This window comes from Chanos chanos, chromosome 7 (assembly GCF_902362185.1).
Source record: "Chanos chanos chromosome 7, fChaCha1.1, whole genome shotgun sequence".
NCBI classification, from domain to species: Eukaryota; Metazoa; Chordata; class Actinopteri; order Gonorynchiformes; family Chanidae; genus Chanos; species Chanos chanos.
The window spans coordinates 21436752-21497699 of record NC_044501.1 but is presented as its reverse complement, the minus strand read 5'-3'; the positions used below and the strand labels follow the sequence as shown (position 1 = coordinate 21497699).

General features: G+C 38.5%; 3 protein-coding genes and 1 pseudogene across 4 annotated transcripts in view; 3 read left to right on the top strand and 1 right to left on the bottom strand.

Moving 5' to 3' along the window:
* Positions 1 to 228: 228 nt before the first annotated feature.
* Positions 229 to 5791, top strand: eif6 (eukaryotic translation initiation factor 6). The gene is made up of 7 exons (XM_030779874.1): positions 229 to 288; positions 708 to 852; positions 1275 to 1360; positions 2355 to 2530; positions 3289 to 3465; positions 4025 to 4206; positions 5310 to 5791. Exons 2-7 carry the CDS (start codon positions 746 to 748, stop codon positions 5317 to 5319), a joined length of 738 nt encoding a protein of 245 aa, XP_030635734.1. The 5' UTR covers positions 229 to 288; positions 708 to 745; the 3' UTR covers positions 5320 to 5791.
* Positions 5792 to 9604: 3813 nt separating this feature from the next.
* LOC115816102 (NACHT, LRR and PYD domains-containing protein 3-like) lies at positions 9605 to 16625 on the bottom strand (the record flags this gene model as incomplete). The annotated part of the gene is made up of 6 exons (XM_030779070.1): positions 14719 to 16625; positions 14216 to 14389; positions 12393 to 12566; positions 10473 to 10646; positions 10272 to 10318; positions 9605 to 10131 (listed from the first exon to the last, which is right to left on the bottom strand). Coding segments are annotated over exons 1-6 (3003 nt in total), but the record flags the coding sequence as incomplete, so codon positions are not given.
* A 5002-nt stretch (positions 16626 to 21627) lies between these two features.
* Positions 21628 to 23840, top strand: LOC115816101 (uncharacterized; annotated as a pseudogene).
* A 29707-nt stretch (positions 23841 to 53547) lies between these two features.
* The window catches only part of LOC115817224 (cytochrome P450 3A27), a 10014-nt gene continuing 2613 nt past the window's right edge, over positions 53548 to 60948 (top strand). Inside the window, exons 1-12 of one of the 2 annotated variants that reach the window (XM_030780492.1) lie at positions 53548 to 53683; positions 53772 to 53865; positions 54124 to 54176; positions 54574 to 54673; positions 55022 to 55135; positions 55728 to 55816; positions 57153 to 57301; positions 57395 to 57522; positions 57878 to 57956; positions 58033 to 58193; positions 58302 to 58528; positions 58689 to 58851. In XM_030780492.1, coding sequence (XP_030636352.1) covers positions 53613 to 53683; positions 53772 to 53865; positions 54124 to 54176; positions 54574 to 54673; positions 55022 to 55135; positions 55728 to 55816; positions 57153 to 57301; positions 57395 to 57522; positions 57878 to 57956; positions 58033 to 58193; positions 58302 to 58528; positions 58689 to 58851 — 1428 coding nt within the window. In that variant the 5' untranslated portion in view covers positions 53548 to 53612. Of the gene's footprint in view, positions 53684 to 53771; positions 53866 to 54123; positions 54177 to 54572; positions 54674 to 55021; positions 55136 to 55727; positions 55817 to 57152; positions 57302 to 57394; positions 57523 to 57877; positions 57957 to 58032; positions 58194 to 58301; positions 58529 to 58688; positions 58852 to 60948 lie in introns of those variants that run through there. The other variant, XM_030780493.1, reaches the window with a different exon arrangement.

Below are 60948 nucleotides of genomic sequence, written 5' to 3'. Positions count from 1 at the left end.
TTCTAACATTGTCTCCCCTTCAAAATGTGGCGTTTCGCTTTAGTCCTATACACAGTTCTACCCGATATCAAGACACTGCGGAGAAAATACAGAAAGTGTATTTAAAGAAAAGAGCGTTTTATGTAACGTACTAAATTATAGGGGTTAATCTTTTCTAACGTCAAAATAGACAAAATGACCCAGATCGGTGCAAGTATCTGAACGTACTGACGTAATCACGTTGTTGAGGAAGTGAACACGTGGGTTACGAGTTTCCACGTTCCTCCGGAGGCCGCGGTGCTGAATTTGGTAAATCTCTTAATTATCGTCTGTTTGTCCACATTGTGTTAAATAATTATTGTTATTGTTTTATGGTAAAAGTTAGTGAAGATATCACTTCATCAACATAGGAGCCTCTGCTATCGTTTCAGAACTTCAGACAACTTTTGGTTAATGTGGTCTGATAGCCGGTTGCTAGCCACGACGCACCTTTGTAGGCAAAATATATGGGCTTTTTTTTTAATGTTTTGGCATAAATGTTCTTTTTATTGATTGTAAAATGAATATGATAATATCATGAGTTATTCTCCAGTGCTTTCAGTTTCGCTTTTTAATGCTGAAGTCGTAATATCTATACCTCTGTCTTCACAGTTGCTTTTGTGGTTGTACATGCAAAATTCTCGAAACATGTTAAGATTCTGAGACGCTTCTTTCACTTGCATTTACAGTTATTGGACGACGCTGACTTCTTTTTAACGGTGAAAAAATGGCAGTCAGAGCATCTTTTGAAAACAATAATGAAATAGGTTGCTTCGCCAAGCTCACCAATACATACTGCCTCGTTGCAATCGGCGGCTCAGAAAACTTTTACAGGTATGTCCTCACGCCCATCTGTCTTTGCTTTAGTTTCCAAATACGTTTTTTTTTTTTTAGTTTTTTTTGGCGGGGGAGGGTTAACCCTAACCCGCAGTGAGTTTTGACATAATTCGACATTGCGAACATGCTCAAATACTTTACGTTTATAAATATCCATCTACAGTATCAACTCAATTCGAAAGCCCGTAAGTAATTCTGTTTAGTTGTCCAGTACCCCTCTTTACTAAGTGATCACCATTCACTTTTAGATTTGTGAGATGTAACACAGTATTTTCCATGTTACATTTGATCCTATATTCTTAACAGTGCTCTTAACAAAAAAAGCTTTTAAATTTCTCTCTCTCGCCTCTCTCTCTCTCTATCAATTGTGGCAAATATGCAAAACCTCATTTGATAACATTTACATCCTTTGCCTGCAGTGTCTTTGAGGGTGAGCTGTCAGAATCGATTCCCGTGGTCCATGCCTCTATAGCAGGATGTCGAATAATTGGTCGAATGTGCGTTGGTAAGTATGGTCGGGCTCAAAAGAGTCGCTTCAAAAGTCACCTTTCTTTCACCCTCCCCTTCCCCATCAGAACTCAGTCATGGTCACTGTCAGTGTAAATGTATTGAATATAGGAAGAGGCCAGTAGCCCCAAAAATCATCTCAGAGTGTCATTTACTCTGAGAAAGAATGGTGGGTGTCAAGTGTATATGAAAACAGCATGTCTGACAAGTAGACAGTTTCCCTTACTTATGTGTTGAATAAAGACAATAATGACATGTCTTTACTCTGAGTAGTACCTGGATTTTGGGTTAGTTGTAAACTCATCTCTTGAAACTTGTCTTGCAGTACTAATTTACTCTCATTATTCAGTGCCTTTAATGTCAAACAGTTAGTTTGACATTAAAGGCAATGTGTAGTTAAGTGTTACCATATGCTTTTTATTACAACATTAATTAGAACGCATCCATGAAACCAACAACTGATCAAGATAAAATGAAGCAAATGTTCCATTAAAGTGTTAGTCATTTTAGCTTAATAAACATTAGAAAAGAATACAGAGTAATCTCTTTGTGCAGGGAAATAAAAGCATATGAGCTCTGTGTGTTTTTGTTTGGTTTTTTTTTCCCTGTTGTATAACCAGATGTCTCATGACAGTACTGGTAGTCATGGTTACAGAGATAGTGGTAAACTCTGGGGAAATCTCATGCTGAATTTACCAACCTGCCAAATGCAGATTAATCTTATTATTATTATGTTTTCAAGATTTTTTTTTTTTTTCAGTTTTGTTCTGCCATATCTTTTTTTTTTAAATACTAGGAACTGCCATGTTGAGTGTAACAAGGATGTCGTACCCGTATTTGGTTATCTGATGTTGTAATTTAAATTCGGAAAGAAAAAAGTCAGAGCAAAACAAAAAGAGAGTCTCAGTAAACGAAATGTCTCCTTTTTCTTTGTTGAAAGTAAGTGAGGTGAACATTACCGTTGAGTTGTGTAACGTGTGTGTGATCCTCAGGGAATCGTCATGGTCTCCTGGTGCCAAACACCACCACAGACCAGGAGCTGCAGCACATCCGGAACTGCCTTCCAGACTCGGTCAGGATACAGCGAGTAGAGGAGCGCCTGTCCGCCCTTGGAAACGTCATCGCCTGTAACGACTACGTGGCTTTGGTTCATCCTGACCTGGACAGGGTGAGAAAACCTTTCCTCTGTGTGTCCCCTTTGTGTTTTGGTGAACTACCCTAAAGAAGGCGATCATGGCCCCTACAATATCCAGCACTGAAAGAATGATAATAGGAGGAATACTCGACAGTAGGGTAAAGAGGAGTCAAATTGACACTTTTTCCCCTCGATCATTTACATCTCTTGTGCGTTAAGGAATGTATTTCCAACTGGGATCTTTTTTATGGAATTAGGATGTCGCTCGGCCCTTTCACAGACAATAACCAAAGTGATATAACATTTGCTTATAAGCCAGTAGGATGGTTCTTTTCATTATACAACAGCAAGTTTAAATTCAACAGAGAACAATCATTTTAGCCATCACTGGGATGTGTTTTTTTGGGAGAAAGTGTTTTTTCCAGGGAAATAAAACACTTAAAAGCCAATCAGAACACTTTTTACGCTCCAAATTCATGCTTGCAGCCAACAGCAGTTACATTTAGTTCTTCTGGCCAATACTGAACTTTTCCCAAGAGTGGCAATTTTCCAGACCAGTCTTTTTGAGAACACGTATTATGTAACGTGAATGCTTTGGCAGTAATAAATCATAGTTTTTAATGTGTCTGATGTCATTAGGCTTTAAAGCACAGAGAATACAGGTATTGTTGTTGCTGTACACAGACAGTGAAAATGAATTAGATATAAGGATAGTCAAGGTGTCTAGACATTTCATTGTCCACACACTGCTCTCTGAACAAACCGTCTGACCCTGATCACATCCGTTTCAGGAGACAGAGGAGATCCTGGCAGACAGTCTGAAAGTGGAGGTCTTTCGCCAGACGATAGCTGACCATGTTCTAGTTGGCAGTTACTGTGCCTTCAGTAACCAGGGAGGACTCGTTCATCCCAAAACCTCCATAGAAGACCAGGATGAGCTTTCTTCTCTTCTCCAGGTTCCCCTGGTGGTGAGTAACATCATCAGAAGCTCCTCTGCACATGCTCAGAGCACAAGGCTTGTTCCTGAAATCCTTTGCACATGCTCAGATGTCTGAAGACACACAGTGAACTACACACATATTCAGAGGATTCTGGAACCTGTACATATTTTTCATAGATATGGGGTTGAGGGTTCTTTTATGCACTGCTGGCACTGAAGAACCTTTAAAATTAACTTTAAAAAAAGAAAATTAGGGGACTTAAGGAAATATCTGTGTTTATTCCCTGTTATTAGCAAACTGGCATAAAAATTAATACATGTATGTTCGATCTGGCTCACAGCTCAGGGGTTATATTTGAACTTTAAGGGAAACGTTGACATCTTACAGAAAACGTCTCCATAAAACAAAGAGTCAGATTAAGCACCACAGCATTCATGCCACAGACATTTGAAAACCTTAGGATAGAGCCTGAGAGTACAGGTATGTGCTGACCCTCCGTTGGAGCTATTCATGTGAGCTAAGATAAAATGTATAGCAAAGTGTATCCTCCTTAACCAGTGTCTATGGCCTGTCTCCTACTCTCCAGGCAGGCACAGTTAACCGTGGTAGTGAGGTCATTGCCGCGGGCATGGTGGTGAATGACTGGTGTGCGTTCTGCGGGTTGGACACCACCAGTACCGAGCTGTCAGTCATTGAGAGCGTGTTCCGGTTGAGTGAGACCCAGCCCAGCGCCATAGCAACCACAATGAGGGATTCACTCATTGACAGGTAATAGCTATGTGCAGAAGTGTCACACTCTGAAATGAAGAAGTCTTTCATTAAATGAGTTACTGCTGTCATTCAGGTGACTGCCATGAAATGGTAAGAGTAATGTTGAACGATGCTATACCTTCCGCAAACAAAAATGTGTGGTGAGAAACATTTGTCAGAGGGAGGAAGTATAAGCTGAACACTCACAAATCACAACAAAGACTGCCATTCACTCATCTCTGGTAACACTGAAGAAATTGTCTTTTAATGCTGAAGTAACTAATGAACACATCTGAAAAAAAGTATTAGTTGCTTCTCACTTTTAGTGTAGAGTTTGAGTGACAAGTTCTCTCTCCCCAGAAAAGCCATTTTTATAAGAGTTTACAGAGCTGACCACCTTATTGGTAACAATAAAATAATTATATTTGTTTTCTAATTAACATAGACAGATGTTAGTGTGTGAGATCTGCACGTAGGTAGCGTTTTAAATATGTCAGTAAACACAAACAGTTTAACTGTTGAAAAATGACTTTTATGGGATGACTCTCTTACTCACTTTGTGCTTAGTCGTTCTTCATAGTCATTCATGTGTCTGTCTCTGTACAGTTACCCATGTTACTGGTCATAGTCATTCATGTGTCTGTCTCTGTACAGTTACCCATATTACTGGTCATAGTCATTCGTGTCTCTGTCTTTGTACAGTTATACATGTTACTGGTCATAGTCATTCATGTCTCTGTCTCTGTACAGTTACCCATATTACTGGTCATAGTCATTCGTGTCTCTGTCTTTGTACAGTTATACATGTTACTGGTCATAGTCATTCATGTGTCTGTCTCTGTACAGTTACCCATATTACTGGTCATAGTCATTCGTGTCTCTGTCTTTGTACAGTTATACATGTTAATGGTCATAGTCATTCATGTCTCTGTACAGTTACCAGTGACCCATGTTACTGGTCATAGTCGCTCAAGTCTCTGTCTCTGTATGTTTAACAACGACCCATGTCACTGGCCATGTAAAACACAGTTTGCAGTTCCTCAATGAAACTTGCACTTTGTATGTACTTGTTGAGTTCTCTGAACTGACTGATGCTTCTGTTCTGTGTTTGTTTTTTTCAGCCTCACATAAAACATGAATGGTTTGAGTGGTCTTTAAGTGTGAAGTGGTGACTGCCCACTGAGGAGAGGAACAGCTGAGCATCAAATGGCTGATAATCTACCTGTCTCTCTTTGGCACAACTCGTTAGTCTGCCATTTGAGACACTGCTTCTTAAATTTGTACCATTAAAGAAAAACATAAAAATGTCATTCTAATGTTAATGTACGGACTAATAGTCACATTAAGATGTTTTGTCATAACTCCTCAATGTTGTGACAGTCTGATTTTTGTAATAGGGCAGTGTTCCTGTATTAAAAGGCAAGGAAAATTATTATTTTTAACTCATTAACTGTAAGAGATAAAAACGCAGGTTCTTTTCACTCCTGTATCAAAGTGCACAACATTACAAATGGAACTTCGTATGGTCAGCGTATGAGTGAATGAAATGACATGTTAAAATCAGTTGTGTCTCCTTTGTAAGTATGCAGAATAAAATAAGTCAAACGGATCCCAGTGGAACACAGGAGGGAGAGTTTCTTTTCATGTGGAATATGGCTGAGACAACCTGTGCCGTGTTTCGCTGTAATTTAGTGCTCAAATTTTTAAAGAATTTGACAAAACGTTTGGTGTCACTTTGCGACACCCTGTGAAATACAGCATGCTTTCAAACTCAGTAGACTTCCTTTCACTGTCATTTGGGCCCAATCCAAAACCTCCTGGCCTTTATAAGTATGACATATTCTTCTAACCACACCAAGGCAGATGTAACTGAATGTTGCATTCGTGAGACGCTCTAAATGTACTGGGGATGAAATGTAGGCAGCTATTCCACTCCCGGGTGTAGCGGCGAAAGCCCTCAATGGAAATTTACCTTAAAAACACAAACATTCTAAGTTCTAGTACGCCTAAGAGTAAAAAATGCTTTTTGTGTGGTAATAGTGTAATGGAGAACAACAAGACCTGGAACTGGAAGGTCGTGAGATGGAATGGTGTTTTTAAAGCAGTGGATAGAGAACATTTTAAATAGTATGCTTCTACCCACAAATAGAGAAGTAACACTGATGGATGCACCAGTGATAACTAAAATCAGAAAGGTTTTTAAAAGTGGTTTGTAAAGTCAGTAGAGTGAAGATTTGAAGAGAAAAATAAGCAGACATGGATTAACTATGTTGCTTCATAACAATCATCAAAGAAAGCCAATGCTGTAGATAATCAGTATTTGCATGCTAAAGGCAAGAGGATATAGATGAGTGGACATGAGAAAGAACAGTACCCCAGCCAGCACAATTAGTCTGATGAACTGCAAAGACAATAACAGAATGATTAATGAGAAGGGAGATCTGATTCATGTCTGCTGACACTCTATACCTCATAGTGGAATTACTGTGGTAAAAAAGTATTCTCTAAGTATTTGTATTTGAGGAGATGTGAGGAGAAGTCCCGTAGGTCTCGGAGACATGGAGATTGCAGGTTGTATCAGCTCCTCGGTTGTATGGTCTTGTACATGCCAGGAATTTTCTATGCCAGTTTCTATGTGCAGTTCAGGCAAGTGAGAGAAATACAGGAGGTACACACAAATTGATTACGTGGTGACAGCAAACTAAACAATAATAAAAAATGATTTAGCTAGTCTTGAAGACGTCTTGAAGTTCTGAAGTGATTCAACTGCTTTTAAGTGATTGTGTAGAACATTGCACTAATCAAATTACAATCAAATATAGCATTTCTTCTTAACTGTGGTTAAGTAATATCTGCCAGCACGATCTGTCAGGGCTTGTGCTCTCATGACAATCTGCTGCCCTCTAGTGGCACTTTTTTTTGTCGTTCGTGTAAATCTAAATTTGCTAAAACTTGGACAGCTGCAAAACCAATACTGTACCGAATCAACACAACAGTTCAGACACTTAAAAAAGTCTTTAGTTGTAGACAACAACCCTGACACCAGATGACTTAAATAGTTTTATTATGATATAGGGTTTAGCTCCCCCCCCACCCATTGAAGTCATTGTGCCCCAAAGAGAATACCCTCCCAGACCTCTGTTTGACCCACAGATGCTACATGAAATGTCTGATGAGGATTTTCATAACTTGAAGACAGACTATCCTACTAATTCTCACATACAACCTGTTGTAGAGGATTGTCATCCAGAATGTTCTAATGAGTTAATCACTGTATTTGTAAAACACTGCGTCATTAATTTCTGTGTCTATTGAAAGTTCTGACAAAATACTATAGATTTTTAAGTGTAGTGTAAACATGTCACAAAATGTCTACTTGGGTTAGTTTAAATAAGTTTCTGCAACAAGCACAGAACCAAATATTGTTGGAGTATAGTCACATTGGATACTCTTTGATTGTTTTACTCAGTCTTGAAATGAAAAAAACAAGGCTTTATCTAATTTGGTCTTATAGTAGTTTACATTTTAAATGTAGAAATCATCACTTTGCTTCAAAGAAATTTAAAGATTTAACCCCTTCAGACCTAGAGCTAGCCTAGCAATTGTTGATCATCCAGATGGTATGCTGAGGGAAGCCTTTGGGCATTTTAAACCTGGCCCTCCCAAAATACCACACATCAAAGACTTGTTCATCTTATGACCCAGTAGATCTAAGGAATCTACCAGCTTATGCAAGGTACACTGTCACATCATACCCACTTTTCTCACTGTACAAAGAGGTCTGCACTAGGGCAGGATCTTGTAGGCTGCTGTAAATACTGTCACTGAATGAAACAAACCTCTCCACGTTATCACAGTGTTTTGGGTTGTGGTGTTCATCATTTGCAGGAAACAGGATATTTACAGTCCACCATGGTGACACTGAGGACAAAAGAGTTCCACACAGCTCTGTACTTCTTTAATGGACTTCTCCGTGTCAGCTAATGTGAGGTCCATGTGGAGGGTGAACGTCTCCTTCATGAATTCATGGAATAGTCAGGCATTATCAAAACAGGCTCCTGGAACAAGATTTTTCAGGAGTGTGTGTCTGTGTGTGTGTGTGTGTGTGTGAGTGTGTGTGTGTGAGAAAGAGAATTTGAATTTTCACATTGTATATTTTGACAAAAACAATTTTTTAAAAGTATTCACTGAAACAAAATTACAATTTATTACAATTAAGAATGTCTCTATGAGTGTGTGGAAAGAATTACAGAAAGCGTATACGAGAAAGTCATGCAGAAAGAGGGAGTGTGTGTACGTGATACAAATTTAAGTTACATTCAAGTACATTTATTTAAATTCAAATTTAAATTTTAAATATTATGTGTGCCATACAGAGATTCACTCTGTGAACTCGGCCCTTCTCAACTCACTCAGATAGTGGGATAATACAGACATACACTCTCAGGGGTTTCCGGCGACAAAAAAAAAAAAAAAAAAAGTGGGAGCATTCATACACTTATTGGTAAAATTAAAAATATACACATTACAGTTGATTCTAATGAATGCCATCAATGTCAATCTTCTCACCTCTTTTAGTGAAAGTGTATCCTCAGCAAACATTCTGAAATGTATATTTGTGAGTATGGTATAAACAACAACATAAAAAGAGAAATATTAATTTCTAGAGTTGCGTAACTACTGCCAATAATTTGGGGAAGAAGTTTGCAAGAACATTCCGGAAGGTTAATTAAGTCGAATCAAAATTAAATTAAAGTACCTCACCAAGAAAATATCATTGTGGAGCCATGGATGGAAAACAGCTCTACACTCATCCCAAAGACAAGCTGCAATAGTGTGTGTGTGTGTGTGTGTGTGTGTGTGTGTGTGTTGTCTACCTCACGAAGAGAGAGTGAGTGAGAGAAAGTGTATAGTGTGTACCCCAGGACTGTGTGAGTCTGGGTCTGTGTGTGTCTGAATTTTTAACACATTTATTGTGACAGAAGAATAACACTGAATCAGAAAAAAACATACATTTCAAGAAAACAATAAAATACACAAAATAAAGTGAAATGAGTGGAATGAAATACAAATACACAAATCTCAAGCAGTAAATATAAACTTATAAACACAAGTAAATCTGTAAATCTTTAAACTGTTTTGTGCGTGTGCGTGTGCGTGTGCGTGTGTGTGCATGTGTGTATGTGAGAGAGAGAGAGAGAGAGAGAGAGAGCAAAAATTGAATTTCTAACACAAAAACAGTATAACTTACTATTCATGATAAAGTGAAATACACACAATAATGAACAGGAAAAGGAAAAGTAAAGTAAAAATGAAAATAATACAGATAATAAATATACACCCAAGGTAAAATCAGGGGAGAGAGGGAGCACATATCTCAGAGCTGTGTGTGTGTCTGTTATTGGGTGTGTTTTATCTGACACAGAGACACTGAGGACTGTAAACTATAGAGCCTAAAACCTGCATATAGGGGCTCTGTGAATGTACAGTAGAATGTGTGTAGGTGTTCTGGGCGTTTCTTAGAGGAGATCCTGTAAAAGGATACAGTTCCTGACAGCCAGTCCAGATACACTCCTATTTTGCAGCCAGGTGTGACAGGTATGGAATTGCTCTGTTTATTGTGACAGGCAGAGAAACTTGAGCGAGAGCAGATCAGACTCCAGGACTTTTCATTGTATCCAAGCCTACAGTTGTCACTCTCTCCTTTCCTCCCTATTCCTTTATAGGTCACTGCTATGTTAACAACTTCAGCCTGATATAATGAAACCTCCCAGTAACAGCGTCCAGTCAGACTCTCTCTACACACAACCTGAGGCTCCTTCTCAAATCTCTCTGGATGATCAAGATATGACTGAATGTCTCCCCGTGTCACCGTTCTGTGCCCGTCAGACAGAGAAAGGTGCTTGTGTGCTGTGTTTGGGTCCAGTGTAAGTTCACAGGCATCTACAAGGAAGAGGAAAAATGAGAGATGACAACATATTTCACAGTATCAACTGTGTGTGAGTGTGTGTGTGTGTGTGTGTGTGTGTGTGTGTGTGTGTGTGTGTGTGCGTGTGTGCATGCATGCGTGCTTGTTCACTCACATTTTCTTAGTCCTGGTTTGATCCTGGACTGTCCTCCATTGTCCACACTACAGGAACACAGAACAGACAGTGGATGAGTCTCTGAAGTATGCACATAGACACACAGACACAAACTGTCTCTCTCTTTCTCTCTCCTTCTCTCTCTCTCTCTCTCTCTCTCTCTCACACACACACACACACACACACACACAGAGCACTGACTTAAGTGTATTCAGCTGACAGTGTGGATCCTCCAGTCGAGCAGAGAGCAGCCCTACTCCTAAGTTTCCTGGGTGATTGTAGCTGAGATCCAGCTCTCTCAAGTGTGAGGGGTTTGAACACAGAGCTGAAGCCAGTAAAAAACAACTCTCCTCTGTCACTAAACAGCCAGACAACCTAGAAAAGAGAGAGAGAGAGAGAGAGAGAGAGAGAGAGAGGGAGAGCGAGAGGTGAATCCTTGTGAATCCTACACTTTTGGACATTTTATAAGCTTTCAAGTCAATATTTAAAAAATATGGACTATCCAGAGGCCAGTTTGCCTTTTTAAATCACCTGGTCCTTTTCATCATTGTGATTCAATGTAAAAGTATGAATCTACTTTACCCTAGACGTTGACTTTAATAAATTATGTTATGTTTTATTAAAAATAAACATATAATTGTTAAGGGCGTGCAAAAATATTGTTTTTGTATTTGATCTTTCTTTTATTTATTTATTTTTTTAATTTGTTTGATTCAATATCGATCTGTAAAATTTATGGAACGATCTTTTAGGCTAATATGCATTTTTTTCTCTGGCTTTCTAGGTTCATTTCAATGGTTAAACATAGCCAGAGAACTAAACAGACTATAGTATTAAAGGCAATTACTAGTTTTTGACGGCCAGTGTGGCTGTTAATATTGCAGAATTCCAGCCATATAGAACAACTAACAAACATATGTTTTAAATAGCCATATAATAGCCTACATTTAAACAAAATAAAACACAACACACAAACACTATGATCCAACAAATGTACTTTATCAAAAGTAGTCAGCATGAGTGAACTCTTTGCAACTCTTCGCAAGCTTTGCAAACTGAACATATAGGCTGCAACAATAAAATAAAACAAATAGTCTTGCTATTGTTAATTAAATAAAGACAATAACCTACATTAAATGTATGTCTCTTTGCATTCTACGCTCATCAAATTAAATAACTTGAAAATAGGCTAAACGAAGAAACAATAGGTCTAAAATAAAATAATAGGCTGGTCGGTCCGAATTCCAAAACTGAGTTTGTCAAATTCCCACTTATTTGCAGCGTGACTTCATTGCACCATCACTTGGTTTTTTAAAAAACTGGCCGAGGGATGTCTGCTCTGACATTTTGGATTCGTGTTAATATGCAGAGTTAAGCCAAAGCACAGGGCTATTGTGATGGATTGCGCATGGCATGCTATAGGCTTTTGATCTTGCACAGTGCTTAGTCACATGACCAAACACTCAATGAATTGTCGTTACAGCGGAGATAAAGCCAAACTTTTGCATAATGCAAGTTAATATTTAAGTTGTTATTTGTATTTAAGTTTGATAATGAACTCTGATTTATGTTTTGGCACAAAATCCTTGTGAAACATGGTATGTGACTTTTAGACTTGCCCATTTTATTTTCAGCTGTTCTTTTCAGTCAGAAGTCTTGAGCTTTGAAAAAGACAGGTTGGTTTTGCTTTTAAGGAACTATACCCATGTGTTTCTCAAATAAAAACATTTTGGTATACAAGCCTTTGACCTTTTCATTAGTGGTTTTCACAATTTGTATCCGGTGACTCTGCATTTGTAAATTTGTGTTCCCTTTAGAGTCTTTTAACCATCTCTCCAAATATGAAAGCTGCTAAATAGTATTTCATATCTCATTCCTATCCAATCGATATCAAATCGGAATAGAATAAAATCAGATTAAATCGAATCGTTAGTTTGGATTGAAACTAAATCTGTGCCAATACCCAGCCCTAATTATTATAACTTACATATTATTATAACTAAATTCATAGGCCAGCTACTGATAATAGCTGTAAAGATGCTGGGGAAATTCATCAATTTTTATGATCAATATGCCTTGTATACACTTTAATATGTATTTTCAGTTCCTACTAATACTGACCTCAGGATCTGCAGTTTACATTGAGGATCCCCCAGTCCCTCACAGAGCAGCGTAACTCCTGAATCCTGAAGGTCATTGTTACTCAGGTCCAGCTCTCTCAGTAGACAGTTTGCTGACTGGAGAACTGAAGCTATAGATGAGCAGGACTTCTCAGTGAAATTACAGAGAACAAGTCTGGTGAGAGAGAGAAAGAAAGACAGATAGATAGACAGACATACAGAACATACACTCATTTGGGGAGTCAAAAGTGCAGTGATATGATTTTTTAGATGACTGAAAAAAGTCTAAAATGCTGTAAATAATTAATTTAAACTTTTCATACACAGTGTAATTCTGTGTAACAAACAGAGTGTGCAAATTATTATGGACTGTTACACTTTACATTCCTCTGGTAGTTACTGCAATAATATTTTTGAAAACATAAAACTATATGTATATGTATATGTCTTGATGCATGCTCAACAATATAGGTAAGGATATCCCAGAAAGTTGAATCAGTTCATCTGGACACAAGGTTTAGTGGGAGAAACATTTCATCACTCATCCATGTGATTTTGTCAGTCTCAGCTGATTGCAACTATCCCCAACCTTATAAACAGCACAGTTGCATAATGACCGAAACCAGCATATTTGCATAACAACGAAACAAGTGATCAATATCATCTGCAAACTGGGTAATAACTAGAATCATGGCATTGTAAGATGGCGTAAGATGTACTCTTAGACTCTCCCTTTGGAGTTGGACTGAGGAGCTCTGACTACTGTGAACCTATAACAAATGCTGTATAGCGGGTCTTACACCAGTAGTACCCTTAAGTAGTAGACTTACTTTATCTAAAGATACATCATAAAAATGCCCACAAACTTGGTTGTGAGAAGCAGAGGTGTGGACTCGAGTCACCCGACTTCGAGGCGGTGGTGCACAGGTAAGAAAATGAGACATCGGATTATTGCATTCGGTTTAAAAGACTACGCTGTTGTAAACAGCAAACAGATGGCAATGTGTAAAACATGCGGGAACAGAATCACAGATGGTGAAGCAACAACCTTGTACGACACTTAAGGCTGCACAAAGACCGGTAAATTAAGTATAATTATGTGTACTTAATCTTTGGTAAATCATGGCTTAATGTTTAACTCATGGTTATGATGTCACTCCATACCACCAGCCAATCCTGTGTCTAGATTGCAAGGTACATGATAATGTTTAAGAAGAAAGGTGATCGCCTTCGAAGCGTATACTGGCGGTGCAATGTGTTTTGTTAATTTCGGAAATCAGAATGGTCAACAGAGATTAACTGACTGTAAAGCACAATTTCTTTGTAATTCCATCTAAAGTAGGCTACCCTACATTATGTTTCTGTCCCCCTGGTGCTTTGAAGGCTCCAGTTCTGGTGTCTGTGTTTTGACACTTCTAATTGCATCAAATTAGAAGTTGCGAAGTTGTGATGTAGCATACACTATGACATCGTGGTAACATCACTGCCTTTAGGCTTTCTGTTTCTGTCTCAAATTGTGGGAAAATGGTGCATTTAGCTGCCAGAAATAAGAAAATTTTCCCAGGGGAGGATGCCCCCGGACTCCCCTACAGGTCTGAGTGTTCTCGTGTTTTTGCCCCACTTTGAAACTTGTTCTGGTGCCACTGGTCTACATACCACCAAGGTGAACTGGTTTAGTCTTGACTCTTGGTTCACAGTGTTGGGGGATGGGTAATGTAATGTAATGCCAAATTGATGCTACCCTGTTGCCATGTCCCTGCCACAGTTATGTTCACAAATAATTGAATAAGATTCTGAATAAAATTTTCATCCAGAAATACTGACCTCAGTATCTCCAGTTTACAGTGTGGGCTCTCCAGTCCAGCACAGAGTAGCTTAACTCCTGAATCCTGAAGGTCATTGTCACTCAGATCCAGCTCTATCAGAGGACAGGTTGCAGACTGTAGTGCTGAGACCAAAGTTTCACAGTACTTCTCACTGAGTTTACAGGTTGTAAGTCTACAGAAAGCGAGGGAGAAAAAAAATATTTTATTGAAAGTTTGATCTTTCAACCACCATCTCCCATAAAATACTGCAATAGTACATTCTACAAATATAGCTCTTCCCAGAAGGTGTCATGGAGTATATACGACACTACAAGATTCATTCAGTATTAAAGACTGTGTTTACATTTGTTTCTACATTGCTAACGTGTACATAGATAAAATTGTGTAGTATATCTCTGTTGGTTGTTGGGTCTACAAATGGACTACTTTCATATAAATCATTGTTTGTATATATTTGCTATACATGCACTACTATGTGAAAGTTTGAAACTGAAAACTCACAGAGCCCTTCTACAGCACCTCACAGCTGGGAGCAGTCTCCTACGACCCTCATCTATCGTGTTGTATTTCTTTAGGTCCAACTCATCCAGCACCTCCTCTGACATCAGAAAGAAATAGGCCAGTGCTGTGCAGTGCGCAAGTGAAAGTTTAGTACTGTAATTGTGAGTTTCGACAAAAGCTTTGATTTCTTCATGAAGAGAACACTCATTCATTTCAGTCAAACAGTGCAGTAGATTAATCCATCTTTCAGGTGGTACATCATCTTTATTCAACTTTTTGATGTAACAGCTTATTTTGTTGATACTCTCTTGAGTACTTTGGGTGTGTTTCAGCAGGCCTTGTAAGAGTTTCTGGTTGGACTCCAGTGAGATGCCATGAAGGAAGCGAACAAAGAGATCTAGATGCCCATTCTTACTCTCTAAAGATTTATCCACAGCTCCCTCCAACAATTCATCTAATGGAACATTCTCTGGCTTCATTCTGGTCTCCCTGACGAGTTTCTCCATGATTTTTTTGGAAAATGCCCTGGTCTTTCTCTGCAAAAAATTCTCCAGTACCTCCATGTTCTTGTTTGCATAACAGCAAAACACATAGAGAGCAGCAAAGAACTCTTGAAGACTTAGGTGCACAAAGCAGTACACTTTCTTCTGATGAAGCACAGCTTCCTCCTTAAAGATCTCTGTGCAAATTCCAGAGTACACTGTGGCCTCACTAACATCAATGCCACATTCTCTAAGATCTTCATCATAAAATATGACATTGCCCCTCAATAACTGATTGAAAGCCAACTTAGCAAGTTTCAGAAACACATCCTTGTTTAATTCCAGAAGATTCTTTGAGTGTGTCTCAACCATTTCCTTATATTTCAGCTTATTTCTTTTTGTCTGAATGAGTAGGAAGTGTGTGTACATCTCCGTCAGAGTTTTAGGGATCTTGTTCCCATTGTCTTGGCGCAGCATTTCCTGAAGCACAGTGGCTGAAATCCTGCAGAACACTGGTATGCGACACATGATGTGGAGACTCACTGATGTTTTGATGTGTGAGATGATTCTGTTGGCTTGACTCTCATCTCTGATTTTTTTTCTGAAGTATTCATCTTTCTGTGGATCACTGAATCCTTGGATTTCTGTCATGCGACTGATGAACTGAGAAGGGATCTGACTGGTTGCTGCCGGTCTTGAGGTAATCCAGATGCGTGCTGAGGGAAGGAGATTTCCTTTAATGAGGTTTGATATCAGTATGTTCACTGATGATGTTTTGGTCACATTAAACAGCACCTCAGAAAAATCCAAGTGAAGTCGGCTCTCATCTAAACCATCAAAGATGAACAGTATTTTACAATCGTCATATTTCTTTGAATGCATTTTTTTCAGGTTTGGGTGAAACTCCTGCAGGAGTCCATGAAGACTGAACTGGTCATCTTTAATCAAGTTTAGTTCTCGGAAAGGAAGAATGAACATGAAATTAATGTCCTGATTGGCCCTTCCTTCTGCCCAGTCCAGAATGAATTTCTGCACAGAGACTGTTTTTCCAATGCCAGCGATGCCTTTGGTGAGCACAGTTTTGATTCCTTTCTCTTCTTTTCTTTTGATATCCTTAGAGGTAGGATGGTCATCTTCTTCAGGTCCATTGGTTGGCAAGAGTTTGAAGATGTCATTGCAGTTGATTAGTTTGTCTTGAGAAATTTGTGTGCTGGGGGCTATTTCCATCTGCATAACCTCATATTTCTCATTCACTCCTTGACCCTCTCCCTCTGTGATGTAGAGCTCTGTGGAAATGCTACTGAGGAGAGTTTGATTGTCTTTCACTGCAACACTCTCAAATAAATACTCATACTTGTTTTTTAAGGTGATTTTATGATCCTCGGTGATACTCAATAGGCCATCATATGACCCAGACAAAGACATGTTGGGATGTACGTTTGGCCAACACCTGAACTGATGCTGAGTTCGACATAAGAGCCCACTGCAGGGAGAAATATATAGAGGGGGAGAGAGAGAGAGATAGCGAGAGAGAGAGAGAGAGAGAGAGAGAGAGAGAGAGAGAGAGAGAGAGAGAGAGAGAAAGAGAGGATTACCATTCTTTTATTCTGAGGTAAAATTTGCACTGAGACAAAATATTATGTGAAACAGATTCAATTTTTCAACTAGTACAGGATAATACGTCAGAAAATGAACATTGTCACAGCGTTGGGAAGATAAATGTCAAAACTAGATTCTAAACTATACTTCAGAATCTGATCTCTAATCTTCTACCTGTACAAGATTAAAGCTTAGATCTGCCTCAAGCAATAAATAGCATTTCCATTTACTGGTGATCAGGTCAGTATTTCTATTTATAAAATGTAACTGGGTCAAAAGCAGTCGTAAAAAGTGTAGCAGTTTATTCTCATTGTCTAAGACACAATAAACATGCTGCCTCTTTGACCTCTGCTGTGCCAGAAGAGAAAGTGGGTGCTAATACTGTATGCAAGTTATAGCAGCCAGAGGCTAATTACATCATGGTTATTGTTGTACTTGTATCACAGTACCTTAAGCACCCTATCACAGAATTCTATCAAAAATTTCACTTTTCTGTTAGATGTATTTTTTGGATACTGTCCTTAGATCAAATGTCTAGGAATCCAAACAAGTATTATTAGAATAATTGTTTTCTAAGCTAAGAATAGAAATGACTGACATGTGTCAAACTATTGGTCAGGCTGGTTCACAAACTGGGACGGTTGTAACGCCTTATATTTCAAAAACATAGATCATCAACGTCATATAAAATTTGGATAACAACAAACCAAAGGATGTCTGGTGACACACTTTATCATTTATCATTTGGGTCTGTCATCATTTATATAGATATATATCATTTGGTACGTAGTGCCTTTGAGCATGGCACCTGACCCCCAATTGCTTCCTGGGCGCTGCAGCTGTGGCTGCCCAATGCTCCAGGTGTGTGTGTGTGCTCATGGGCCTTAGTGTGTGTACTTACTTGCTCACCGCTGTTAGTGTGCGTGTGTGTGTGTTCATCACTCCCTTGAATGGGTCAAATTGCAGTGGTCAAATTTCACCATTGTGTGCATTAATAAAGGGATTAAACTTAACTTAAACTTTTCTTAAAGGGAACATGAGTTCATTATGGAAATCACAACATAGTGATACATTGACACATTCAGTGTTTAGGCATTTTAGCCACAGTGCTACAACATTTGGGGGTGTCCCTTCAAGGCAATAAAAGAAATGGCCACAATAACGTGAATGGTAATCAGTCATGTGTTCAAAATGAAAAAGATTATTTAATTATGTATATTTCGGACATGTTACAGCTGTCCCCGGCATGTATGCTGGGGCAGTTGTAACAGTGGAGTGACTGTATTTAAATCAATATTGCAACCTGTACATATTTCATAAAACCACTTAAATGCACTGTTTCAGTAGTTGACACACTGAAGTTTATAATATAGCAAATTGGCTATTCCAGTGCAAATGTTTTTTTATTTATTGGAAAAATACCATAAAGCGTTACAACCCTCACTTGGTCTCCCCTAACTACCAGTGACAGCAGTATTGTGGCTGATTCTGAAAGACCTAAAACTCCAACTGACCTGAAGTAATGTTGACAAGTTTCCAACACAGTGGTTCCTTCATACTCTGAAAGTTCACAGACTATGCTGATAATGTTGGATAATGCAAAAGATCTCGTGACTACAAAACACACCCAACTGACCTGAGGAACTGTTGAAAAACCTCCAATGCAAAAGATTCTGACTCTGATGACTATGAGAAACTCTAAGGCTAAGTTCACACTGCATGCAAAAGTGGCCCACATGCGATTTTTGCTCATATGTGACTCAGATCTTTTTTTTTTTTCATAGCAGTGTGAACAGCATAAATCACATTGAATCTGATCTTTTCAATTCCGATTTGGGCCACTTTCATATGTGGTCCTAAATTGGATACAGGTCTGATTTTTTGCAATGTGGCCTCAATTTGATGGAGTGATCCCTCTTCATAGACTCTGATCTGGTTATTTGAGATCTTGGTCTCTTAGATGAAGGTCTGGGAAAATTAACCAGTTAAGTAGATGCATGATATACAGCGCGTGTCACACAAAATGGCCTGTGTGGCAGAGTGAAAAATAAAGAATCATCTGTTAAAACTGTCCTGATAACCCTTTACAGTTTACAGTTAAACTACTGAATCAGTATGAAATTTCCTGTTGTTTGAAAAGGACCTGCTACATAATGAACATTTAAATGGTTGGAAGGCTTACTAAAAATTACTAACCAATAACCGATTTTCTTTTTTAAACAAAAAGGCAAATTCAAAAGTTCAGTTAACCATAAATATTCAGTCTCACCACTGTTTCACCATATTTGCCCAACAGAGCTGGCTGCTAGCAACAAGCCCTAAAAAGCAGTCTGTGCTAACCTTTACTTTCCAGAGGCACAACAATTTACATATCTGAAATGATTACAGCCAGTATCAAAGATCGCATAATAATGGCGTCTTCAGAATGTGATATCATGTCAGAAGACTGTAACAGCCTGGCAAGTGAAATTATACTGTTACACGGTTAATGATTTAAAAAACATTAAGAAATGTGGACTTGCCACATCATGACTACATATACATAATATTCTGGTTATATTTAAGTTCAGCACGTTTCATTCAAAATACATGATTTGATATACCTACACTACAGTCAACTGTAGAATTATTGGCAGCTTTCGTGAAAATGAGCTAAAAAGAACCACATGTGCAATGAGTGATATTTTGGGCTTAAACAAATGCTTCATGCTTTTATTTTCAAACAGATTTGTGGAACAACATAAAGTTTCCCTTTAGTAACACAAATTTTTGTGAAAATGCAGATTCCAAAAATATCGACACCCCAATTTTTAGTATTTGGTGGAGCATCCCCTGGCAAGAATGACAGTACTCAGCCTCTTTCTGTAGTGTTTAACAAGGTTGGAGAGCACTTGTGGAGGGATCTTGGACCACTCTTCCATGCAGAACATTTCCAACTCATCGAGATTCTTGCATTTTCTCTTGTGAACTGCCCTCTTCAACTGAGACCACAGATTTTCAATTGGGTTCAGGGCTGGAGACTTAGAGGGCCATTGCAAAACCTTGCTTTTTGTATTGCTGCAACCACTTCTTTGTCGATTTTGATGTGTGCTTCACGTTATTTTCTTGTTGGAAGACCCAACCACGGCCCAGTTTCAGCCTTCTGGCAGAAGAAACAAGATTTTGGGCTAAAATGTTCTGTTATTGAATGGAATTCATTATGCCACTGACCTTAACAAGAGCTCCTGGACCACTGGCAGCAAAACAGGCCCAAAGCATCAAAGAGCCACCACCATATTTCACTGTGGGTGTGAGGTGCTGTTCTTTGAATGCAGTCCCCTTTTTTCACCAAACATGACAATGGTGTGTGTGGCCAAAAAGCTCATTTTTTGTCTCATCTGACCACAACACATGATTCCACTTGTAACTCCAATGTTGCTTGGCAAAGTTCAGATGCTGGGATTCTCGTCTTGTTCTCATTAAGGGCATCTTTTGTGGAACTCGTCCAAAAAGCTTCTGGTCACGAAGGTGGCATCTTACTGTTGATTTTCAACTGGTGAAACCCCAAGATTCAACTAAATTTTGCTGTTGTGAAACCGCAATCTTTGGCCTCCTCTTTGCCTCACTCGGCATCCTCCTCACTGTGCATGGGGCCAATATGCAGATGTGTTGCCTTCCTGACAAATATTCAACAGTTCCATGCTTTTCAAACTGTTTTTACTATGGCCCTAACTGTGCTTACTGTTAATTTAAACTGAATTCATATGTTTTTGAAGCCATTCCCCTATGCAGTTAAACAGCTTTTTTCTCATTTGAGTTGAGAGCTCTTTGGTTTTACTCATGTTGGTGGATGACAAAAGGATTTTACCTGTGTGTTACCTCATATTTACACCCCTGTGAAAAAGTAAACGGTCATAGACAACAGTGAAGTTCCTAGACACTAAAAGCAATATCAAGGAACATATTTCCCCCTAAAGACGCAAATTTCTTTGGTTTTATTTATAGTATACTTCGAGGGTGCCAATAATTTTGCCACATATGTGTCTGACTAAAGAAAACTATTCCGAAAATAAAACAACACTTTTGCAGGAATGATTTTTATTAAATGCATAGTTATCAGTTTCTCCAGACACTTGAAGAAAATTAGAATCATTATACATGTTATCTATGTTATATTAATGTTTTTGCTCACTTTCTTGAACTTTCTTGAGGGGTGCCAATATTTCTGGAGTTGATTGTACATCACTCCAATATGAACAATTTGTCTTTGACTGGGCACACACACACTTACACTATCAGTGTGAATATAAACATTTTACAGACAGAGCTAATAGAATCACTCACTGTGGATCAGAAGGGACTGGTTCACTGCTGAAGAATGGTGGATTAATCATGGAGCTGTTACTCCTCTCAGATACACAACTGGGCATTGGAGATTCTTGTCTCTGTGTCCTGTAGTCAACAGGATCCTCCTCCTCACACTTCCCATCACAGTTTCTCTCATGGGCAGTACTCGCCTTCTCATACTGTTCAGACTGACTTTTTTTAGAGACAATGTCCCCCTCCTCACTGTCCACAGAATGAATCAGTTTAGTGTTCTCCATTTTTAAAAGGAGACTTGATTAGGTGCTGGGGCACAGAGAATGCATCTGTTTTGATCCTGTGGGCACACACACACACACACACACACACACAAAACATAGTTAACAATAACAGCCAGACCCAGTGAAACCCAGTCATAAACAGAATGTTATATGAAGACCAAATCTATATTGTAAGGTTGCAATGTTTCTTCATTTAATTCTGTTCAGATTCACTCCGAACGCTAATTCATCGCTAAGCCTTAGACATGTATCCAGAGTGCTTAAAGTGGCTGTTACTAAACCATCTATTAACAAACCAGATTTTGATCCAAATGTTCTGTCCAGCTGCATGTCTAGAATCTTCCTTTGTGTCTAAAATCTTAGACAAGGCTGGGGTCAGTCAGCTTTGATCACTCTTACAGCAGAACAACATTTACTAATTTTTTCAGTTCAACTTTAGACAGCATAGAAACTGCTCTTGTCAAGGTCTTGAATGATTTACTCCTTGTCTCAGATTGCAGTTGCATATCTTTGTTAGTGTTATCAGATTTAATTGCAGCTTTTGATTCTATAGATCGTGATAAATACACCTGCTAAACAGGCTGGAAAACCTCTTTGGCAAGGGTAGACATGCACTGTCCTGATTTAAATCATGTGTAACTGATGGTTACCAATTTATTATGTGTCTGTAAATTTTAAAATCCAGGTTTCTATCCTACCACGCATTGCTAGTCCTTCAGTCATTCAGTCCATCGGTAGTCCTTAACACGGTAGTCTTTAACACAACTTGGCATCACGCCAGGGTTGCCACACTACTCAGTGACACTAATATGTGTGAAACACTGAGGCGAGATCCCACCAGTGGATACAAGAAGGAGTCTTTAGAATGTCTGCAACAGCTACAGAAGGAGGAAACATCAGCTGTGAGCAATATCATCACCTATATCCTGGAGAAGCCATCCCATACATGTATGGACTCCCCAAGATTCACAAGGAAGGAGCTCCTCTCAGGTCCATCATCAGCAGCGTTAACTCAGTTACCTGCAACATTGCCAAACGTTGCTACCGTCTTAGCTCCTTTGGTTGGTAACACTCCTCACCACATTCAAAACTCCAAGGACTTTGTGAACAAGGTTTGAGGATTGAAACTGGACCCAGATCAAACCATGGTGTCCTATGGTGTAACCTCACTGTTCACATGCATCCTTATTACGGAGGCAGTGAAAACCCTAAAGCAACGACTGCTACAGGACAACACCCTTAATAATAGAACCAACCCCAGCCAAGACCAGATATGCGAACTGCTGGACCTTTGTCTGAATACCACCTATTTACAGTACAACAGAGGGTTTTACAGACAAAAGCATGGCTGTGCCATGGGCTCACCGGCATCTCCCATTGTGGCCATCCTCTACAAGGAAGAAGTAGAAAGCAGACCCCTGAGCTCCTTTAGAGGAACAGCACCAAGCCACCGGTTCAGATATGTGGATGACACATGGGTCAAGATTAAAACCCAGGAAGTGCAAGCTTTCACAGAACACATCAACTCTGTGGACAATACCATTAAGTTCACACAAGAGGACGTCAAGAACAACAGCTTGGCGTTCTTGGACTGTGCCGTGCACATTGAAGAAGACAGGCGCCTCCACATTGAGATATACAGGAAACCCACACATACAGACCAATACTTACTCTTCGACTCTCACCACCCACTTGAACATAAGCTAAGAATTATCAGAACCTTGCACCACCTAGCTTTTAATGTACCAACAATTACCAAGGCCCAAGAGAAGGAGCACAAACACCTGAAGGATGCACTTAAAGCTTGTGGATACCCCAACTGGACCTTTGTGAAAACAGCCACAAGATCCAGGAAGAACAACACTGCGGGTAGTGGAGAAAAGAAGAATAAACAAAACAACATCGTCATCCCATATGTGTCTGGAGTATCTGAGAAACTTGGGAGGATCTTCAACAAGCTCCACATCCCTGTGTTTTTCAAACCCACCAACACACTATGGCAGAAATTGTCCGTCCGAAAGACCACACACCCAAACACAAGAAAAGCAATCTAGTATATGCAGTCCAATGCAGCGAGGAATGCACAGACTTATACATTGGAGAAGCGAAACAACCTTTAAACAAACACAGGGCTCAACACAGGAAGGCCAGCTCCTCAGGTCAAGACTCAGTGGTGTACTTACACCTGAAGGACAAGGGACATTCCTTTGAGGACAACAATGCATGTATTTTGGATAGGGAAGACAGGTGGTTTGAAAGAGGGGTGAATGAAACCATCTACGCTAAAGGAGAAAAACCATCTTTCAACAGAAGAGGAGGTCTACAACACCACTTATTACCAACCTACAATACTGTTCTTTCATCCCTTCCCAGAAGATTTAACAACCATTCACACCTGGTCACATGTGACTTCAAAGACTGTCGTTACAATCAACCAGGAGAGCTAACAGTCAAGTGAAATGCCTTGACAATGACCCCACAGAGGTTAAATACTTGGGACTCCCCACCAGTCAGTCAGAACTGATGAAGCCTCTTGGATGAGAGGTGAAACATCTTCAAGTATCTACAACCAAGTCCAGTTGTCCTTGACTTAACCCTTCTTGGATAACCACTTAACATTATTTGAGAATAGCATTGTAAACATTAAATTTCACAACACTCCAATTCTCAGTCTACATTACTGCTTGAATGATGCACTAGGCAAGACAGGGCGATTTGGCAAAATGGAGATATTCTCATTTGGTCACACAGGTCCAAATAATATTCCATTTAAGCCCTCTATTAAGTCCTCTAACGATAAGATCAGAATCACTCTTATTTTCAGTGATGGATACCTCAAATCCTATATGGCTGACAGAACATAAAAGTATTTTCTTAATTGCTTAATATAAGAATAACCATCATCCACACATGATACAAAATTAACAGCAATAATAAACACCACTCATAAAACTGCTAGAGTAGGACAAAGAGCCAATTGTTTTTACATGGAAATGGTTAATGTATGCTCTAATGTATGCTCTATCTTATAACCACGTTTTTCCAATACTAACATTAAGAGCACAGTCAGAAAGCACGGTCAGAGAGGTTTTTGCGGGGCTAAATCCGCTCTTTCGTCAATATCACAGTCTATTTACAGTGGTTTGTTTACCATGACTTCGTTAACATACTCAGAACGAGGAGGGACCTTGTCTCTTAGGAAGAGACGCGGTTGGCATGTGCAAAATGTGACCATACAAATGTAAGTTGTTTTCGGAAAACCTCGGTTCAACGCTAAAATGCCTATGAACATAATGTTCCCAACAGAGGCAAGGCGCAATGTCCACTGACGCGATGTGACATCATTCCCTTAAGAAAGGGTGCTATACTTTTGCAGATACACTTTCGCGGTTCCTTCACTGTAGTCTGCAGTTCCCTGACGCTACTCAGTTTAACAGACAGCCTCACTCTGCAGGGGATTCCCGGAGAAAACTCTGACTCGACACCAGTGATCGGGGCCTTAACGTCCACCTAGTCTCTAAAATTCTCTTCCGATGAGACGTCCAGAGCTCAAGTGAGAAAAAGGTTTCGATGATAGTAAACTCCGGCAAATTTATCACAAAGGATCACAGAAATCTTTTGTTCTTTTTGACAGAGGCTATCCGCCAAAGGCCTAAATATTCTTGCTAAATCGGTAAATGTTATTAAAATCACGCAACCTACGGTAAATGCGATGAAAAAAACTACACCTTTATATTTGTTTACGGGGAATTTGAAAGACTTTACATCTGTCAGTGTAATACAATGCCTGCTTTTGGTCAAAATTACGTCCGTTCATGGTAATTGTTTCTTTAGTTTACAGTAACTTGAAACAAACTCGAATGTAATGAGTTCAAAGTCGAGAATTTGTCAGCAATGCATACAAAAACAAACTTACCCCAGTTTGGGCAAATAAACCTCATGTAACATTAAAAAGTGTTTAGCATGTTCCCTTTATGAACACTTGCTAAATACCTTAAAATATTAAAATTGAGCAGGGTTGCTTTTCTCCTCTCGATACATTTCAAACACAGGAAATGGTGTTTGTTAACACACCACCCACTTTCGGTTTCATTGTTGTTGCATCTCCGAACAAACCTCGTGTAGTTTTATATCCACGGAGACAGATCTGTTCCTATGTCGTGTCTTACACAACACGAAGATGGGAAATGTTTATTGAGTGAAATGACCCTGTGATTCAAGGTTTAAATTTGAAACTTACCTTAATTTAAAATGCATTTTACAATGACGTCTCAACGCACCTTAGAAAGAGCAAAACAACAGCAACAACAACGACAACAAAACATGTATCATAGAAAAAGCAGCTGTTTCATTTTTCTCTTTGTATTAATTACTTTATACTCGTTCTTTCACCGTCCTTGTGAGTGTGTGTGTGTGTGTGTGTGTGTGTGTGTAAGGGGGGGGGGGGGGGGTCAGTGTTCTTCAGACATCAGGTGGTTCCTGTTTACCCATTAACACATAATGCATTCATCTAGACATCTAGAATGACTTACAGTTAGTTACGTATTAAAAGCATAGATTAAATTGATTAAAAAAAAAACAGTTCTGATCAGCAGAGATTAGTTGAAACTACACCTCCTCCCAGGCAGATGTTGCATGCTGAACTATTACTCCTTACACATAAATGACTAGGCCAGGCACTTAGGGTTAATCTGCAAAATCTACAAATGATCCTTCAGTAAAGAAAGCCAATTAGTTCCCATGTACAGTAGAGGTGGTACAGTGGCAAGGTTTTGTCAGGAGTAGAGTTCTAACTAGCTCAACTTGACTCTTATTACTATTTACAGACCTCTTGAACCATATGCTGATTTTCTTAAGCAACTTGCAGATTTTTTTGTCATATCATGTAGTTACTTTAGTTAATGCTGTGATCATTTGTGACTTTAACATTCACACGGGGAATGCGAATGATAAACTGAAATCAGCTTTTGCTGATATGCTTAACTTTGTATGAACTAAACAAAATGTCACAGGACCCCTTCACTATCGTAATCATACTCTAGACCTCGTTTTGTCCTTTAGTGCTGATAACATATCCACTTTGCCTCAAGATAAAGATATCACAGATCAAAACTACACAGATATTCTTTTGTGTAAGTTGCATTCAGCCAATAATATTTGTTCTATGCCCCTTTAGAACTAGTCAGACAATAACATCAACCACCAAAGATTTCATAAATGACTTCCATGGTTCATCCCCACTGCTTAGTGTGCCATTGGGAGGAACAGAGTTTAAGTGAAAAATTATATAGCTTGATTCAGTAATCATATCCAAGAACCACAGATCTCATTACAGTGCAGTAGTGATGACTTTATGATGTTCTTTAGTGGCAAGGTTGAGAACAATAGGAAGAAAATTGGAAGCAGTAAACCTGTAGTTGCAGAATTTCAGGTAAGTGACACAAATGTTATTAAACCCCTGGAAAACATAAATTCCTTCTCTTGTATTGGGCTTGATGAGTTAAAAAAAACCCATCAAAATCCTCATTGAGTACACCTACAGTGACCCAATGCCCACAAAGCTATTGAAAGAGATACTTCCTGCAATATCAGAACACTTGCTAAGCATCATTAATTTATCTTTATATCTCTGATGTGCACCTACAGCATTTGAAGTAGCAGTTAATAGACCACTAATCAAGAAACCTGATCTTAACCCATGTGAACTCACTAACTATAGACATATTTCAAACCTTCCATTCATTTTTAAAATATTAGAAAAAAAAGAGTCTTTTCAACCGTGCTCCTTCCTACAGAGAAATGGTGTAAATGAAGATTTTCGATAGGACCTAAATCTGAACTGAAACACAGGGACAACGCAGGTCAGAGTAATTTATGATCTGTCTCTGTCCTCTGTTCAATGATGTATCTCTTTACTTGTACTAATAGAATTTAGTGTTTAGTAACTAACTTAATGTGCTAATGCTAATGCTAACTTAGATCTTATCTGATCTTATATGACCAAGTCTCAAAAGGGGGAGCTCATCCTCCTCTGGTTTGCCCAGGGTGGTTGGATTAATTGAGAGAAAATTGTTAATAATCTAGTTAATAATTTCATTAAGATTAGTTAACAGATTATTGCGTAAAGACCAATTGAAGAGATTTATGAAAGTCAGAGTCCTTAAAATACTAAAATGTCAGAAAGTTTTTTATTAAAAAAACAGTCAAGGCTTACAGAGCGGAGGGACAGCATACACTTTTTCATGGCTGGCATGGCAGTTATCATGACAGTTAAGCAAGCAGAGTGGGTTGAACTGGATCATGGCTGGCAGGGATCACAGTTATATTCAGCAGGATGTGCAGTGGCAAATGAACTAGATTGGGTAGGCTGGTTCCCAGGAAGGTTTCACTTCATCAGAGTAGAAAGGGAAAACAGAAAAGGGAAAAAAGAAAAGGGAAGAAAATGAGAGAATAATGATTATGTGAGGAATGGGAAATGGAGTGTATGCATTACATAGTTAACTGAGTGCAATATAGGACTCTAGCAGGCTTTGGTAGGGCAGCCTAAAGAAAAGGGGTGGAGACAGAGACACAAGGGCTCCATAAGACACCAGCACCCCACCAACACATCGTCAACTAACAGGAGAGATCACATGTAATGGGAGAGTAACAATACTGGCAGTCTAGTTCACTGAAAAGCTGTGTCACTTGTAGGGGTCGTCAGGCCCGTAGAACATATTACCCATAATTCCCTGCTTGACCGCATGGGTAATCTGTACCCATCTTCTCAGATTTCACTGTAACGGTATTGGATACAGCAATGGAGCCAAATACCAGATGCAGTGATGACGCAATTTTCGCCATAAAACCGCGGAAAATTCCAAACTCTCTCTCTTTCCAGCTCCGCAATTCTGCAACTCCCTAGCAGCGGCCCGCTCTAGCAGCAGCTCGCTAGCAGCGGGTGTCTCTTTTCTCTGCCAAAGAAAAGGACCAAGTAACAACGAACAGGATATTTGTACGACCAAAGTTTAATGTACTTTCTCTCGCGCAGTTGCAACTTTAACTTCTACCGGCTAGTTACACTGTAACGCACACAGTAGTCGACGGAGGAAAAGGCGACCGGATCCCTTTTTATTTCTTTAAACGTCGAGGAACTAAATCAAGAACCCTTTAAGATCATCGGACGAGTAACGGAGCCCCGAAGATCTTCAAGTGACAAGGAAAGGAACTTCTCCCTGGACCTGCGAATCGCCCTGCTCATCAAGCCACCAAAGACGCATCTTCGGTCGCCACGCAATGAGCTATTTAAAGTAAGGCTGGCATCTGGGCATACTTTAGTATTAAGATTACATGCAGTTAACGTGAAGGAAGTGTTGTTATTTGAATTCTTTTATGATTTAAATGTACACACTGTATTTCATGTACGATGCGGTTTTTAGCCGTTTGCTATTTTCTTTTGGTTACAACTAATGAAGGATAGATCTGGCATGCGTTCTCTCTTTTTCTAACTCCCTTTCTCTGATTGCACACCAACATTGGGATTACTACATCCACATACCACTCATACCTCTTGCCTGTGCACATGCGCACAGCCTCTCTCCCTCGCTCCCCCTCCTCTTTTCTGTGCACATGCGCAAAGCCTCTCTCCAAAGGACTCCTCCCTCTCTCTTCAGTGCGCAGCTGGGCACATGCCCACATACACGCACGCTCTCTCTCTCTCTCTCTCTCTCTCTCTCACACACACACACACACACACACTCACTCATCTCTGGTCTAACACTCATTCAGTCCTACACTGAATACCTGCACATAGACTCATCACTATTTTGTTACCATTTACCCTTTGGTCATTCTATTTGCTGCTGATTATTGATTGTACCATATCAGTATTAGTTTGCCAAGTAGTATTGATTGTGTTAATAAATAGTATCATTGAAATAAACTGTTGTCCTGTCTGTTTCTGCCACAGTATTCACTGCATGCCAACCTCTGACATCAAAGCACTCCCAATTACCTTCACCAACCTGGTTGTTCATGAGTGTTATGGACTTAGCAGTGTAATTGTAGTACATTAGTACTGCAATGCTCTCTAGGACTGTAGCACAGTGTTACAGCTAGCTTATTCATTAATCTTAGTTGTTTAATTAACAAAATATTGAACACCCAAATTAATGGTTAATAAATTATATGAGGACTGATTTATGAGACTGATTTATTAATCCTATCACACCTACATCTTTTGGTGTCCCTGTGTTAGGATTGCAATTGTACCTACACACTCCACCTCAATCTCCTTTCCTTGCCTGTGTGGATTCCTGATGAGGAATACTTGACTTTGAACATCCAGCAAAAATAGCATTACAATAGTCTAGCCTGGAACTAATGAAAGCATAAATTAGCTTTTTTTCTGTCTTGATTAGAGCAGTTCTTTTTTTAGCATGGCAATGTTTCTTAAGCGGACATGTTGTTAATGTAGTTTGTAATACACTGGTCTGAAAAAAATGGGATTATATCTTCCCAGGGGAGGAGTTATGGGCAGTATTTGCTGTGCAAATAGCACTTGTGTTTGGGGAATAGGGTGGAGTCAGAAGGAGTTGGGGCAGGTCCTGTTATGTATGAAGCTGGCTCTCATTTTAGCTGCAGAGTTGGTGTGCTATGCAGACTGGAGAAATTGTGTGTCAAATCTCAGGAATAATTGATGATAGAAACGAAGATGGTCGAGAGAGGCACATATGCATTGAATTAGGGCTCTAGTCTCACACACAGACTTTGTCACTTCTTTCACACCATTACACCCCAAATGAGTCACAGTATGGAGCAGTCAGTGTCAGACAGTTGGGTTCCCTCATAGTTTACATAGTTCCCTCATAGTTATCTAGTAGTTATTTTTTATTATGGGTGTGCACAATCCAGAGTAATTACTCACTGTAGGTTTTGTTGTGATTGCATTGCTCTGATCAAATTTTATGACGTGAAAGACCAAGTAGAATTACTCACTGTATATGGTGGTGAAACAATTGTAGGGACACTTTTGCTGTGAGTATTTTGATCGTTGTTTTAAAAGTCACCTGTGCTTATTGTTTTTGGACTCATCGGACTCAACTCATTGGACTGCTTTTAATACTCCCAGGTACCCCTCCCCCAGTTAACAAGAAGCCACCTGTTTCCCATGCACAGAAGGAGAAATGACTTGCCTTTCTCCGTATGTACTAGTTAGACGACTTATCATTTCCAGTGAATAGCCTACTAGATCACCTGAGTGGTTAGTTTCCCTTGGGGATGGATTCTGGACCATGCAATGAGTCCGATCAACATTCCCTCACTCATTCACAGACTAAGAACAAAAGAAAATGAAACCAAACTGTACAATATCTCCAGGAAAATGCGTGTATTGAGGCTGTAATCAATCGTATAGCTGTACACGTGCTATTGTTTAAATAACCACTGGCTGATTAACCAACAGTTAATTCTCAATCTGTCAGTGAAACTACATTCATAGTGTTAGAGCAATTGTGTTTTATATTGCTTGGAAACATAAAGTGCCACAGACACGAGCAAACTAATCATAATTTTACAATTCCTGGAAAAACTAACATAAAATTAGTTAAACCTGGCTCAGATTACCACTCTCCACACAGCAAAATTCCTAGCGTTAATTCAACTCTGAGAGTTCATTTTAATGCTAAAAAAGTGTTTATATAATCTACACTCAAAAGAGTTAAACTAACACTTACTACAGATTTGATTTGTTAACACCAGCCTTCAGTTAAATAATTTCCTCTCTCAGAGTTCAAATATAACTCTTAACAGTGTTCATTCAACTCAAATTAGATCTGACCACACAGAGAGTAAAGCAAAAACATTGAAGGGAGTCACTTTTCAACAAAGTAGCAGTGTGAAATGACACTAATATTACTCTCTGAGTGTTAGACTACATCATTTTACAGAGTTAAATGAATGACTAAGTTTATTTTCCTTCACTTGATTTTTTTCTCAGTATACCTGCAGATAATTTATAACCGAAACAAGAATGGACCCTCAATAAACCTTTTTTTCTCTTTCTTTTTATTGAGACATTTTTCAGTCACTACACTGGATGTCTTACCACCAACACCCCCCCCCCCCCCCCCAAAAAAAAAAAGCTTGAGGGGGGAACATATTAACCAAGGTAACTTATATCAGACACTGTAAAGGCAGCACATACAGGTTCTCATCAGGTCCATAAGCATTCTGAAGGGCCTGTAGAAATGTACCAATCATTTGATGTCCAGAAACCTTGGAAATGTTTTCAGGACATCAGTTGTCCTCTCTGGATTATGGACCAGCTCCTGGTGATACTGAAATGTCTCTTTCATCATATGGAAGATCAAAATTTCACTGGAATGAGCAAGAAGTGATATGGCCTCTCTGACACCATCCCCATCAAGCTGTTTCTCTGAGCTGATGGTCCTCTTCAACTTAGGACCTCCTTGCAGAGGTCCAGGATCACTCGTGAGAATGATGACATATGTTTCTCTGCACAGTTTGAAGGCACCATGCAAGATATCCTGTCCTACTCTCCCTATCGTAAAAGTGTTCCTAAAACATTTAAACAATGCCAATAACTTTAATGATATACATGATATTTTGAGAAATTTAAGTATTTGAAATATTTGTCCAAAGATGTGAAATGTCACCCTCACATAGCCTTTTGGGGAGAACAGATCCTTCAGAGCTGGGAAAAGGGTAACAATACCAAGGGCACAGTTTTCACTTTTCTTACAGGTTGGAATCCTTCTGTAAAGACAAACATATGCATTCAAAGTTTGGCACTGATCAGTAGTCCTACAGACGTAGCTGTTTTGACAGGGGCAGAAAATACCCTCACCCATGTGTCTCTGTCATGTGTCCAACCAGTATATTCACAAGGACTCGTCTCATTTCACTGCACAATGAATTCTTTACGCAGTATTTGTCAAGGACATCCTGTCGTCCTGGTTTCTCTTTCAAGACAGAATGGACCACCTAAGTAGCAAAATGGATGGTTAACTTCAGTCCCAGGGACACTATAGTCTCAATTAGTAGAATCAACACCACCTCTTTTGCTGCTGCTGCTAATTCACTCTCGTCCTCCACAGCTTTTGATCTTTTGGCTGGCCGCTCTGGTGTCACATCAAGGTCACTTGGTGACACAGTGTCTGTATAGGTGCTAGCTGAATTACAGGGAGACTCTAAAACACAGAATGTACTAATGGAGAGCAATCATGAATGCATTCAGTAAGACAACATAGTTGACTTCCAAGCCAAGCCACCTGGACTATTAGAATACAAAGAGAAAATAATAAAAAATACCTTCACAGTCATCTTTGATGGTTAACATTAAGTCTGGACTTGCCTCAAACAAGTCCTGTATGATGTCCTAATCAACCTCAGTTAGAGAGTCATCATATATGCGAAGAGCTGCTCTCTATGGGAACCCAAACCTATTTTGCACTACATAAAAAAGCAAAACTGTTGATTAGAGTTGTGATAATAATGGAAAAGAGCAATGAACTGCCCATTAAGGTCAACAAAACTCACCTTCTTTGATGAAGTCTGCATTTGCATTTTGAATTCATTTTGCAGTTTGATATATTTCTTCATGTCCTAAATTTCACCCTCACCAACATGTTTCAATCCTGTCCAACAAAATAAAACATCTTAAAAATAATGCAGCATAAGAATGAATGAAACACAACTGAGCCACACCACTACTTTGCACAAAACCCCAAAAGTCCAAACTAACTGACAATTTCATGGATAACTGGAAGATCAACTTGTTTATGGCAAAATATGATCTTCATATCGATTCCTAACTTTTTCCAGGTACTGCACCTTGATAAAACTCAAGAATCTTGTTTCAGCCCACTAACTGTTTTGATTTTTTCCCCGTCACATACATTTGGTAAAATCAGCACACTATAAGTTCTTGCAGTTGTAATGTCACTTAAATTCAATAGGTTAAGTCAAATTAACAGATGATCTCTGACTGATTCAAAACAAACAACTGCATAACATATATGTGATTCAAATGTCTTGACATTTTACAGTAATGTTACATGTAGCATGCACACCTCATTCCCATTTCCCATGCAACGTGCACATCTAATTTTTCCACTACGTTACCTTGGGAAAGACATTTTCCTGAACTTAACACAATTCCTTCCTCTCAAAACTTGCATAATGCATCTCTAAATAAATGCCAGCCTACAAGTTTTATGGCGCATTGACCTTATCAAAATAGCCTCAGGTCCCCTTTGTTCCCCTCACAGCAGCTTGACGCACAAGCACATCTAGCTAACTAGCTAGCCTTGCTTAAACATTAGCTGGCATATCCGTATATAATTAACCAGTTAAGCAAGCAGTCCTTAGTTTGCAACTGCCCACCATAACAGCAAAAAACATCTTTTGCAGTGATTTAAGATAAATTTTAAGGCTTAAACAAGTCCCCCAGGTTTTAATTGTTAACAGCAAATTAGCCACACAACAAATGCCTCATTTTCACCTTAGAAATTTAGCTGAGCGCTCAAAAAGCTACTTGGTATCGCTATCTATCCTTAAAATTAGCTAGTTTATTCTAAGCAAATGACTAAGATGGTGATTTATGACCACAATACTAATGCTTTATTCAACTCAGTTGATCAAAGCAGCAGAACTTAATATTTAAAACACTAAGTGAGGCGTGCAAAGTGCACCTGCTGGTAGTTAAAATGGCACCATATTCGGAGCCAGCTAGCCATCTATGTAATGAATCGCTCAATTGCTTTGCAAACAATTTTACAGCCAATAGTAAGTTAGTGCTGCGAACATTAAGTAGTCCAATTATAAAACATTGGCTGTGTCTGGCCCTGGTGACCTGTCAAGGGTGTTTCCCTGCCTTTCGCCCTATGAGCACTGGGATAGGCTCCAGCACCCCCCGCGACCCTAATTAGAATAAGCGGCTTAGGTAATGAGTGAGTGAGTGGCTGTGCCCGAAATGGCATACTACATACTACTTGTATACTGAGCTTGACGGAAAAGTAGTAAGTAGTAGGCAGAACACGACAGTTACCCGGATGATGTACTACTCTGGCAAAAATTTGCAATATACAACCAGAGCTCACCTTGTCGGCTATTGCATCCCATAATGCGACGTGGTGATTTACAACTGCCCAAATTTTCAAAAACCATGGCGGACAGTGACAGCGGCAGCTCCAACTTCAACTCCAGCTGCAGTATAATGTATCAGTTGCTTATTTTGGTGTTATAAATCTTTGTATGTTTTATGGTGATACTTTTGATAAATGTTTGTTGTAGTCATGTGTTGTTCGTTTTTAACAGAACAAATAGCCCAACCGATAGCAAATGTGTAGTACACTACATGAAAGTTCTCATACTTGCATACTATAGCCTACTGTATACTAGGGTGGGGAGTAGTTTGCAGTACACAGAGTGTACTGAGCCAGTATGCAGTACACTAGTATGCCATGTCGGACACAGCCATTATCAACAGGTAAATCATTAATAATCAGGTGGCCCACTTTGATCATTATGAAACGAATTGCTTCTCCACATAACTGCTCCCAAAATTTTGCTGAAGACTATGATTGAGGGGCCGGAAATAAATTTAACTGGTGTGGTAATGGGAACACCAAAAAATAGCACCCTCTGAAGAGTGACCTTAACACTAATGGTGTGAGAGACAGATGAATTAACTCTAATCATCAACTCTCAGCCATTTTACATTGGAAAATTAACACTGGCGATTTTGCTGTGCAAATTCCAAGGAGTGTCTCTTCCCTCTAGGAAGATACCTCAAAAAGGAGAGCAGCATCCCCCGTTTCCAGAGTGGATAAAAATCAGACTCCCTACTATCCTACAGTCATAGCGTGAATTAAACAATGACAATTGGGAGAGTCAACTTTTTCTCCAGGGCTATATAGGATAGGATATATAAATGTTTCGACCCCCTCCCCCCCAAACTGTTGTTTTTACCTCATTGGGGAGGGGGGGGGGGGGGGTGTCAAATAAAGCTGAGCTCCAGTTGTGGCAACCGTCATGTAGTCCGTCTGTCCTGCTCGTACCTGCGAAGAATATAACCAGTCTCACCATTTCGGAAGATCCTCAGAATAAATAGTGATTTTTGTAAATGATTAATCTTATGCATCTATACCACTTTTTAAAATCAAATGTACATAAACATTTGATGCATTAAGAAGCATATCCTATTCATTTAAATTTCTCTCACATACACCCCTTGTATGCTACCTTGAAGTCTGACCTTTACTTTAATTATACCACAAGTAATTAAGCAACCAAAACATTCACACTTGGTGGTACCACTTACAATCTTAAAAAAAGAAAGAAAAAAGAAAGAAAGAAAGCTCCCATGCAATTTCTTTACCCATGTGGACTATTTTTTACTGAGGGGCAAGGCACCCTCAGTAAAATAATAAAAATTTCCTAAGTTAACAAGCGTGACTGCACAAACAGTGATAAACATTTGTATCAAATTCTTCAGGAGACTGAATGTGCAGTGCTTTTTAATAGAACCGAGGACAGGCTGGACACTCAAAAAAGGCAAAATAAAACAGAATAAACATGGTTTAACAAGGACAGGTTTGAACTAGGAACAAACTCAGAATGAAAGGAAAGATGGCTCTCAATCACTTTTGAGTCAAGACTTCACAAACTGGGAAAGAAAGAAAGAAAGACATAGAAAGCTATGTATACACAGAGTACTAAGGAGTTAATGAACAGAAAACAAGTGGAGACTATGACTGAATAACATTTTAAACCAGGGAAATAGCACACTAAAAGACCAGCAGAAGGGGGGTCATGAGTACAAAGCCATTTCAATGCGAGAAAGAAAAATAACGAGCAAACATCTATACATGACAGTGAAATAAAGAGATGCGAGTGAAAGAGAAAATTACAGCTGGTCTTGTGACCATGTTTTGTCCATCTGAAGGAATTAATGGCCTAAAAATGAACAAACATGAAACTCTGCTGAAATGGTTAAACCTGGACAACTGCCATGAGCCAGTGACCAGACACACTCTGAGGCCCTGTCCACACTGACCCGGGTGAATTTGAAAATGCATAATTATTTCTCCTTTTAGCCCTTCTGTCCACACTACAACAGCGTTTTCTGCCACTGAAAACGATACCTTAAGAAAACGCTTTCTGAGGTGAATACATTTGTAAATGCTGGGTTTGCATTGTGATGTGGACAAGCTTTTTTTTTTTTTTTAATTTTTTATTATTAACAAAAGGATACTGTACAAACATTCAGGTAAACAATAGCAGCACACATAGATCAAAATCAAATGACACAGATGTATATTAGGAACATAAAAGGAAATTATTAAAAGACAACTACATTAAAAAAAACAAAAAAAAAAACAGGAGTTAACAAATATACAAATATAAACATATTTAGTCAGAGGATTCAGGGGAAAAAAGTTCCATAATATTTCAATAGCTTGTTACTTTTGTTGCCGTTGTTTAATAAACTGAGTGGAGAGTAGAGAATTCAGTTCAAGAAGAAAAGGTAAGAGCTTTGGTAGTAGTTTACAAAATTTCTGTTGGTGAATAAAAAAAAACATTGCATATAGGATAATGAAATCATCAGGACATTTCACAATCAAAAATTAGGTGAGGAATTGTTTCTATATTATGTTTGCAAAAGGTACAAGAAAAATGAATGTCTTTAAACTTAGCAATAAGACAAGTAGTAGGGTATATCTTATGTAAAATTTTAAAATGTACCTCCTTAGCTTAGTTTGAAATACAATATGTAGAGCCAAGGCCTTCTCTAATTTTTGTTCTCAATTTGTCACCTCCAGAAAAAAACTTGCCTCTAGGTACAGTTTTATTTTTATTTATTTATTTTTATTTTATTTATTTATTATTTAATTTATTTTATTTATTTTGAAAAGTTTGGAGAATATGTTTATTGTTACACTTTATATCTGTTAATTCAATTCCATCCAACCATAGTAAAGGCTGTGTTATATCACTCTCACCATAACTTAAGTGGCTTTTTTCAAGTTGAATTAACCCATCTGGAATAGCACAAGTTAAAGAATTAAATTGGAAAAGGAATTGGAAAACTATATGCAGACATAAACCATTCATAAGACGACATATTACCAAATTCATCAGAAAGATGATATGAGAATATGATTTATATCTCCTTGGAACCATTTAGGAGAGAATAAAGATTTGTTTCTGATAAGTATGTCATAGTTGTTTCAGGGAAAGAAAAGAAAAGGAAAACCTCCAAATTTGTTGAAAACGTGAGTTGGGATTAAAATGCCAAATTGAATCGGGATTTTTAAGACACTTTTTTAACCAGTTAACCTTAAAGGTATCAACAGTCTTAACAAAATCCAGGACTTCAAGACCTTCTGCTTTACTATTAGAAAGTATAAATTTCTTGAGTTTGTGATTTATTCTTCCAAATAAAATCTAGAAAAATTCTATTTATTTCTGTGGCTGTTGAATCATTTACAAATAAAGATAAAGAAGAGTACACAAAGTGAGATAAGCCCTCGCTGTAAGATTTTAGTCATAAATATTCCTGAATACTTAATGGAATCCTTTACCAAGATATTTTCAATTACAGAGTCCTCACAATCATGTAGAGACAAAATTTCACACTTGGACATGTTCAGTTTTAGACCTGAGGCATTGGAGAATTGGTTAACTGAATTAGCAGAATTACACAATTGGTTCTTGTCCTTCAGAAAAGCACAGTATCATCTGAGTTGGGAAATTTTACACTCCCTACCAAAAATTGAAATTCCTTCAAAATCTCTTTCATTTACAATATTAATTGACAATAATTCGGTGAAAATAAATAAAAAGGGAGAAATAGGGCAATCCTGTCTGACTGTTCTATTAATTTGGAATCTATTAGAGGTATTACAGTTAGTCATAACCAAACTATTTATATCTTTGTAAAACATACTGACAATGTCCACGAAGTTATTGCCAAAACCAAATGCCTTGAGGGACTGTAAAAGAAATCCGTGCTTGATTGTGTCAAAGGCCTTATAAAAGTCCAAAAACAAGATAAGTACCTTAGAACCAACTACATCTGCACAGTCCAACAAATCCAAATGAGTCTCATATTACAAATATGTTGTTTTTTCATAAATCCTGTTCGAGTTTTACCTATAATAGGATCTTGCCACTTCTTCAATCTGTTTAAAAATACTAAGGTCAAGATTTCATAATCTATTGTTAAAAGGGTGATAGGATGCCAATCATCTATTAATAAAGGGACTTTATCAGGTTTGTGGATCAGAGATATAATGCCTTGTTTCATTGTGGCCATCATCTCTCTTCGACTGATGTATTCTTTGTACACACAGATTAATGGATTTTGAATAAGTTCCCAAATGTGTACATAAGCTCCAATAGATAGACCATCAATTCTTGGAGATTTGCCTTTCTTCATTGAAAATAATGCATCTTTAATTTCATTAGCTGTCAAGTCAGAGTCACATAGATTTAAATTCTTCGTCAACTGAAGGGAGATAAGTATGAGTTTTCCCAGGAAACTTGCACAATCTTTTGCATTAAATTTAGATTGATATAATTTTCTATAAAATGCAGTGACACAATTAGAACTTAACTTTGGGTCTTTAGAAGCAGTTCTGTCAATATTAAGGGCAGTTAATGATTTCTTTTTAAAATTTCTTTTCTCAAGAGCAAAAAAGTAATTTGTGTTCCTTCCTGTTTCCTGTAACCGCTTGGCTCTAGACCTAATAAATGCTCCTTTTGCCATGTCTAAATAAATTTGATCCAGCTGTAGCTGGATGTCCTTCAGTTTGAGTTTTTCTTCCAAAGTAATATTTTCTGTTAGTAGGTCAAGTTTGTGCATCAAGTCAGCTTCTTGCATACTTTTTCCTTTGTTTAGTTCCTTACTTCTTGTAATAGCAACACATCTGACCATATATTTAAATAATTCCCATTTTTTCCTATAGTCATTGTTCAAGACATAATTGAAGATTTCCTCTGTTCGTTTTTGATAGTTTCATTGAATGAGTCATCATTTAAAAGAGAATTGTTGAATTTCCAATACCTTTGCATACCAGAGGTCTTCTGGGTAGCACCTAATTTCAAAACTATTTGCTTATGGTCCAGTAATGGGGCATAAAAACGATCAACTTCTTTCACAAATTAAAGGTTAGAGGAAGAAATTAAAAATAGTTCAATTCTTGATTTTAAAATTAGTCTTCTATTACACCAAGTGAATTATTTTGTACTGGGGTTGAGGAAATGCCATGCATCAGTCAAAGAAAGGTTGGAGCAGAGAAGCAAAACAAGGTTACTGCTCTGTGAAGCTTGGTTTAGCCTTGGAGGGTATCTGTCCTTCATATCATCAGGTCATTCATTAAAGTGACCACAAAGAGTTATGTATGAATTTTGGTACTTATTGTTTAGATCCATCAATTTGGATGTTATTTCATTAAATAAGACCTTGTTAGAAGCATGGGAGTTAAACCTGCAATCCAATACCATTACTAGAGGGCACTGTTTGAAGAACATCCCCTTTAAAACTCCAGCTGAATGATTAGTACCAAATATTCTGCCATCCCTTTACGCCCTGCATAAGCTGGCACACAGACAACTCCCCCTCTAATCACCACACTGAAGAGGGTGCTTATTTCAACTCCGTTTAATGGTTGACTGGAAGTAGGGTAAAACTACAAGAAATACATCAATAAAAATGACTATGAAATGATATTTGAGTTTAAACTGTGTCGCTGCTTTGCTATTTTTAACATCACTGACCAACTAAGATGTGTATTTTAGCTAAATGACAATGGATTATCATATCCAACTTAATACACTAAGAGATAGCACATTTTAATAAGAGAACATGTAGTATCAACTCATACATTAAAATATTAAATCTCGCATTAAACCAAACTAATATGACCAACAAATGTGACTTAAGGTTTGTGTTGACAAACTAACATACCGACAGCATGTCCAAAGGCATGAAATGCAACAGACGGATAAGAATATCACGAACAGAATTCCATGATGCTTTAACCTAGTTTTCTATTAACTAAAACACTTCCTGTACTGCAGGTGTTGATGACATCATTGATAAAGAAAGGACTCTTAAGGACACAATACGCATTAACTACACCAACAGCACACCACAGCTAAAGTTACCCCACTGTGTTTTCCATCTGATTCACAAGAATGTGTTTCCTGAAGTAAAAGTAGCCTGTTATTTTGCATAACAAATAGACTGCTTACCTCTTAGTAATATTCCTAATTCCCTTGACAATTAAAGACATGACATTAAGTTAAATAAATGTAAAATCCATAGAAAAAAAGACTTAAGAGGTTTACCTGTAAACCAACTGAACACCAAAAAACCTTGAAATGTGCTGAAAGAGTACCACTGAGGATGACGTGGTGATTAACAACCATTTGAACTGGCTTAACACATAGTAACAGAAAAGGCGGTTCTATAGCCCTTACTATTGTGGATTCAAAATAAAAAATAGTTTAGGTGTTAATTTAGGCAAAAGCTCTGAAATAGGAGGGTCAAAGGGTTTTATAACTAAGGATGCTGACAAGGGTTCAGTAGGTTTCCACCCTTCTAATGGCTATAACATTGGCTACTCTGTGATTAAAGTAAAAATGAATTAAATTACAAAATTGAAACTAGCCAACCCCAGTAGAGATGACTTAGGCAACAAACAAAATATGACCATCTGATGAAGTAGCTGCCTGAATGGAATAAAATTTTTGCTCATTTCTACTACCAAGTAATAAAAAAAAAAAAAATAGAATTGCATGTGCTTGAAAAAATTTAACTTGTGCAGATCCTCCTGAAAATAGAATTTATAGAATTGAGTTAGTCACAAGTAGCTCTGCTTGTATAAACAACTAATTGTCCATGAGTATAGCCCTTAGGATAGTTTCATATAGCCTTTTCTTGGAAGAAAATATTTGATCAATTAGTGAATCTTTTGGAATAATGTCTTATGGTCACATTTGAAAAGGAGTAGGCCTATTCTCTTTTCACTTTTATCCTGCCTGTGAATATGGCTCCTGGGATAGCCTCATACAGTTCCACTTGAAGATAATAAATAAATAAATAAATAAATAAATAAATAAATAAATTCACAAATAAAAACTTTGGCTTAGTATCTTAGTTGACCATGTCAATAAGGTGCAATTTGAGCTTCTGTAAAACAGCTTACTTTAAAAGAAAAAAAAAAAAAAACATAACTTTTATGAGCATTGATGAGCTTGCATGACACTTCTCAGCTAAGCTGAGCTGAGTTTTTACTCTGAGTACCTATGTTACCTTTGAGCAGTCAATCTTTTTTCCATTTATGAAGACAGAAGGGCCATGGAAAGAGGCTTTCTTCCCCTCTTACCTTGCTTTCTTCACTAAGGGTCAAAGCTTCTCTTTTTTGTATTATCCATTAATGACATTGCTTCTGAGACCTTTAGTTTGTGGTCAAGAAGAAAATTTGAGCCTTTCTTCTCCTTCCAGACAGCATCACGATGACATTGCATTGCAAACAGGACAATGGTTGATCTACATGAGTCGTCTTGTCGTCATTGCCCGGTTGATGATGTCAACCCCCTCCTTCAGACTGTCATGAATTTTGGAAGCCATTTTCCCAAGGATGACAATGATCCTGCTCCTGATGTCTTCTCCATCTTCCTCCCTCATGCCATGAATCTTTAGGGACCACCTTTGGCAATAATGCTGACAGTCAGCGATAACTTGTAATTTATATAATTTTTCCACTTGTAATTTATGAATCTCATTTTTCATGCCTTCCAGTGTTTGTTTCTGTTGATTAGCATCCAAAGCAAGCTGCTGGACTGTTGAGGTTAGCTTCTCTGTCTGTTTTGTTTGTTTCTTCTATGGCAGAGATTTTCCAGAAAGATTACTTCTAAAATTTCAGCATTTTCTTTACCGTCATACTTTGCCTTTTTTCGTTAGAGGTTTTAATGGAGTATCAGGGGATGGAAATGCGAGGTCATTAGATTGGAAATCTGGGTTAGCTTCAAGCCTGTTAATATCTTCTATTAACTCTTGCTTGTGAAGTTCATTCAAATCCTGCATGGCTCCTGGGTTGCAAGCCTCAGCCTCATGTGGCATGTCTGGTGTCGTGGTTGTAGATGAAACTTTTCTGCCTTTTCTCTTTCCCCATTTAAGTTTGATTCAGCTCAACCTGTAAAAGTTGTCACATGTGCATTGCCTTACATTATTATTTAATGTTGCATTGGTTGTTTGATCACAAACCCTCCGAATTACCTGACAGAGCAAAGAACATACGCCCTCCTACATCACCGCCATCTTGGCCTGCCATAATGTGGTCAGGGAAAACAAAGAGTTTCAGAAATGAAGACGTATGGTTGTCATGACATTGGTGAAAGTTTGTGCTCGAGACACCCAAACAAATATGACAGGCGAAATGCAGTCAATGTTGCCCTGTCTATCAAATTTGCTAATCTATGTTTAATTACAGATCATCATACTGTACAATGCACATGCACTGGTCCAACGTGGAAGACAAGCTTTATATCTGCTGTGCTTAAGAGATGGAAAACAACCGCAATGGCGGTTCAAACCCTACATGGAGTGGTGATTTTGGACGCGAACTGGCTGAATAAATAGTTGGTGGGACAACTTCATAACCCAAGAAGTGTTACCTTTGTTAGGGCCGGTGAGGCCTGGCTTGAGCTTAGGACCCAAAAGCAGACTCCGTGGACAAAATGGATGACTTGGTGGATGTTTAATAAAGAAATCAATCCAAAAAAAAAAAAAAGGTAAAAGACAGCAAAGGTACAGGTAGGGCTTAGGCAAAACAGTAGTCAAAAACAGGAAGAGTAGAGGCACAGAGAAGCAGAAAAACCAGGCAGAGGTAAACAGGGACTAGACAAAACTCACAAGGTGACAACAGGCATAGATCAGTAACAGGCAGGCAAAAACATCCATGCAGAAGTTCCAAAGCACAAGGCAAAACATCACAGGTCCAAAAACAGGCAAGGTCAAAGAGCAAAAGAGAATACCTGTGGATGTTGTGAAAAAGGTTGCCTGTACGTTGTATTACTTGATCGATGAGGGTAGGCTAAGAAAAACGGCACATTCATTTGGTTTGGCCTGTCAAACTGTTTCCAAAAGAGTCAGAGAGGTGTGCAAAGCCATCTCCATTCATCGGGCCCTAAGTACATCTAAGTACATCACATCTGCCACTCACAGAACCTGAAGTATTGGACCTTACCTCACACTTCCTCCAAGCATATGGCATACCAATGTGTAGGAGCTGTCGATGGCGCGCACATCAAGAAAAAAAACAACCCACATCAAACTCCACTGCCTTCCTGAACCAAAAATATGAGTACTCTTTTAATGTTCAAGCCACATGTGACAACAAATACAACTTCATTGATGTTGTTGTAAAATGGCCCGGCAGCATTCACAATGCCCATGTGCTCAAAAGTTCAAGAATTAATAAATACTTACGAGATGGTACGATCCTTTCATGCCCTAAAGTAGTCATGGAAGGAGAAAGCACAGTACCTGTGTATCTGTTGGGGGACCTGGCATATCCTCTTATGCCCTACCCAGTGAAAGAGTATGCAAGTGGTGGACAGTACTCAGGAGCAGTATTTTGGGGTTTCTCTGTGTAAGGCTAGGGTGGTCATTGAATGCTCCTTTGGATGCTTGAAGGCCCGCTTTGGTGCACTCCGGAGAGCAATGGACCTGAATCTGGATGATCTACCACTGGTTATTGTTGACTGTTTTGTTTTTTGTCCAAAAATGAGTAAATTGCTCAACCAAAGCTTGACGTGGCTGTTTGGTACCGACTGAGAGTTTCAGCCTCCAGCTCAACACAACAATTTCCTGAGAGAATGCAATGAAATAGAGGGGTGGTGAAAAAGACATGTACTGACCAAATTTCCAGATCCATGATGTACAATATGATGTTGTAACACTGCCCTGTGTAGCCTAAACATATTCTGAACCCTTTGTTACCTCGAGAACAGTGCTTAATGTCAATTTAGGCTACTTGGCAACTGAATGTATAGGCCTTAATGATAAAGTTGTAACATGTTCTATTTTCTAATATGTTTCTAATACATTTCTTTTGTTTCTAATACATTCTTCTTTATATTGTATATTTTATATCTTCTTTATAGCAACAAATTTTTAGGACTAGCCTTTGATATTTTTGAAAAAGAGAGAAGAGATACGCTACATGGATTTAAATGTTGCAATACTGTCACAGAATCATTACTTACTGTTTAGACTATTACAACTAATTTTTTCCAACTGTGTAGTTCTCCTGTGCAATTGCTGTAAGGTGCTCCTCAGAAGGACGTTTCCTTTTCAGCCTCTCAAATTTGTGGGTCACTAATTATGAGGTCAGCCTGTCTCAGCGATTTTGCAGTGACATCCCATGCTGAGTGTCTTCTGGACTCTCAGCAGTAGATCAAGGAGGACCCTACAACAAATCAATAAAAGAATAGCCTCGTTCATGACTCAATGTTGCTACACGTTTCACAAATATATTTCCGAAACTGAGGTCTTGCTATGAAGAGCACACATCTCCATTTTACCAAGTTTTCAGGAAATAGATTTTTTTAAGACCATGTATAGCACAAAGGTTTTCAACCAAACCATAATTACAGAGCACAGTTGAAGTGCTCTTAACCTAAATCGGGTTGTTTTGTCATCTCATTAATATTTTAAAGTTACCTCGTTAATGTAATCTGTTTGCTAGACTTGCTGCAGCCATAAAGATGTCATAGCCTAGCTAGCTAGCAGTGTTGGCTAAATATCTAGGCTGATTAAATTGAACACTCACATCATGTAGGCTACAACGATCACCTAAGACAATAAAAAATACAATACAACAGTAGGCTATTATCTTGGCAGATCCACGGGAGGTGATTTTGCATTTTAGAATACCAGAAATAATAGTATGTGATGTATTTTGTATCTTAACTTTGCATTCATAGCATTTTCTCATTTTTGACAAAATGCGACAGGGTAAGAGGTTCTTCATTGCAAGGGCTAAATTGTTCCATGCATAGCCAGAAGACATTCTTTTCACGATCAGTGTAATAGAGGGTTCATTTGTAAGTGTGACGGCATTTCCGTAGCTAAAGCTATAATCTTACCCTGGTGGGGGTGTCGTTTATGGCACTTGTTTCCAAGCCCGAGTCAATTGTGGCTGTTGCTGGAGAGCCAGCCCATATTATTTCGCACAAATCAAAGAAAAGCAGGACAACTCTCCCATGGCCACTTTTTCTCCCGGAGTCCACTGCTTGTCTGTATTTCCCCCATATTGCCTTCAGTTTGGTCGATAGCAATGCTTTGGTCATTTCATCCATACTGTGAGGAAATTCCTTACCTAGGACTAATGCATCCTGAGGTGATGGGTACTGAGAAGTAAGTTGTTGTATATCCCCATATTCACTCACACAGGAGTCCCAGTCAATGTTTTCTAGAGATTTTTGTGTTTCATATTCATTCGTAACCCCAAGCAGTAAGTCTACCTCATCGCCAGTCCATGTAAAAAAAAAAAAAAAACGCCTTGGCACTTCTTGGTTGGATCATTGTAACAGTATTATCTCATCAACTAGCTGCTAACTTTAGCTTGTTACCTCAGAAAATGACAGCAGTTTGCACACTCTTTCCATTGCAATGTATAATCTTACATGGTCTCTGAGAAGAATGGAACCTGTGCTATGGCAAACTTCCATGTGTCTGAGTGGGAATCTCTCACTTTAATGTCAGCAGCTTCAACCTGGTCAGCTTTCCTCTGCGGACTCTCTCATAGTCCTTTGGCTGAATCAGATTTATGGCACGGAATTCTTTCAGCCGGGCAGGCAGACTCCTGCTGTTGCCTCACAGCAAGGCGAGAAGGTCTTGGGTTTGATTCCTCGTTGTATGGCCAGGGTCCTTTCTGTGTGGAGTTTGCATGTTCTCCTCATGTCTGTGTAGGTTTCTGCCGGGAGTTGCGGTTTCCTCCCAGGAAACCGGAACTCAGTCAGGTGTCAGTCAGGTGAATTGGAGATACTAAATAGCACCTAGGCATGAATGTGTGCGTGAACGTGTTAGTCTATGTGTCTGCCCTGCAATGGACTGGCGACCTGTCCGGGATGTTTCCCCCCCTTTTGCCCGATGAGCTCTGAGACAGGCTCCAGCTGTTGACAAACTGGATTGTAGGTTTATTTATGAAAGTGTGGCAGTTCTAGCGAGTAAACAAACAATGGTCCTATCATTTCTCTCTCGTCACTTCTCAAATTCTCTTGCAACATTGCTTACAGCAGCTTATAACGCTGTCCATTGCTAAATTAGGTTACCCACAAAGCTAGCTAATGCAATGTTTATCAGTGGAGGACCGCTAACGTTAATGAGCGCTTAAACTATAGCGTTTAACTCATTCTGCCTAAATGAGGCAATGGTAAATATATCTGCAACTCGCATGTCTGTAGTTACAGTTGGTGCATTGGAAATTATTAAATCAGAAGGGACACGTAAACAAACGTGAGCTGAACAAGCATCTAACATGGCTTGGTTGCCAAACAAAGTTATCTATCTTGTCTTTCGAACGTGTAACGTGAAATCCCAAAGTCCTCATTGCAGAGTCATGTAGTATTAGAAGCATTCAACAGCACCGTTAACTGTAGGTCACTGTATGAGTTTACTGCATTATTTATCAAAACTTTAATGTTTGTTGTACTTTTGTTTAAAGTACTACTTATGACAATAAATCAAGTTTATTTTTAAATTGCACTGTGTCATGTTATCTTGGTGAGGACTCCTACATAACTACACATAACAAATGTTATGGAAAATCTTTGTTCATGTTATGTGTTTCTGGGGAAAAAAAAAAAAAATCATTATCGTTATCGAATTTTTAAATCCTAAAATGTCGAAATCAGTATCAGTCTGAAAAATCTCCCATTACCTTTGCCTCAAGTACATTTACCATGTGCCTGATCTCTTGTACATGACTCCTGTACAGACAGAGAAAGGAAGTGACTTCTGTACATAGAGACAGAATCATAACAACCCTGATAATAGCCTCTGTGTACAAAAGTTAATCTGGTTAACAGAGTCTGTATAGAGTTCAGTGTGTTTGAGAGGTGCGTGTGTACGAATGTGTGTCTGTATAGAGGATCTAGAAGTTGGCAGGTTTAAGGTGTGTGTGTGTGTGTGTATAGAGGTCAGAATATTCAAGAGGTGTGGATGTACAGAAGTAAGTATTCTTCATATGTGCACAGTGGTTAATATTCTCTACAAACAGCTTCTCCCCCATCAGCTTTCCTCTGCAGACTCGTCACTAATGTTTTTGAGTTATGTTCATGATCCTAAACATCTAAGAGGACATAAATTCAGAATTAATTCCAAATGGCCGTCTCTTCACAATATTTCACAGGAGGCTGTCCAGCCTGCAGCCTCCTTTGATGAAACAAAGGAGCAGAGCTAAAGTGGATGCTGAATGCACAAAGCCATGATTAAATCCAATATGGCGGCCACATCAATTAGGCTGACATGGCAAGTTGCCATGTGTCGGCCCTGGGACCTCCCACGGTATCACCAGACATGTAAATCAGTTAGGCAAACACATCAAGAGTTATTAGCCAAAACATATTTTTGCTTATCACAGCACCCTCCAGCGGTCAAATGATGCAGATTTTTTGTTTCCTCAGAATGGGGTCCTGAGTCCACATACCAGGTCTGCTTTTTATATATCAAACCATCCCTGAGTTATGACCTCACTTCCTGTTTGGTGACTTTGCCATCGAGTACGATTGAAGAACAGCAAATTGCAACATGTTCAGACCTAAGGACCAAAAAAGGCATGACGTCAAATGACAATCACAATTTTACAGCAAAGATATGAAGAGTAATGAGCAAAAACATGTTTTGTCTCATTATATCGCCCCTGAGTGGTAAAATGGGGCAATTTTTTCTGGACTGTCATGGGGTCTTGAGTCAGTCAAGTTTCGTGTCGATACGTGAAAGCATTGCTGAAATATGAGCTCACTTCCTTTTGGTGATTTTGACACTGAACATGGCTGAAACGGGTAAGTTGCATAGTAAGGCGGCCATTGAAAAATAGACTGAAGACAAATGTTTGCCTTTTCATCTTTAAGATTTCAAATCTTTAATTGCAATTGTGTAATTTGCTTATTTATTTGTTTACACTTAAGATTTATTTATTATATTGAAAGAGAGATGCAGTAGCCTAATAAGCCTATCCTGTTGAAGACGAGAGGTTAGTATTTCACAGCGGGCAATACTTTGAATTTATTTTAAACTGTTTCATTAGTTTATTAATTTAGGCTACACATTGTTTTTAATGTTTAAAGTGAATGTTTAAAGTAAACATTGTTTTTAATGTTTAAAGTGAAATGTTTAAAGGTGACAAAAGAGCTTGATTTAAACAGAAATACATGTGTGCTGCCTGGGTCATTATTCTGACAAATCCATATGGTAGCCCAACATTATATGTCGGCAATTCAAATGGGCTGCAATTCAAATCTTACATCATATGCAGCTGTCTTTTATTGATTTTTAAATGCTCAAAACTATGTTCCCATGACTCTGTTGCATTCGACCATGTTAATGTGGTCGAGATCATCACTTAAACTGATGTCAATGGATTTTCTGATTGGCAAATAATCTATATGGGGGAAAAAAAGGAACGAATAGTCGAATATTCGTATGGAACCACCAAATCCAATTTGACTGACAAAAATCTGAGTTGGGTACCCAGATAGCAACACGACATTGAAAAAAATATTGATTTTCCATCTCAATCATCATTATGGTTGAAATTGAAATCTCAATTCTAAATCAATGTTGGATCAGCCAAATTGACTATCATAAACGTTTATAGCTTATTTACGGTGTCTAACATTATATGCAGTCATACATTCGTGCCTGTCACAATGGTCATCATTATAATTTAGACACCTTTAAATGTCATTGAAACGTTAGCATCAGTAGTCAGATTTAGACTCTACAGTTCACCCTACAGCTTCACTAACACCAACACTAAGTTAATTTAGTCGGTCAGCTAAACTTAGCTTACTGTAGGGTTTTTTTTATATTCGTGGTGGCTATAAATTACATTAAATATTTGAGATGTTTTACTGTCAAAATGTCAAGACTGAGAGATGCAGAGGCGTTAAATTAGCTCGCTAACGCAACTCATAACTTTTAAGTTAGCATTGGATGATGATAACGTTAGCTAGGAAGAGGAAGAGAGAGGCATGCATATATTTCGTAGACCACCTGAAATATGAAATGAGATAAAATACAAGCTGTTTTCATGAATTACACTCCTCAATGCAGGATTTTTTCTTCTGATGACAAAGTTAGCAAAGTCTGCTCTTATGATAGCAAAATTATCCCATTAAGGTTACTGAGGGAGCTCGGATATTGTGCTATGAAGTCAGTATAAAATGGTATCCAACACTTTTATTATCAACACTATTGAATTATTTTGGTAATCACACACTTTTTACAGTAACTGAAATTGATAGCTTTATTTTTTTGTTTCTCTGTTTTCTGTTTTAGACACCCTGACTCCAGACTGGGTGGGTGGGGCTGGATGCCAGACAGTGCAGAAGGGAATTCGCAGAGAATGAAATTAAAATAAACTTGTCTTTTTAACTGATGTAAAGATGTCCATTGTCATTTACATACAGATAAAACCTATTGTTTAATAATATAGAGATATAGATATATTTAATCCTGGCTGTAGATAAAGCAGGACATATTTTTTCACAATACCATTTGCCATGGTTTAGTATCGGTTGAAATACCATTGAAGTCCCAATGATCTTTAGTTATGATTTCAACGTTGTCTCAATATAAACCGAGGGTGTAAAAGTCATGAAGAATCAACATCGGAGTTCGACGTTGATTCAATGAACTTAACATTGACAGCAGAATGTTGATTGAACATCATTTCAATGATTGTTTGCTATCTGGATACAGCCCTAGTCATTCCCAACAATGTCAATGGATCATTCAGTTTAAACAGTGCACCATCCAGCAAACAGTTTACAGTTTAAACCAGCCTCGTCTTGTGAAATTTTCTGCTCTGCTGCTCTGATTGTCTGATCTTAAAGATTTAGTGTTTTTCTTGGTGTGTATTCTTTTCATTCCTTAATATTAAGATGATGTGAGCGTGACAAGAATCATATGACCTTGAAAAACATAACACATTTTTCAACTGTCTAGTAGTAAACAATGGTGAGATGACATCTCATATTCTTCATCAGTCCCCATCTTCCTTTATAGACACTGCATCATACAGTGGGCTGTTCAAAATTCTGCCAGATAAAAGATGAGAAGATATGCTAAGCTTAAGACATCCTAAAAATGTCATTTACCAGTGAAACTGACATAGGGAAGGGATCATTTTTACAGGTATAAATAATCAGTAATTGGGTTGCAAAATTACCATAAATTGTACATTTGATAATTATGATTTAATGGCTGATTTATAATGGCAGATTAATTCTGTGCATTGACTGACATGAAACTTAATTGAATGCAAATCAGTCTAAATGCTGAGGTACAAAGCAACATTTTCTAATTCATGATCAGCCAGTCATGAAATCTGGGGTAAATGGATAAGGGAAGAGAATAATATGACAAAATATGAGAGGATTACATTAGTACACTAGGTTACATTAGTCTACATTACTTTTTAGTTTATTCTAGTTACACCAATCCACCTACTTTACACTAGGCAGACTAGCGTAACTATGTTGAGTGAACACCAGTATTTGTTTGTTTAATTTCAATTTATGGGGCACCCAGAAGGTGAGTGTTGTTTGTATTTTTTATATGTGTTTAATATGACACCCACGCTGACACATCTGGCAATGTGTCACGAGGTCACCAGAAAAGTGCAGAGTTTGTATTTTACAAAACTGAAACACAAATCTGATTGCAACACTTTCCAAAACTAAGTAGAAAACAAACAGAAAAGCAAACGGCAAACTTAAACTGGAATATAAATCACACATCAGAATCACACTTGGAACAAGACTACGAATAATATCAGACAAATACAGAGCACTCAGAATACACATGGTAAAGTGTAGACTTCGCGACGATTTTGGGAAACACTGAGGTTTATAAAGAGGGGGGAATCAGGGAAAACAAAGTGAACACAGGTGTGGAGAATGATGAAAGGGGAGGCCGATGATTAGTAAACCGGCGATGCCGATCGCTGAATGGCTGGAGTCGGTGCGGGAGGAGACGAAGTCGTTACACAGTGCTCGTGGCTGGGATGCTGGCAGGCGACTGTGGCTGCAATAGCGACTCCCACTGGTTTGTCAGGAGCGCCTCATTATTGGTGGGAGCATAGCGTGAGCCTTTGAGTGTGCGTTCAGAAAAGTCCTCAGTGATCTGGTGAAAACAACTGATTGACACCACCACACATAGAAGCAGGGAACTGTGGTGGTTTACTCCTTCATACATGGCAGAAACCTCTAAAACAAAGTTCAATAAACGTGGTTATACAAATGGGGAAAATGAACCACATCATGTTAATGTGACTTACTCCACCTGAAAAAAGCTCAACCAACATGTCACTAGTTGCCTGAACTAATTTCTTATTCATTATTTATTATTTGAAATAAACAGTTGAGTCCATTCACTGAATGGTTGTCTCAACAAAATGTATTTAAGTTGAAAAAACCTTACACTTCACATTTAGAAAACTTAATGTTGGAGAAATATTACGCTCCCTTAAGATAACCATTGTAGCAACCATGATAAACAATGTAACAATAATGTATTCATTATTATAGGGGTGAATCAATGTAATTATTTATACTAACAGTTATAACTATACAATCTTTTGTATTGCAAGAAATATCAAGTTCTCTATGTTCAAACAGAAGAGGCCTGTGAGCCCCCTTAGGGGGCTGCATGTGAGATAAGGAAGGCGCTGCTAGAGTGTTGTGGTCAGTAATAATGTATGTAGAGGCTGAAACGTTCAAGGTTTCATGGTACATCTTACTCCACTAATGAGCAGGGCAGTAAATATTGGTGACAACGTATGTTAGATGTAAAGGAAAATAAGCAATAATGAAGTAACGTAAATCAGAGATGAGAGGGGATCTGTGAAGATGGGCTGGCAGAGGCGCCCCACATACAAAGAGATGAGGTAATGTCTATGTTTTTTTGGAGAAAACATGTATAAAAATCGGTGCTTTGTGAGAATGTGTCAGTCACTCCCCGGAACCTGACTCAGTTTGTTGTATGCCTTTTGAACTATACAATAAATTTACACTGCATCTGACTCAATATTTGACTCCTATTGTTTTGTCTCAGAACAGGTACCAGTGTGGTGTTGGGACTCAGTCCCATTTGGCCCAGGCTGGGAATTTCACCCACATTAACTAAGTCAAAGCAACAAGATAACTTACGCTGAGACAATAAATTATTATTTTTCAGAGAAGGGAAGGGACTGAGATATAAAGATGATGGAATTTATGTCAGATTGACTCTTGTTACCTTTGTCTGAAGGGCATTAACTGTGGGCCTGGTCTCTTGTATCACTGGGAGATATAGAAAAAGAGAGTGACTTCTGTACAGACAGACAGAATTGTAATAACCCTGATAACCAGATTAACTTTTGTACACAGAGACTTCTAATCACATAGAATTATAGTCTCTACAGAGTTCAGTATGAGAGGTCTGCATAAAGGTGAACATGTTTCAGAGGTGTGTGTGTCTGTGTCTGTACAGAGGTCGGCATGTTTGAGTGGTTTGTTTGCCTAAAGTGTGTGTACGGAGGTCAGTGTTCTCTGCATGTGTGTGTGTGTGTTGGGGGGGGGGGGGGGTGTACAGAGGTTAAATGACCATTTGTGAAAGTTGAGGACAAGATTTTTTAATGAATAAACTACTGATACTAGTAATGTATGAATGCACAGAGTGAGTATTGGGAGTGTAAATCTGTGAATCATATAAGAGAAGTCTGTATATGAAAGATGAAGCAGCTCTCAAGGCATAGTGACCTAGCCTAACCTTACAATGTGTTTGATGCAGTTTCTGCAGTGTGTTGTAGTCTAGTTAATCATTCACTCTGGATGTGATTCAGGTTTAAAAGGGCACCTGGCATCTCTGACTCTTTAGAGGTTGGTGTGGAATTCAGTGGTGAGAACCAAGACGTTCAGCAGTCCAACAGACCAGAAGTTGATCAGGATGGATGTTCTGTCTTTTTTTCTGACAGAGACTGGGGTTTTGCTCCTTTTATTCCTGGGACTAGTGGTTTTGTGAGTAGACTGTCTCGTGATTCCTCCTTAAATGTGTATATTAATGTGTTACTATAGACTCTGACAGTGTTCTGGCATCATTTGTCAGGTACGGGTACTGGCCTTATGGGCAGTTTGAGAAACTGGGAATCCCTGGCCCAAAACCACTGCCATTTTTTGGAACTCTTCTGCAATACAGGAAGGTTTGTATTTCACTGCCATAGACTGGTGTTGTGTTACAATGTGAAGATCCGATGATGTACTGTAATAGGGAAGGTTTATATCTCAGTACTGTTGGCTGATATTAAAGCTTATGTCTGAAGATCAGTCTTATCACTCTAACAGGGTATTCCTTCCCTGTTATGGAAACTGAGGATCTTTGTGGGAATGGTGTGAAATAACTGGGAAACAACCTGTTATGACACCTCACAATTAATAGGATGGTACTTTTGTTGTGTCAGGGTGTGTTGAATTTTGACGTGGAATGTTCCAGAAAATATGGCAAAATATGGGGGTAAGTGTTCCACCCTGATCTCTGCCATTAAAAACAGGGAACACTCATCACCACCAAATTAGTTAGAAACAAATATATACTGACATACTGATTATGCTGTACATTAAATGTTTCATATATATTATTCAAAGATTCCAAATTAATGCTATACATTGTGGTACAGAATGTGGTTGTCTTGCATGCTTAAGTGTGTTCAAACTGTCTCATCACAAAAATAATTCCCGAGTGGTTGTCTCATTACACTTGACCTAGAATAGGAACATTTTGTTAACATGTAAAACTCTCTGTAGAACTTCTTAACAGAACAGATCTCTTGTTCTTGAGGAGTAAGTGTGTATTGTTTCAATACACAGTCTGTGTCCTTAGAACAATCCAGTAATTTATGTTTCATTCTCAGGATCTATGATGGCAGACAGCGTGTTCTCTGTATAATGGATACAGCCATCATCAAAACCATCCTTATCAAAGAATGTTACTCCCTCTTCACCAACAGAAGAGTAAGACAAAACATGCCTTTTGAGACTTAACACAGACTAAATAAAATTAACAATAACAATGTCACTGTGTTTAACAAAAGAAGGATCAGTACCAGGTTATTCTGTTGTTTGTATTTTTAATTAAACGTTACTAGCACACTATGGAAAGGTTATAATCAAACTTGATTCCATTTATGAGGTCCTTTTTAATGCTCTCTAATACTCCCTTCCTAATGCTGTGCTTGGTATTGGTCCAGTCTGCATTAATGTTACTGGACTCAATATTGTTAGTATATAATACTAATGACTGGATTTACAAAAGAAAAAGAGCATATCACTACTGTTAAAAGCATGCTCTCTTGCTGGCAGAATTTTCGTCTGAATGGTGTGCTCAACGATGGTGTAGGTGCAGCAGAGGATGAGCAGTGGCGGAGAATTCGCACCATCCTCTCCCCCTCTTTCACCAGTGGGAGACTAAAAGAGGTGAGGGCGCTATGTTTTTGTTTCCATCCAGCACTGCAGTACCTTAAACAGTTCAAATCAAAATCACTTTTCATTGTCCTCTTTTGAAAAACGCAAACTGGAAATGAAAAGGACACCAATTTGAAAAGCAAACTGTTACTGATTTTCCAGTTATTGTTTTTTGAGTGCATAGATCCAGATGTTTATTATTTTCCACTGGTAAAGAAATTAGATATGTGATTCATTCATTTTCTGTTTTTCACTTATAAAAATGAGATGTGTATTTTATTTATTTAAAGTTTTTCACTGGCACAAGAAACAACAGATGTGTGCTTTCATTTGTTAAAAAATTAAATATGTAAAAAGTGAGATGTGTGTTTGAGGGTAAAGCTTTTCATCAATGGCAGATTTTATGGCAGATTACTACAAACAATAATGGACTGAAACGTAGATTATATTTTCCGTGCTCTTTCATACCCTTAAATATTTAAGAACATTTTGAGAGAGAGGTCCTTGTTATATCTATGCTGGTAAGATATTCTATGCAATAAACTGTATGTTAATGACTGTATAGACTCATACACTGAAGAGTAAGCCCAGTCTGTGTTCTCAGATGTTTGGGATCATGAAGAAGAACTCTAATACATTAATGAAGACTCTACAGAGGAAAGCTGACCTGGGTGAAGCTGCTGACTTTAAAGAGTGAGTCCCTCTCAGATACATGAAAGTTTGGAGTAACACTATTCTCACTACATTCACATAACACATTGGAGCATATGTTCCACTTACAGACATGTGCCTCACTATTCTCAAAACAGTTTAAGAGTTATTCAGAATATTTAATCCTGTCCTCCACTACAACTTTATTATATGTGCTAACCTATGGATGTTGATATGTCCAAAAATATTATTAGAATATTTTTTCACATTCGTCAATATTGATTATTATCACAATATACGTCTTATAAAGACTAAAGTCTTTAAAGACTAAAGAAGATTGTGCTCATGACCCTGAATACACCAGAGGGTTCATAGTTGAACATGTAAGATTACTTATTATCAGACAAAGAGGCTGGTATTTAAACAGGCTGGTACATAAACAGAATAAACACAGCTTTGCATTTACTAGTTAAATGCCAGACAATGCAGTGAGTGTTGCTCTGTGTATTGTAAGACTTGGAAATTCTTTGTATTAAAGTGTGGTTGTCATGGTGTCACGGCCTGTGAGGCCTGGGATACAGAATATGGACCCAAATGCAGACTCTTGAGAGATTGTATTAAAAAAGGTGATTTTAATGATCAAAAATTCCAGCAAAAACAAAAACAAATGAGGATCAGGCAAAAATGTGGTTAGAGTCCAGGCAGAGTTCTAAATAACTATAGGTCAGTCCAATACAGAAGGCAGAGGTACAGAGGAGGGCAAAGCAGTAATCAAAAGTCAGCAGGCACAGGTCAAAGACGAGGAGGGCAGAAACAGTCCAGGCAATCACAAAAACCAAAAGGGCAAGACAAGAGCAAAATCCAGGAACAGGCAGAAGTCAAAAACATGAGCAAGAATCAGAAAAACATACATGAAACTGCGAGAGAACCTTCCAAAAAGTGGCGAGGATAATCTGGCAAGAAATGAGCGGTGAGAAAAGGCTTTTAAAACACAGACTAATGAGAGAATGGTGAACAGGTGAGTAGAGGGAAAGCAGGTGATTGGTGCAAATACAAAAATGTGGAGTGGAACCCAGGAAACAGAACACAAAACGGGAGAGAGGAAAAACGTGGCTAAACATTGGAAGGACCAGGCTGGATTGTGACACATGGTTTTTGTTTCATCTTCACACTGTATTTTCACATCTTGGAAGTTTGGCAGTTACACTTTAACTAAGATGAATAAAAATTCATTTTTGTCATTGTGTTTATTATGACAATTATCTTCATCCTTTTGTCCTAAATGCTTGTGCTGATCCTCAGTCCTATTCTAGCATGGTCCATGTTTCTACTAAAAAAATCCTTTAGGCTAATAAAGTCCTGTATTCTCTGGTTCCAGACTCTTTGGGGCATACAGTATGGATGTGGTGACCAACACAGCTTTCAGTGTCAACATCGATTCACTCAACAACCCCAAAGACCCCTTTGTGAACAACATCAAAAAAATGCTCAACTTTGACCCCCTTAGTCCACTGTTCGTCATAACATGTAAGGTCTCTTCAAAGTATCATTTTTTTAAATCTATAACAATATTTTTGCATGATGAAAACAGTTTGGTTGTTCTGTCTTCTATTCTCTTAGTTCTCCTCCCCTTTGTTGTGCCTCTGCTGGAGAAAATGAATGTCTCCTTTTTTCCATCTTCTGCGACTGACTTCTTCTATGCATCTCTGCAGAAGATTAAGTCTAATAGGGTTGCTAATGACCATCAGGTTTGTGGAGCAAATTATTGAGAAACTTGACAAAATATACTTATTTTATTTGCACACATATATGTGTCATTTCACACACACACACACACACACACACATATGTATATACATGTACACACACACACAGGCACATATAATATCTCTATCTATCTATCTATCTATCTATCTATCTATCTATCTATCTATCTATCTTTTTATCTATCTATCTATCCATATATGCAACTCTCTTAGTTCTCCTCAACACTGTCCCAAACAAAATACCCTCTCTTCCTGGCGCAACACTATTGATCTTATGCGTGACAAAATTATTTATTTACCTCTAGAGTCAATCATCTTTCTCCATCTATTCCTGTAGACGCGGGTGGACTTCATGCAGCTGATGGTGGACTCTCAGAAACCAGAGAAAAATGGACACAGTAAGACAGAGGAAACAGGTGTGTGTGTGTGTGTGTTATATAAGACCGTGATATTGTAAGCATAGCTGCTAATTTAATGTTTGTGTTTCTGTAGGCCTCACTGATCATGAGATTCTATCCCAAGCAATGACATTCATATTTGCTGGTTATGAGACTACTAGCAGCACTCTGACCTTCCTCTTCTATAATCTGGCCACTCACCCACAGACCATGAGGAAACTTCAGGAGGAGATTGACCAAACTTTCCCCAACAAGGTGCTCTTGTGGACAGGCACAAGGGTGCATGAGTGCAGTTTCAAATATCTGAGGAGATCAGGATTTATTTGTGTATTTATGTTCTTTATGTTTTTTGTTTCCACACAGGCCCCTGTGCAGTATGACATGCTGATGCAGATGGAGTATTTGGATGATGTGCTGAATGAGTCTTTGAGGTTATATCCTATTGCTGGTCGGCTTGAGAGAGTTTGCAAGAAAACTGTGGAGATCAATGGGGTCACAATCCCTGGGGGAACAGCTGTCATTGTGCCCATCTATGCCCTCCACAGAGACCCTGAAATCTGGCCTGACCCAGAAAAGTTCAACCCAGACAGGTAGGTCACAGAGAGAGAGAGAGAGAGAGAGAGAGAGAGAGAGAGAGAGAGAGACAGAAGTAATCCTGAAAAATGTGAAATGTATTGCAAACTTTCAAAATACAGTTCCCTCTCCCTCATTATCTGTTTATCTGATTATTTCTTGTCTTGTGTATATCAGATTCAGTAAAGAAAACAAAGAGAGTATTGACCCGTACACGTATATGCCTTTTGGGGCGGGGCCCAGGAACTGCATTGGGATGAGATTTGCCTTAGTGAGCATGAAGCTGGTCATTACAGAGATATTACAGAGATTTGACGTTCATGTGTGTCCTGAGACACGGGTGAGTAAGAACTGTTATTATTGTAACTGCTAAAACTACAACTACCACTGTTACAAAATCTAATGCAACTATGCAGAGAACAACGTGTGCAAAACTGTTACGACCAGTCCTAAAATTTTCACCACAGCAAATAACTTTAAATTAACTTGTCACTACCCCAGTTAAAGAATTATTACCACCATTTCTACTGTTATTATTTCAGCTAGCACAATTACTAAAACCACTGATGCTGCTGCTACTACCAACACAATTAAAAAAAGCGATTACTACTGCTACTAGTACCAACGCATGTACTATACCCTTTACTACTGTTATTACTACCAACACAGTGACCAAAGTGATTACTACTGTTATTGCTACTTAAGCTAGCATACTTACTACACCCATTACTACTGTTATTACCACTAACACAATGACCAAAGTGATTACTACTGTTACTACAACTAAAGCCAGCATATTTACTACAACCATTATTATTGTTATTGCTACCAGCACAGTGACTAAAGTAATTACGACTGTTACTACTACTAAAGCCAGCATATTTAGTACAACCATTACTACTGATTCTGTAGCCACTAACACGGTTCTAATAGTTCTGCTACAATATCTAAAAGCTTTACCACTGCTAACGCTACAACTGACACAAACTGCTAAAATAACAATAGGTGGCATCATTATCTATCAAGCAGTACCACAAGAACAATTCACATGCTATGTATCATTACAACAATAGCAGCTATTTAATGCAAGTAATAACTAGAAGGGCACTTAGAGAGCACAGACCTCCGCCAAGGCCAATGGTCCACTCCTCTATGATATTCAAATCTGCAACCGCAACCCCTATATGTGAGGTTCAAGAGTAATTAAGAGCACATTAGCTTAAAGAGATGAGATGAACAGGATGAGGCAAACACCAACAACTAGGGGAAAATATCTAATCGCGATTTTTCTGACAGATATTGCGATTGCGATTTGATTTGTGATATAATTTTTTAAAGTCAAGCTTCAGTTCAGTATTCACTGTGTATTAGATTTAAAGCGTGTGATGGAGCATTACCATATGACACACCATCAAAATACTAACTGCTCTGGATTCTAATGCAAGGATGAGAACTTGAAGATATGAATTGCTTCATACCAGAGTTTCTGTTACTGTAATTACCGGTTTTTGCCTGGTAAAATCCATTTTAAAAAATGATAATTCAAAGACCTGCTGGTCATAATGCACATACAAAACGTGGCTATAGCAAAGGCTATCCCTAAGTGGAGAGGGGAGGAGAGAGTTATGCGCATTGCAAACTGCAAAGACACATTGGACACATTTGATTTCAAGTTGGCAGCAGAGGACCTTGTCGCAATGAAAAAAAGGAGAAAATAAAATATTACCTGGTAGTCTACAGGCTACATTTGATGCTATGAAGGCTTGAGAGTTTTCTTTTTTTTTAAAAAACAAATGTTCCAGGTTACAGATGTTTGGTAATAGCCCACATTTTAGTGGCTAATGTTGAGGTTTTGCTCAGTCATAACGCATAACATATATCCTAAATCACAGCCTTCTGCGACTTGCTAATCGCATTGTCTCAAACGGCGAGTTTTAGAGTCTCTCAGATTGCCTCCTGGCAACGGTGTGCCCTCTAGTGTGAGCACAAGGCGTGACACTATATATGTCTGAATATATTTCCGAAACTATTAGAACAAAAAAGTCAGAATGTATGATTGTGAAAGCCACTTGTACAAAATGATTAGCGATTATGCACATTACGCTAGCCCATAATAACATTTAAATAGGCGTACTTTGATCATATTAACTTGGAAAAAACAATAAGGACAATTTAGATGTCGCCTATTTCTTTCATACCTGCTGTGTCTGTTTCTGCAGTGATGTCTGAGGTGACTGTTATGTTATGTTGTATGTGTAGTCATGGCACACCATTCACTGTAATCACGATGGGTGTGTGCATGCGCGACAAATTCAGCTCATATTTGCCCTCGCAATGTTAACGAAAGTGGAAAGTAATACATGGTCTACTCCCAAATTTAATGGGTTCTTCCATGGCCCACGCTACATCCTTCTACCAAGTTTCATGAAAATCAACC

Bases quoted from the DNA above. Each gene is read 5' to 3' on its own strand.
- eif6 (XM_030779874.1), top strand. From the start codon at position 746: ATGGCAGTCAGAGCATCTTTTGAAAACAATAATGAAATAGGTTGCTTC. The intron at 2,531-3,288 runs GTGAGAAAACCT...CATCCGTTTCAG, and splicing joins TTCATCCTGACCTGGACAGG to GAGACAGAGGAGATCCTGGC. The intron at 3,466-4,024 runs GTGAGTAACATC...CCTACTCTCCAG, and splicing joins TTCTCCAGGTTCCCCTGGTG to GCAGGCACAGTTAACCGTGG.